The sequence below is a fragment of the Polyodon spathula genome, chromosome 16, assembly GCF_017654505.1.
Source record: "Polyodon spathula isolate WHYD16114869_AA chromosome 16, ASM1765450v1, whole genome shotgun sequence".
In the NCBI taxonomy this organism is placed as follows: domain Eukaryota; kingdom Metazoa; phylum Chordata; class Actinopteri; order Acipenseriformes; family Polyodontidae; genus Polyodon; species Polyodon spathula.
The window spans coordinates 5,725,509-5,797,597 of NC_054549.1; the positions used below are offsets into that span (position 1 = coordinate 5,725,509).

General features: G+C 39.6%; 1 protein-coding gene and 1 long non-coding RNA gene across 3 annotated transcripts in view; one reads left to right on the forward strand and one right to left on the reverse strand.

The window, feature by feature from the left end:
* Positions 1 to 32,228: 32,228 nt before the first annotated feature.
* On the reverse strand, positions 32,229 to 35,582 carry LOC121328536. Of its 2 annotated transcripts, none has more exons than XR_005951696.1 (3): positions 35,472 to 35,582; positions 33,448 to 33,611; positions 32,229 to 32,498 (listed from the first exon to the last, which is right to left on the reverse strand). It is a non-coding gene; the product is annotated as an uncharacterized LOC121328536 (long non-coding RNA). The 2 variants fall into 2 exon arrangements; XR_005951697.1 differs by lacking the exon at positions 35,472 to 35,582 and adding an exon at positions 33,722 to 33,801.
* Positions 35,583 to 70,810: 35,228 nt separating this feature from the next.
* Positions 70,811 to 72,089, forward strand: part of LOC121328283 — a 7,642-nt gene continuing 6,363 nt past the window's right edge. The window contains exons 1-2 of the mRNA XM_041272878.1: positions 70,811 to 70,893; positions 71,745 to 72,089. The exon at positions 71,745 to 72,089 is cut by the window's right edge and continues 3,677 nt beyond it. Of these exons, the coding sequence (XP_041128812.1) occupies positions 71,776 to 72,089 (314 nt within the window). The 5' untranslated portion in view covers positions 70,811 to 70,893; positions 71,745 to 71,775. The remainder of the gene's footprint in view (positions 70,894 to 71,744) is intronic.

Sequence of the window (72,089 nt, forward strand, 5' to 3'; positions counted from 1 at the left end):
TCTGTCATTTTTTGCACTGCAGATCCACAGCGAGGCCACCAGACCTATAGTGCCGGAGGACAACACAGATCTGGTGGCTCCACTGCAGAACCACAGGCGCCCTATCGGCCACAGGGGTCGCTACTGCTTGATGAGCAGTGGATTCCCCTGCCGACCTAAGCTCTCCCTACCCTTGCAGCGCTCGGCCAATTGTGCGCCACCCCCTGGGAACTCCCGGTCACGGTCGGCTGTGACATAGCCTGGACTCGAACCTGTGATCTCCAGGCTATGGGGCACTATCCTGCACTCCATGTGGAGCGTCTTTACTGGATGCACCACTCGGGAGCCCTTTTTTTTTTTTTTTTTGCACCCAGTGGTGCTATTTAATGATTATTTGGTTCGAAAGAGACATGCATGCTAGACTAAACAAAAAACACCCAAGGCATATGTGCTGTTCATGTTCAAAAGGGAAGCATTGTTTTGAATAGCTCTTCCATTTTTTTTGATGTGGTTGCTTATATAAGGCCCTGACTCCCGGGCAAGTTACAAGCCCAGATAGCAGGAACACCGCCTAGGAAATGAGACATTAGTGTGGTAACAGCGTGTCCTGTGAAAGCATTCTGCAAACTGTGTAGTACATGTGCACCAGAAATCATTTTCAACATACATTTACATTGAAAAGACTGCTGTAAAACTGATATAACAAAAATCTAATTAGTTTTTTAATTTCTAATCGTCCATGTTTTATTTATGTGGCTTGTTTATATGGTCTGTGAGTCCCTTCTGTTGGCGAAATATAAATAAACTGGACAGTAAACAAGATGTGCACATAAACTGTAAAACTAAATAGTGGGAACTGCAGTTTTAAGTGTGAAACCCAGTTACCCTGCCTTCAGCAGCTGTATGTAATCTAACTTGACATACTTAAAGTATTACTCTGATTTTAGTTTTATTTTTTGTTTTTGTTTTTGTTTTTTCAGTTTTTTACTGAAGATCAATAAAAATTAAAAATAAATCCCTCTTGTTGCCAGTTTTGTTTTGGGTCGTGTTTTGTGAGACCTGTCTAAAACAAAATTAAAAAGCAGTGAACAAAACACTGTCAAGGCACTAGACAAATGATGTTCCAAAAGACACATTTGTGGTGGACACAGTATCCCTTCAGCAGGAGACTGGCTCATTATCTACAAGGGCACTGGAGCACAAAGCCTGCGAATAGCCTGTGATTGGCATGTAATCCCACTCTGCTGTGTATGTGGTCAGTCATGTATTTCGAATGGGCACCTGGACGGGGAATGCAGTCATCTTAACACCGCTCCAGTGAATGGCGAGGTCTGGGCCTGTCCCCTGGCACAGAAAGAGAATAATTCCTCGTGCACAGGGGCTTTCACGGATCTCAATGGAATCAGCCATGCAGTGTATGGCTGGGAATCAGCTAGAATGGCGACCCTGGCCTGCTATTGATTTCTTGACGGCATCGTCCCTCTCTGGGAGGAACACTAGAGAAATCAAGGATCCTTTCCTGGAGGATTCTCCCCACGATGCAATCTCGAAATGCAAAAACAAAACAAAGCACACCTGAGAGGGGCCAGGAACAAACAATGAGGTACCTTTGCATTGCGTAAACCTCTTTGTCTCCCAATCGTCTTGGCAAGTAAGAGCAGGAGGAGGCACTTCCATTTCAACACAGCTTTCAAGCATCCCGCTTACTAGCAATTCAATTGAAATTCAAAGGTCGTTACCGGCTAGGGTATTGAGAGTTTTTTTGGCCAAGGGAATATAATGTAATTCTCATAAAAGTCAAGGATTTAATTTCTAATATATATATATATTAGTCCTTAGCCAGCGCTCCTCCTAAGACCTCCTGCTTGGAGCTGTCACCATTCCCAGTGCTGAACCCTATATGCAGCTCAGTCTGGTTGATGCTCAGTATAGAGGGTTTAGTAGTCAGCTCCTCGGGTCCACAGGTGCTTCCCAATGAATATCCCCTTTGTTGCAGTACCTACAGATTCTCCAGCAGGTCTTAGGTGCTTTAGATCTAGTGATAATGCAGCGTGGCTGCCCCCTCCAATTTGTCATCTATAGATAAGCTGGCTGTCTAATTGTCAATTGAGGGTGCAATTTATTTCAGTTGCACATAGAGGTATAGTAGCAGTTTGCAGGCAAACAAACTGCCCTTTTGCTTAATTTTATGGGGTTTTTTTGTTTTTTTTTTGTTTTTTTCTCAGATTTTCCAACAGCTATTTTCCACATATTGACGACTTCTTATTTGGACTTCTCTATCGGCAGTTTTTTTTTTTTTTTTTTTTTTTTTTTTCTGTTTCCAAAAACCACAACACCTCAAGTGTGAAATAAATGACAAAGAAAGTCCTGTGTGCGTTACCCCGCAGTGAAAAACAACCTCCCCCTTTTTAACAAACTCACACACCGGTGTGAATGAACAAAGAACAGGTAACTGCGCGCTTGATAAACGCGTGTTGTTTACTTCAACCATCGCCGAACGTAAAAATAAATACATAAATAAATGAAAAAACAAATAGAAAAATAACGATTTTATTTTATACCTTCCTTTAACTAGAATTGAACTCGAATTTCCTGTTTCCTTTTAGCAGTTTGTTTGAATTATTTATAAAGTGTTTTCACGTCACAATGAAACACGTGGAAGGTTATACTGTACTGTTTATTTGTAGAAGCAGTAAAATGTAATAGGTTACATAGGTTAGAGAGGGTGATGACGTCACTGATCGCTGTCTGTCCTGTTTGCACAAGCTGTCATCACAGTCGTCTCTCCATATCCAACGAAACAGTATAGTTAGAGCAGTAGAGTAAAATACCATGCATTATCTACCCAGTCAGGACCACAGCAGCACAATTAAAAAGGAGAAAAAATAGCATGTTTTTGTCGACTAAATTGTGAGGTTCCATAGAACTATTCCTGTTAAAATATATGATTTTATATTCTCTTTAGCTGCCCTTCCGCTGTGTGTCTGTGCTTTACTTTCCAAAGAGGCTCCTGTACACTCAACTTAATTCAGGTCCATTATTTGTCAAAAAAATAATGTACTAATGTTCGAAGAGATCATCCTGACAAGATACTACAGGTCTTAGTATTTGGTATTAGTCTATACGTTCGTTATTATTAGATTGGTGTATGTGAAAAAATATCGAATATTGTTGTATTTGATTTCAGATATAGATTTTCATAGCATCATTGCCATAAGTTGCCAGTGCATTTATTTCTGGAGTGTGTATTTTCCTTGACGCCAATGATTATTACGAGAATTATGATTATTATTATTCACTCTAAATTGTCAGGCTCCAGAACGCTTGACATCTCCATGGACTAACCCCTGTTTGACTGTCTGATGAATCGTGCCGAGTGAAGGACATGTGCATGGCTGGGTTTTTTGAATAACTCCTCCAGCAATGTGTCTCAACCATCATTGGAGTGCAATTAAACACCATGCGCCTTTCGTTCACTCAATGCATTTACTGAGCAAAGTCTGCAAGGAAACACCAATTTAGGAAAGTTTCATGAACTGGGCTTCGCCACATGATCAACCCTTGTTCACCTACCTGCGACCTTGGTAGTGTTCGCTCTTTGCTAAAAGATCAGTCTGTGAGTGTGTGTGGTCTTCTCTCTGAAAATATAGAACTCCTAGGGATTCTTTAATTCCATCTACACTGCATACATTCTATCACATGTTGTCAATCAACAGCCCTTCACCAAGCGAAACAGCAAGCTGGCAAGGTGTCTTGTTTGGCTGCCTGTTCTGGGTTATATACTGTTGTGTGCTTGGCTTGGTATTGGCCATGCTCACTAACTATTCCTGCAAGTACTGCTCCTGAAGAAACCGCTCAAGGCTGAATGCAGGGAAGTGAAGGTGGGGAAGCATGTCATTGTTGACCAGGTTTCCACGGTCAATATTTCATCTACAGCTGCGGCCAGTAGTGTTGCATCAATTAACTCATTTTGCTTCATAAAGTTGAATGAAACCTACTGAATAATTTTGTTCTTTGGCTTGTGTTGGTGAAAACGATGGGAAAGAAAACCTGTTTCTGTATAAAAAGGGTGATGTTTAAAATGAGCAATTCGTAAAAGAAAAAAAAAAACAAGGTAGCATCCTTCAGAAAGAAAAGAATAATCTGTAACATTTATTGGGGAAACACTACTCCTTAAGAGCATACCAGCACAGGCTACCTTTACTGCATCTATATAATTTTTTTTTATTCACAGATATTTTATTTGACAAAATCTGTAAAACCTTTTATACCGGCAAGACTGCATGAAATCTCTCCCAAGAAACATCATACCACACGGTGTTAGATTAAAAAACAGCTTAACACCATAGAGACTTTCTTTCTGTGTTTAAACACATGATAAAACGTTTTATTAGTATGACTTCTGATCCCTTTTTTGTAGCACATATAAAGTTAATGTATCTTGGTAACCAGCTGTTTAAGATTCACCCCTCAGCAAAATGAATTGTTGTTAAACAAAGCACTTGCTTTGACTGACAGCAGTCATTTCCCCTTTATACTATTTTATTGTGCCAATTATTTGAGCTCTCTTTGCATGGGGCCACTTCATGCTAATCAGATTAAATGCAAGTGCAGCTTGCAATAGTCCACCATCTATATGGCAGGGCTGAATTATCTGTTCACAGGCCTAGTTATCCTGCTTTCTGGGCCATGAATTCCTGCATTGTGGAGGGGGCTGAATGGGATGAATAGAGTGAGTGTGCCCACAGTGTAAAGAAAGTAATAAAGCCATGAGAATTACATCACTCCAGAGCACTTCACCCAACGAAACTGCAAGACAGCATGCAAGATGTCTTCTTTAGTTACTAATATTGCAATTCATACTAAAAAAAAACAGGAATTAGCTACCGGTATATAGGTATTTAACCACATAGCACATGACCGTGATATTTACAAAATAAGTTTTTTTGTTTGTTGTTTTTCCACTGCATTGCTTTAAGCATGGGTAGAAATGCAATAATATCACACAGGGTGATCATTTGTCTTTTTTTTTTCATTTTTGCTTAATTACATACTGGTACAGTTTATTATAGTGTGCAGGTGTCAACAGAAATGAGAACTTATTTTAGCAACACGTTTAATTAAATGTCAACTCATGTATAACTTGAAATGAGATATCACAGAAATGATACCAACAAAGTCCCACATGGAATTTTTGGTTATACTATTAACTTAATGGCCAACAAATCATAATGAATGCTCATAGTGGGTTATGATAGGAATAACAGCTATTGCAAGGAATTCTCACTCTTAATTGTATATGTGCAGTAGACTGTGATTAATGGCTGTGATTGAGTATAGCTCAGGAATCATAAGTCCACCCTGGCTCCGATGAAGATTTTAGTACATTTTTTTGATGCTCAAGGATGGGGCGACTGAGACACTATCTGAGCTCTCTCTTCCATGCACACTCAAATTCATGGGAAGTATTTTTTTTTTTTGTCAGCTGTTTTTCCATACTTCTCTGCGTGGCATTCTTTGTAAGTGTGAAACGCGTAAATTGTAGGAATTGAAATTATTTTTTGCAGCTGCTAATAAAAATACTCAACATGTGACAGCTTTTTCAGTACGACTGTAGCAGGCATTTTTTGTGTGCAATAGAAAATGTCTGTTTTACAAAAAGAATTTGCTACATATTTTTGAATTCTAAACATAATTAAAACTAACACAGTAAAATTGTATGCAATAAGCATATGCCGCGTGCCTCAAATGTTAACTATGCATTCAAACTTTTTTTGAGTTGCTTTAAAATGTGGTTCAGAGTTTATTGTTATAGCAACACACACTGGTTGAGAATGTTTACAAACACTTTAGAGAAAGGGGGAGGGTTGAAACTTGGTGAATTTAGCCAGTTGTATTTTTTTTTATTCATTCATTTTTTTTTAAAACAACGCTCTCGTTCGTTACAAAGACTGTAAATAACCACAATGGGTTTTTTGGGGGTTTTTTTGTGTTGTGTTTTTTAAGTAACTCCTTCACAATGTGTGGGTAGATGTTATAGCAGGTGGAAAGGCTCTTTGTTAATCTGTTCATAAAGAATCCTTCAAGTGTGCCGTTTCACTTTTTGTGCATCTGTGGTTAAAACTTGATAAAAAGTTTATTTTACCATGAAATGAGTAGGCAGGGATAAATAGGCAACTTTAGATTTTCATAAAAGCAAATTAACAGGCTATAGGAGATCTGGCATCTAGGTCAGGATGAGACCATATGTCATCATTCCAAACCATAGTGTGGCTGGGTATCTATGGTGACCACATCAGTTGTGACCATTGTCTGCTAGGCCTCAATACCCCATATATTCATAGCTTGACAACACTAGGCCCTGAAACAGAAACAAATTGATACATACAAGCTCTAACCCCATTGTTCTCACATGACACCTTTCAAGCAAATAAAAAAAAAAAACATTTCAGCCTGTTGAAAATCTTGCGAAAGGATTGGTATCCACGGAAATCAGATGGTAGGCTTGATGCGGCCCATTAAACTCCAATCAGATGTAAATCCCCCCCCCCCCTCCCCCGGCCCAATTCTTTTCACAGGCCCAGATTTCTTCAGACTGCCTTCACACAATAACCAGTTTGTCTGCCAATTCAGATGTCATTATAATAGCTTTTTATTCATTTCCCCCTTTGTTTAAATTAACAGAATTACAAACCGTCATTGATTTAGAATTCAGAGCACTCCAACAGTTTGTTTTTTAAATTACAACTTTATTTGTACTGAAGAGAAAGACAAAAACTACGAATCTAATAGGCATATCCTATTGGTTTGGCGAATCCTGTTACAGTTTTTTACATTTTAAATGGACTCTTTTGAGACAAAAGATCCATTGCATAGCTCTCCTTAGGAAAGGGTATCATTTATTTATTAATTCATTTGTTTTAATTCTATTATTAATTACTTTTGCATAGTAAAGTAACACAAATACACTGTAAATTATCTTATTAAAATAGATTGCTGTTTGTTATCGTAAAAACAATTATTTCACCAAGAGAAACCTATGAGACAGAGGACCTGTAAACTTTAAGACACAGTTCTATAAACGTTTTTTTTTTTTTTTAATAAAATATTACATTCTTTGGACCAACACAAGTTATTTGTCTAAAATATTTGTGTAATGGTGGTTGTTTTGTTTTATTGAATTAACATAAGAAATTCCAACTTATACTCTATACATGGACTACTACTTGAAGTTGTTTTTTGTTTATAATGTGTTTACGGTGAATCTAACTGTGGTGGTATATTGTTTTAATGGAATTTACTATGCACATTAATTGAATATTGAGTTTTTCATACCAGTATGACTTAATACTGTACAGGTCTGCATTGAACATTTCTGTTTCTTTATATATATATATAGCATTTAGCACCGGACATATCTTCAACCTGCAGAATGCAACAGAGATCTCTTAATACTTCTTCTATAGTAGATAGTATATTCCCAACACTTTTTACTGAGTGCTAACTAAAATGACATTTACTTGGCAGCTATCCAGTCAGCATCCTTGATGGGATCCATAGTTTGTGGATTGGCGTCCCCTCAATCATGCTGTATAAGCAAGTTCTGTCTGTTAGACCTTGTGAATAACAAACGTCAGAGATCATCATGAATAACCAGTTCTTTGAAAGCAATAGGTTCAATAACCCACCAACTACAACAGACAACTTAATACAGAACAGTATGCACTTGTAATATAGAAGCCTATTAGGATTAAACATTTTTAATAATCATGTATGGAGATGGGGGCAGTAGCCTTGTATGACTCATAATATATAACGGTCCCAGGCTAAGCCTAGCTATATCTAATAAATCCTTTTATATTTCCACAAACTGCATAAACTGATGGCTTTCATTTGCTGATAAGCACCCGAGCACGTGCAGAAACCAACTACTGGAAACATGGTGCCGCCACTTTCCTGACATTGTTTTCATTAGAAGCTGATCATTTCCAGTTTGTGGCGAGCCATCAGGCTTGGCTGAACTGGTGCATTTTGACAACCTGTATTTTGTTTTATTACTGATAGAATTATTGCTCTCCAGGAGGCCTAGCTAAGGTTGTTTCCAAAACTGTAATTCCGTTGAACGATACCATCAGCAAAAAAAATATTTGATGGCCTAACAGCAGCTGCAATTTATTAATCTGACCCAAAAATATTTCACATCAGTTGGAGATTTCCTCATAAACTGTGCCATGTGTAAATTCCTCTTGGACGTGTGGTAAAAATGCATTTCTTCTCACTAGCTAGCTTGCTTTTTTATTCTGTCTTACTTTAAAAGTAATCATTTTGCAAAATAAAGAAGCAACTCAGTGGTCCCAGATCAATCAATCAATCAATCTTTATTTTATATAGCGCCTTTCACAGTGGACCACCATCACAAATCACTTTACAAGATTCAGTAACAACAAGAAAATCCATAATACTTTAAATACAGAGAAATGCATAATACATGATATACAGTAAAAAGCGCAATGCATAATACATTAAATAGTGCAAAATGCATAATACATGATATAGCAGCAACAACGGAGCAGCTAATGTGTCAGAGCAGCTATTGGTGATCAATCTGTTGTTATCTTTGTATTTTTTGTATGGAAACTGTCCATAGTGGGGCTTGCTTTATCCAGACCAGGGCAGGCTCCATTCAGAGCTGAACTGCATAATAAGCTGACAGTTGAATGACTGATAACAGGGAAAGCACCCCCTGTGAAGGCTTGTTTCAGATTGCATTGTTGTGCCTATTACACAGTCATCAAAAGGAAATTACAAACGCTATTAGTAAATCGTCTCGCTTGTAAAGTGTAAGACGTGTAAGGTGCTGCATTATGACAGTTCCTATACAGCCCTGCGCGATGAAAAAGCCTTTTCATATTTATTCAGGGTCATACTCATTGTTTGCATATTGCATGCATAGTGTTTGAACTTTATGACACACACACACACACACACACACACACATGCATTCATGCAGACCTTGCATTGGCTCTCTTTAACTGTAGATTTACTGTGGTCATGGATACACCAATTCCATGAAGGTTAGGATCAATTTAATGTTTCTGCACTAAACGTTTTCTCCAAACCCAACTTTTAAGCTGATAAAAAGTAGTTCAAATCCTATGCAGATGAGGACTCAGGTCTGCACAATGCTGGTTTATCTGCCCTCACTCTCTACAGCTATGGCCAAAAGTTTTGCATCATCTAGAATTTTAGGATTGAGAAACAATAATTAAAAAAAAACCTATATGAACGTAATTTAAATCTTTTATCATGTAATCAAAGAAACTACAAAATGATATCGCAATAGTCTACCGGAGGCCACAATAGTACAGTATTTCTTGTCAGATTCCAATTTTTGTCAGTCGTTCGTTACATATGGAAAACTACAAAGCCGTATGCAATTCAATATGCTAATGTGTTAATTGTGATGAGTCAAAGGGGTTTCGGTCTGTGATTCAGCCTCCCGACAGTAGGTGGCATCAAACCAACTCGGGACTTCCCTTACCAAGATCTCGTGACCATGGCAAAAGTCATCTTTTTGAGGGGCGGCACCTTGGTGAGGGGCGGAAGTACGAGTATGTAACTTCCAGCCACTGGAGTCAAGTGAAGGATAAGGACACGTGTCAGTTGGGGATTGGTGTTCCACTGACTACAGAGGCGGGACATTACATACTAAAGGGAACGTACTACTGTGTTCGGGGTTGGTCCGAAAGAAAAAGTAGGAGGAGTCACGGGTGAAGGGAGATACTGGTTTTGTGCAGCGGGTTTTTTTTGAAATACTAACATTTCTTTTGTCTTTTTTTTGTTTATGTATGGTCACCACGAAGACAAATTAAAGACGAGTCATCAGTTTGTTTTGGATTTCACCCCTGCACTCCTTCCCTCACACCATTTTGTTTTTCGTTTGTTATTTAATCCTTTTTGTTGTGTATAGAAAATAAAAATAAATTATTTTATTTCTGTACACATAAATTACTGTCTGGACATTCCATTTAATACACTCTCGCCTCACACGTGGTGTCAGAAGTGAAAATGGATCCAGCTACAGTTTTGACAATGTTTAGGGAGCAGGAGGAGAAGCGAGAGGAGAGAGAGACACGGCACCTGGAACAGCTCGCCCAGTTCTTTGGACAGCTGGTGGAAAAACTATCAATATCAACATCAGAGAGAGCGGTTGCCCGGATGTTTGCAGCTCAGCCTAATCTTCAGAAGATGACCTCGGAAGATGATCCCGAGGCTTTCTTGATTACTTTTGAGAGAGTGGCAGAGGCTGCAGAGTGGCCTAGGGAACACTGGGCCATGAAATTGGCACCCTGCCTGACAGGGGAAGCTCAGGCAGCGTATCGAGCCCTGACGGCCACGAATGCAGGGGACTATGTTAAAGTTAAAGAAGCCATTCTCTCACGCCTCGGGATCACGGAGGAAACATACCGGCGCCGTTTTCGGGAATACCAGCTGTCCAAGGGGATGCGGCCCCGGGTTGCGGGACAATATCTTTTAGATCAGTGCACCCGGTGGCTGCGGCCAGAAGAACATACACCCCAAGAACTGGTGCAGAAAATAGTTATAGAACAGTTTGCGTCTATACTACCGCCAGGGAATCGAGAGTGGATTAAGAGGAATAGACCTACCACTCTCGAGGATGCCCTCCTCCTGGCGGAGGCCTACGAAGACGCAAACGAAGGTGCCGGGTCAGACCCCACTCCTGCCCCTAAACTAACTCGGACCAACCAACCAATGAAGCCCAGAGGGGGTAACCGGACCTTCAGACCATGGAGGTCAAGGTTAGCCCCATCCTGGGCGAGAGAGAATCCCCCTAACCTGCCGGTCGCGGACTCGCAGGACAGATTAACTCCGTTGATGCCTCCTAACCAAGTGTGCTACCAATGTAATGAGCCTGGACACATTGCCAGGAATTGTCCAGTAATAAAGGTGGACCTGGCGACAAGATCCTGGTCAGCAGTAACAGGTAGGAACACTGGGGAATGTCGGGAGGGCCCTTATCAGTTAAGAGTACAGGTCGGGGGAAAGAGTACTTACGCATTTGCGGACTCTGGGTGTGCACAAACATTGATTCGGCAAGCTCTCTTGGATGGGGTAGCCTGGGAGCCACAGGGTAAAGTGGCTATCTCCTGTATTCATGGAGAAACTCGGGTTTATCCCACCACTAAAGTTAGACTTATTGTAGGTGATTATTCAGCTTGCGTTAAAGTGGCTGTAGCGCAATGTTTACCATACCCTGTTCTCCTGGGAAGAGACTGGCCGTTTTTTGATCGTATTTTAGGTCGGGAAATGGTCTTAGTTTCTACCAGGGGACAATTAAAGCAACAGGAGAAAACAATTGGCGAGATTTTTCCGTTGCAATCCGACCTGTTTAACCCTAAAATCCGCCCAAGAAAAACAAAAAGAGAGCGTCGGGTGGAAAAATATGAGGGAACTCTGAGACGACAAGGGGAGGGGTCTGACACAAAAGTAAACCAATCGTTGAAACGGCAAGGAAAGGGAGTAGGTATTCAGTGTAACCGGGGCTGCGAGGTTACTGAGGTGGAAGGTCATGTAATAAAAGACACTCCTCTCTGTGTACCTAGCCATTGGGACCGAGATATTGACTTGGGATATGAACAACAAAATGATCCCACGTTACAGTATGCTTGGAAACGGGTTAGATATATCGAGGGGAAGGATATGCAGGAAGGACAACCGGTGGTATTTCCGCATTTTTCTGTATCTGGGCACTTATTATATAGAATAACCCGGGCTCCCGGGACGGGACAGCTCGTAAAACAGTTATTGGTTCCTAGGCCTTTTCAGTCAGAAATCATGAGATTGGCGCATGACATTCCATTTTCAGGTCATTTGGGAACTGAAAAGACTCAGGAACGAATTCTGGCCCGGTTTTTTTGGCCTGGGGTTTATGGTCTTGTGCGGAAGTATGTATCGGAGTGTCCTGAATGTCAATTAGCTGCCCCTAAGTCAGTTCGCCCCGCACCTCTGGTTCCACTTCCAATTATTGGGGTTCCGTTTGAAAGGATTGGTGTAGATTTAGTAGGCCCTCTGGAGGGAACAGAGTCAGGATATCGGTATATTTTAGTAGTAGTGGACTACGCAACGAGATATCCAGAAGCTGTTCCCTTACGCTCTATGAATGCAATAGCTGTAGCGAATGAATTGGTAAAAATATTCTCTAGGGTGGGAATCCCGAAAGAAATTCTCACTGATCAGGGCACTAATTTTATGTCAGACTGTATTCAGCAACTATATAAATTATTGAAAATTCGTTCAATTAGAACCTCAGTTTTTCATCCACAAACGGATGGGCTTGTTGAACGATTTAATCAGACTTTGAAAAATATGTTGCGCCGCTTTGTAGATCAAGAAAAACGCAATTGGGCTAAACTGCTTCCCTACTTGCTCTTTGCAGTTCGCGAGGTACCACAATCCTCAACGGGGTTTTCCCCGTTTGAGCTCTTGTACGGTCGGCAGCCGCGGGGTATCTTGGATCTCATAAGAGAAGGCTGGGAAGAACAGTCAAAGGAGTCTAAAAATGTAGTAAAATACGTGTTGCAGTTACGCGATCGCTTAGAATTAGTCGGTCGATTGGCACATGACAATCTCAAAGCGGCACAGCAGAAGCAGCAACAAAGCTACAATAAAAATGCAAGAATTCGGAACTTTCGACCTGGAGATAAAGTGTTGTTATTGTTGCCCTCATCGGAATCTAAGTTGTTTGCTAAATGGCAGGGTCCCTTTCAGGTTATTCGAGCAATTGGTAAAGTCAATTATGAGATCCGACAGCCTGGGCGTCGGAAAGAAAGTCAAATTTATCATGTTAATCTCCTGAAACCGTGGAAAGAACGGGAAGTCCATTTTATATCTCCTGTACAGGAGGGAGAGGATTTTGGACCCTCAATTGAGTCAGAGTCAGCAATTGAGGTCCCGATGGGGGAACAATTAACTCCTGATCAGCGTGAAGAGGTAAGCAATCTAATTAAAATGTTCAGTGATGTGTTTTCTAACGTGCCTGGAAGAACGCATTTGATCGAACATGCTATTATCACTCCGCCAGGTCTAAGAGTTAGACAGAGACCGTATCGCATTCCAGAGAGTCGGAGAGATTCTGTTCGAAGGGAGGTGGAGTGTATGTTGAAACTTGGGGTAATTGAACCTTCCCGAAGTGAGTGGTGTAGCCCAATAGTACCAATAGACAAGCCAGATGGGTCACTACGATTATGTATCGATTTTAGGAGGGTGAATGCTATCTCCAAGTTTGATGCATATCCCATGCCTCGAGTAGATGAACTCTTAGACAAACTGGGGCAAGCTCGGTTTATTTCAACTCTGGATCTGACGAAAGGATATTGGCAAATTCCATTAACGAAAGCCTCTCGTGAGAAAACGGCATTTTCAACCCCAGAGGGTCTTTTTCAATTTTGTACTATGCCGTTCGGACTTCATGGAGCGCCTGCTACTTTTCAGAGACTAATGGACAGGGTTTTACAACCTCATCGAGAGTATGCAGCTGCGTATATCGATGATGTAGTCATTTATAGTTCTTCCTGGAGAGAACATTTGACTAGATTAGAAGCCGTCTTACAGTCTCTGAGGAGGGCGGGGCTCACAGCGAACATGGCAAAGTGCGCTATTGGAAAAGAAGAAACTAAATATTTAGGTTTCATAATGGGTAAGGGTAGAGTGAAACCGTTGGTTTCAAAAGTCCAGGCTTTGTTGGATTCACCGGTACCTACCACGAAAACCCAGGTGAGATCACTGTTAGGGTTGGCTGGTTATTACCGCCGCTTTATTCCACACTTTTCCACTATAGCCGCCCCTCTCACTGATCTCACTAAAAAGAACGCTCCAAATAAAGTTAAGTGGAGTGCAGAGTGTCAGACAGCCTTGGAATCTATTAAAACTAATTTGAGTCAGGCCCCAGCATTAATAAGCCCGGATTTCAGCCGAGAGTTCGTCCTGCAGACAGATGCATCGCAGACTGGTCTGGGGGCGGTTCTGTCCCAGGAGAGAGATGGTATAGAACACCCGATACTATACATCAGTCGGAAGTTACTGCCCAGAGAACAGAGGTATTCGGTAGTGGAGAAAGAATGCCTGGCAGTGAAATGGGCAGTGGAATCTTTAAAATACTATCTTCTGGGACGACCCTTTGTACTCATCACAGATCACGCTTCTTTAAAGTGGTTAGACACGATGAAGGATTCAAACGCTAGGATTACGCGGTGGTACCTGGCGCTCCAACCCTTCGCCTTTCAAATAAGGTATCGTGCGGGTAAGTTACATCAAAATGCTGATTTTTTTTCCCGGGAGGGAGGTAAAAGGGAAGGGTTAGAGGTTTCCGAGTGTTCCTTCGGCTCCACTCTGAGGGGTGGGATATGTGATGAGTCAAAGGGGTTTCGGTCTGTGATTCAGCCTCCCGACAGTAGATGGCATCAAACCAACTCGGGACTTCCCTTACCAAGATCTCGTGACCATGGCAAAAGTCATCTTTTTGAGGGGCGGCACCTTGGTGAGGGGCGGAAGTACGAGTATGTAAATTCCAGCCACTGGAGTCAAGTGAAGGATAAGGACACGTGTCGGTTGGGGATTGGTGTTCCACTGACTACAGAGGCGGGACATTACATACTAAAGGGAACGTACTACTGTGTTCGGGGTTGGTCCGAAAGTAAAAGTAGGAGGAGTCACGGGTGAAGGGAGATACTGGTTTTGTGCAGCGGGTTTTTTTTGAAATACTAACATTTCTTTTGTCTTTTTTTTGTTTATGGTCACCACGAAGACAAATTAAAGACGAGTCATCAGTTTGTTTTGGATTTCACCCCTGCACTCCTTCCCTCACACCATTTTGTTTTTTTCGTTTGTTATTTAATCCTTTTTGTTGTGTATAGAAAATAAAAATAAATTATTTTATTTCTGTACACATAAATTACTGTCTGGACATTCCATTTAATACACTCTCGCCTCACAGGTAACATTATTCAACAGGTGGAAAGTGATGCAGCGGTAATACAAAATGGGCTAAGCCTTTATGAAGCAAAAATAGTTCATTCTATAGGGTAATGCAAAGGCCATAGCTGTATTTATGGACCGATTTGCTCCACGTTACATAAGGTATAGAAATGCAAACCAAAACCTTAAATGAAAAAAAGATGACCCAAAATGTTAGTAAAACCATCAAGAAACAATGTAGAGCTTCAATGCAGTGGCCCCACCTAACTCTACAGTACATTTTGTATTTCTAATCTAACATTTTCACTGGTTTTCTCCCTGCATAGGAGAAAAAGGAGAAGAACAAATACTGGACTCAGTAAGGACCTGATCATGAGTAGTTCTTCCCATACTCTGGTTTCTGTGAGTATAGAATGTATAAGTATAGACTGTAGAAGAATAATGAACTGATGTGTGATCTCATGTAGTCAATAATACAGGATCAACAGTATATCATGCTAGTTCTAAGGACTTGATTTACTGGCTCTGTTATAAAGTGTTACCCTTTAATGTTGTGTATTCATGTGTAATTGCTGGATAAAAAAGCATTCTGTAGCAGCATGGTGTTTGGTGGTCTTTAAATACAGTCGGCCCCCTTGTAAGAGATGGCTGTCTGATGACTCATTAAGAACGAATTGACCTAAACTCCTTCAAACTGTGATTGACAGCTTATTGTACCGCGGTGTCAGCTCTTTCAGTCCATCCAAGTTATCCCATCAAATTAAGCAGAAATAAAAATGTCCATCTGGTCTCTGAATGAAAGCAAGACTTAGAAGGCACGACCTAAAAGAAGCAAGAAGGGTAGTTAATTGCGTTTTTATTTTAGAGAGCGCAGAAGAAGAAGAAGAAGAAGAAGAAGAAGAAGAAGAAGAAGAAGAAGAAGAAGAAGAAGAATCTCATAGTCCCACAGGTCCCAATTATTCAGAGATTATCTTTTCAGATCCCAGGATCTCTAAATGAATAAACTTGGGGCCGCATTACTGACGGCCTTGTGCATCTCTAAAGCTGGGGGGGCAGGATCAGGCCGGTGGGTTAAGGTGTCAATCCGGGGGTGACCTCTCGGGTTAGCGAGGTGGCATTATATAGTGACAGCAGAGAAACAACCCCCTTAGCCCAGGAAAGCTAAAACATAACCCAGGGCGCCTGGGCTCTATCCGAGCCTGAAACTTCAAAGAGGGAGAGGTAAATAATCGTAGGAGCAGGGAAGCCAGAAGTCACCCAAGCTGCTTTTATTGGTGTAAGCATTAAATAGTCCATTCATAAAAAAAAGGTGCTTCCCTAAATGTTGGATAAGTGTCTTATTAACCTCATAGCATAACCAGGAATGGATCAAACCGCTATGCAATGAGAGTCTTATTGCCATACCTGCTTTTTGTTTTTGCATTTAAATAACCATTATTTAATCTAACATATTATATGTGTAGATATGATATGCTATATATATATATATATATATGTGTGTGTGTGTGTGTGTGTGTGTGTGTGTTGTGTGTGTGTGTGTGTGTGTTATGGTCGCTAGTTCTGCTATGAGTTTAATAAGAGGCTAAAGCTTTGTGCTTTTACTTTGCTTTGTTATAGATCATTATAACAGGCCATTTTATTTTCTTAATGAAAATGTATATCAGGACAGTAGATATTGAGAAATAGTACCTTCTATAACATAATGTAACTTTTCTTTAGTGTAAAATGTCATTGTAATTGCAAACGGCATTATTTGGCTTCCTAGTATCGAAGAACAATCTGCAATCATTTTCAGAGTTGTCAGATAAATTGCAAACATGCTGTCAGCGATGCACAGATTTTGTTTATCGATGAGCTGTGTTGTGTGTTGAGTTGCAGATTACTAGCTTGGGAGTGCTGTACCCTTCTAAAACTTTACTACAGTGTTTTTGTGGTTTTACAGTGCTTTTCCTCTGGTCTTCCTGTGTTCCCATAGTTTACCCTGGTTTGCCATGTTTATTAATATGCTTTTATAAGCATACCTCACTTGGGATTGGCTTGTGGATCACAGGTTGGAAACCATACGGAAGATATGAACAACTATAAAAAGGGTACAAACTGTCAGCGAAAGTGACAGCAAGAAATGGGAATTGAATTGCGGGACCCAACCCGGTAAAAAAATTTAAACGGATACGCGGGAGTTTTACGAGTAAGGTGCAAAGTATTACACACGTATTAGGTAAACAACTTGACAACACCATGTAAGTCATAAAAACCGAAGTAAGTGAGTTCACCTTGAGTGTCCAAACGTAGTACACTAGTGTGCAGTTGGGATTAGTGTTGCTTCGTGTCTAAGAAAAAATAAAGTTGGTACGGTTGTAGTAAGACTTAGTTGTAATACGAACTTCATAAACAGTCGGTCACGTGTTGTAAAACATGGGACGGTTAAAAGTCAAAGTAGTGATGTTCTAGACTCCGAAGTAAGTTGCTTAAAGAGAAGTTTTAGTTGGTAAAGTCACGTGTGTACGATAGCGTTTAAGGTTGCTCATTTAGCAAGACCAACAATACATTCTGAATCATTTGCTTGAATAGTGGGTTGCACTGCAAATAACAACTGATGAGCTAAAATAACTTGTTCTATCCCAGGTTTTATCATTAAAAGAGGTTTCAGGTTCTCATGGTGCACACAATGCTGGAACAAGCGAGTATGTCTAATTTAATTAAGTACATGAATCTGTGCCAAGCACTCGAGACACTGTGACAGCGGTAACGAGGAGCTCTTTAACCACAAGGGATCTCAGGGCTGCCTTCTTGACGATCCTACACACTGAACGAGAAAAGGCCTTGGTGCTATCGGAACACACTCCCTAACTTTTATTTTCTCAATTTAAAGGGTATTTTTAACATTCAAATACAAATGCATTTCTAGTTAAACATGCCTCAAGCTTTGTAGGTATCCAGGTCTTTATCTTTGAATTTGTTTTTGAGTCTCTTTTAAATAAAAGTGGCACACGGGTATTGCAGGCATCGTTACAATCCTTTGTCTTAACAAAAATTATTTTAACAAAAGTTATTGTGCTATTCACTCTACTGTAGCTTTTTGTGGGGTTTGAAGTACAGTACAGGGCACCTGCTGAAATGTAACAGATGTCAACTGTATTGAAAGCCCTGTACTGTAATATATATCAAATACTGGTACCCATGTTCACAATATTGTGGGTTATCAAGTTATTCCCAGCTGGACGCCCCTCATTTGTAGTTATACCTATCGCTGACAAAGCAGACATTGTCATTTAAAAGGACATTTGCAAGAATTAGCCTTCTTAGCACATTTCTATTATAAACTTATATTTAATAAATTGTTTTTTACACCCTGATTCAGTTAGCTTGGTTTAATGAGCTGGAACCACTTTGGAAAGGAGTTTCCCTGAAACACTTCTAAATGGGCTCACTCTTTGAAGATAGTTTCAGAAAAAAAAAACATTTAAAAAAAAAAGACTCCCACGGAACAGATAAAATGCAGCTTCCCAGCTTTCCAGAAAAGGGAGCCATTTGACTTTCTCACTAAAACAGATTGTTAAATGGCATTATTGTAAAGGACTCCTGCTAGGGTTCAAATGTGTGTATACCACCTTTGCACAAAGTTGTGTCAATACCATTTACATGAGAATGCCCCCCAAAAAGTTTTCTTGAATAAAATCTGAAACTATAGAATTCTTTGTTTTCTCCCCCCCACAAAAAAAAAAAGATGAAATCAAAGACGTCTGATGGTCATTTTTTGTTTCTATCAGAAAAGTGATGTTGAATGAATATCTTATTTACATCCCAATGGGGTTGTGATGCAGTGTTTAAAGGATGGAAAAAACAGCCCTTTTATTGTTATCTGTGCTGGTAGCAGGAGCTGTTTCAGTCTATGGAAGCCACCCCACTAAGGGATCGTTAACAAGGCTGTGACTAAATTAGAGAATAGCAATTAGTTTTTAATTGGTGACACATTATATTTATCAAACTGACAGCAGAGTCGTGCACAAGAGCCTTTCTTGTTTTGTGTTTTCCGTACATTACTTCCTTTGAGCCCCATTCACGATACCCCCTATCAACTGGGGGCCATCACGTGTGAAAAGAATAAAAACATAATAATCAAACTGAATGATAACACTGAATTATTCATTAGGGTCCTTAAAGAGGTGGATAAATCAAGGCCTTCACAAAGAGCCCTCTTTGTGCCGGGCCCTATCACTGCAAGACAGTTTAAACCTGGGAATAAAAGAGAATCCTTTTCAAAATCGTTTGCCCATGCTAAAAGAACTGAGTTCCATGGTATGGGAGAGTTATTAACAAGTCTTTAATATTTGTAACTTGGTCCTATTGGTGGCGTCCGACCAGAATGCTATTGAGCTTGTTTTTTTTTGTTTTTTTTTTACCATAGCGAAATAGTTCAGCTGTAGTTCTTCAGGTCACTCAGATCTAGAATTGTATTGCACCTGTATGCAGATCTTTTATTTATGTTTTTGGCTTATTAGACTATTAGCCCTATTGTCTCGTTTGCATGTACAAGCCTTGAAAATGGAAATGAAAAAAATGTAATCAATAATTTATGGGTTATGTATAAATAATCAGAAAAAAAATGACCCTGGTTAATGAATAAAGTTTGCTTATATAAACTTTATATACGTTGTGAAAAGATCAGTAATTGATAAGTCCAGTGCTTAAAAATATTCTGAAAAACATGTTATTTTTCCATCATTTAACAGATTTGTTTTTTAACATATAGATTTATTATGATGGTTAAAAGCCAGGTCGAATCTACATACGTCATTGCATTAAGAGCGTTTAAAAGAAACATTGGCAGTATTTGTGGCCCAACACAAGCACACGGAAACTCAAACACATTTCCAGAAATCCTTTGTTGATGCAAAGGCTTAAAGCAAGGGGCGAATGTCTACTTTTATTACAATAGGAGGAAAAAGAAAGAAGAGTACTAATGAAATATTTAGGATTTGGGGAAAGTCTTGGAAGTGATGACAAAAGGTTTGTTCAGCCTTTCTTTTGTCTGCTGGGATGATGGGAGTTGAGAGGAGCAGCAGGTTGCTGAAGAGCCAGGGTCAGTCCATATTGAGAGGAGCTGTGTTGGCATTGGTCACAGCTGTGCAGCTTTGACTCCCAGCTGGGACACCAGCCCCCAGCTTTTGTCCCACATTGTAAGCAGGACAGAGCGCCAATTTTACACAAAGTTGATTGCACGGCGACCGCTTTGTTTCTCTCTGATAAAAAAGGGTGACAACGTGATGAATTTCTCCACCGCTGGGCTGCATAATAAACCCAAACACTGGAGCTGCTGCTTCAAAACTTTTACCCTACTGTTTCTCCTTGGAACCTGATTTTTTCCCACTAACTGCTTGTTGATTTATGGACCACTCTTGTATAGAGCATATGTGACTTCAGCCATTTAGCACGGTTATGCATTCATTAACTTTTTTGCTTAAACAATTGAGAAAAAGGGTAAGATCTTTTTGAACAGAAAACAACAAAAATGAGCTGTTGAATAACCGACTTTGTAAACTTAAAAATAAATGACCCACCGCCCCTTCCAGCAAGTCCCTATTATGAGATAGCTTGTTAGGATACCTGATTAGAGATTACAATTCCAGGAAGATATAGGTATATAGGATAGGATATAGATATATTGAAATAGGAATTAAGTTGTTCATACAAGTAAAACTTTTGCACTTTCTCAAGACTTTTTGGTCGTTTTGTAATCAGTTCTGTGTGAGTTAAATACAGGATATATTGTTTAATTTAGTTAAATCCATGAACTGTACACATCTGAATGTCTGTGTTTTCAAGTAAAATACTAGTGTGATTTTTCATGTTCAAGTTCATAAATCTTTCCTTAGCTTGAACGGTTCTTTAAAAAAAATTAATAAACTAATAAACTCTCTTAAAACAGTTCAAAAGGGGTTAATAATCTGCAAACTTGAATTAGTTCATTCAAATGGGATTTAAACAACAGTCCTTACATTTTTGTGAATATGTATTGTATGAGCCCTAGTCACACAACTTTAAGGACACTTTCAAGACCATTTTGATTATTTAAATCAATAAACCTTTTTTCAAGAGAAGGTTTAAAGTTTATAAACTCTCTCTGAAAATCAGACCTTAAAAAATAGCCCTTAAAATTTTGAGAACAAATCCTAGAGAGGTACAGACTGTTTCGAGCCCTGTAAATACTGCATGCATGTGAATTGCCAAATGCAAACTGATTTAGCTCAGAAAGCCTTTCTGCAGGATGGGATAGTGCCATGCTTGAAGGAGGAGCAGAATCCCAGTATTACTTTCTGTGTTGCAATGTCTTAAAAATTTTGAGGGGAGGGGGCTGGGAAGTGCCACGTGCGAAGATTAGCATTGGTCCACTAATGACTTTAATGAGCAGACTAACAAAAATTAAATCCTTGCAGCATTTTGACAGCTCCAGGCAGCTAAAACCAAAGCTCATGATCTATTATTAGTCATTTGTAGACTTGATGAGGGTAAAGCTGCAGTTTAAAAAAATTCAAATTGGATGTGTTTGTTTGGGGTTTTTTTTTTTTTTTTTTAAAGAAAACTGCTCTGTCTTTCTTGATACACAGATGTGTCATTCGTACCATAGGCGTTTGGAGTCATTAACTAGGAAACCACACTTTAAATCTGTATTAATCCTGAAGCTAGGAGTCCTCCGGCAATAATAATTAGAGCTGCTGTTGTTTAGAAATCAATGACAATCTCATATGCTTATGCTTGAAAAACCCTTACTATCCATTCTGCTATTAGAAGGAAAGGATTTAGGACCCATATTCATTAAGTATTAGGAAGCTGATTAATGCATAAGGCTGGTATGCACTCGATGCTCTAATTCTTTATGAATACAGACCTTGGTTCCTTTTAGTTTAAACCTCATCAGATTCTACGGCCAACCCCCTCAAAGCCCTTCGGATCCACAAAATGAGAGAAACGGGAGTCAATTCGTCCCTTTATAAGATCCAAACTACCTCTAAAGCTCCTTAGTTCAATCCTCCTGAGCCTTGATGGGCACACAAGAGCCTCAGGCTTTCAGGCAGGCAAGGTAGCCATGGAAGGGTTTAGAAGGGATTCCAGCCCATTCTTCATGCTAGTGCAGGAGCTAATCTGAACCTCTTGGTTTCTAGCAGGGAGTCTGTCATTGTGTAGGAGAGCAAGACTTTGAAAACCCTCTGAGCTCAGGTGTCATGATGGTGGCACAGGGAGTAGAATGCAACTTGTCATTCATAGGCCTGTCCTTTAGTGTGACCTAACAATGAGTTGGATGGTTTTGTGAGGGAATGAAGTTGGTCATTTACTTTGATGATATTACAGAATTAGAAATGTAATATTTCACTGCAGATTTAGGAAAAAGGCATCACACAATCGCTCAGCATCAGTCCAGGTTCTATTAAACATGTTTTAATAGGGCAGGTCTATTTTTTGTCTACTGTGGTCAGTTAACTACCCTATTAATACTGTGGATTGCAGTAAGCTGTAGGTGAAATCACAATGGCAATGAATTTTGATGCAGTATTTCACCATGAAACCCACAAGCAGCAGCACTGGTATGGCAATGACTAGGATGCAAACTGACCACTGCAATCACCAAAAACACAGTATCTCTTTTGCAATATACCAAACAATAATATACTTTATTATACATTATACAATAATAATAATAATAATAATAATAATAATAATAATAATAATAATAATAATAATGTAGGGAACCATAACCTAATGGGTAACAGAGGAGAAAGCACAACCATTTTAATTTTGCAATGTGCTACAAAGAGCAACGGGCGGTGCGATACTTTCCTGGCATACGTCGGCCTCATCTAGCTGACACACTCAACTGCACAGCGTGGAGAACATTATGCATTATGATGGCAGCAATGGCATTCATCTACTTGAGCTCATTGTATATTAACTGCTGTATAATGTGCATTTGAATAGTAATTCAGAACCCAAGTTGAAAAAGGAGCAGAGAACTGAATACATTACAACAAATACCAGTCGCATAGTAGGTTGGCAAACAATGTTAAAAACGTTCCTTATTTACTCTGAACAAAGTTTCTGCTCTGAAGTTGTTTTTATGCACACCACAACAAAGGGCTGTCACGTTTAGCGGCCTGTTTGCCAAGAGGGCCGTACCCTGGCAGAATAAAGCAGGGAAGAAAGGGCTCATAAAAATTAATGCAGCTTAATATTCTTTCAAGGGACAATTAACAAAGTGTTCCCATGGCTTTGCGTGCTCCCCTCCAGCAGCCAGCAGACTGTGCAATTTCTTTAGCGTTTGATGAAGTCTGAATGCAGCTTATTGAAGGGTCAGAGATTAGTAGCAATTTTGCACAAAGTGAAAGGCCAACACAAGGCCTGTGAGTGGCCTACAGCCCCAAATTCACCAGGGATTTTTCAAAGAGTTTGCAGATTTTCTCCACTTGTCTGCTTCTAAATGCTTCCAAAGGCTCTTCTATTGAGGGTTCTGAGACTTGCGATACACGTGGTTGTTTATTAAAGGAGGCCCAGATAGCTCCATGTTTGGGAAGGTCAGTTCTACACCAATTAACTGCCCCTCTTACTGTCACTTTGCAATTCAGTTCTTGACCCCAGTTGATGCAATTATCTTCTGCAGCGTTCTTGGACCCTCGTATATGGATTACAGATGTAACTTTCGCTCTGTCTTTGCAAAAATGAGCATCTTTAGTTTGATAGCTGTCTGGCAATGATTTAAATTTCAGTTTCACTCTGAGCTGCTGTCCTTACAATATAGTTATTTAATGCTTTGACAAGAATGCATTTATTTTTCTTCATTTAGAGCTATGGACAAAAGTTTTGCATCATATTATAGAAATAACTAATTTTGCTTCATAAAGTCAAGTGAAACCTGTTGAATAATGTTACATTAACATATTGAATTACACACCACTTTGTAGTTTTCCCATAGACTTAACGAAAAACCGACAACAATTGAAAAACGTGACATTTCAAAATCTAACATGAAATACTGTATCACGACTATGGCTTCCGGTAGCTTTTTGCGATATCATTTTGTTGTTTCTTTGATTACATGATGTTAAATAAAAGATCTATATTATGTTCATAAAGGTTTTTTTTGTCGCAATCCTACAATTCTAGGCAATGTAAAACTTTTGGCCACAGCTGTATGTCAAACTTTTCACTCTACAGAATGTAAAATATTGGGGAAACAAATTCATAATGTACATTTCAAAACATATTACTGCATATAGAAACCTTATAAAACAGTAACCCTTTAAAAGTTAACCCTTTAGAACTGTTATATAACAAAACTGCACATAGAAAAGCATAGTAAAGCATGGTAGACATTTGCTGGCATATAAAAACACTAACTATAGTAATTGCAACAGTGACTATAGAGTAGTATTGTACTGGGACTTAGTACACAGGCTATACTATATTGAAGGGTAGGGTATATTTTTTTTATTGGGGATTCAAAAGTAACAGTGTATTGTCTGCAAATTATCTGTATACAAATATACAAATATATATATATATATATATATATATATATATATATATATATATATATATATATATATATATACTATATATATATCGTTATAGTTTTTTTGCTAAAAGCTTCTCTTCATGCAGTCCCTGGAATATCTCACACTGACATGCGATCTGCGTCTACAAATGTTCAACCAGCTGTAACATTTTGTTTGTCAGTTGTATGTATCTGTCACATACCCTGAGCATGTGTTCTATCAACACTAGTGAGGCAGATGCAGAAGCCCAGTTGTGTGAGGAGGACAGTTACGGGAGCCATGTGCTGCAGATATGAGAAGCACACATTCCGCTCGGGACAGAAGCAGTGGCGTGCAGGCTATTAAATCATTTTGTTTGACCTCTGTCTTAAATAGGGAGAAATACCCTGTGACAAAGTACATTAGATTCCAGGGAATCCACAGAAGTAAAATCTAACCACGTGGTCATTAATAATTTAACCCTTTAAAGGCACAAGGGACAAATGTGTCCCACAAATAAAATGATTTTCTTATTTTTGCAATAAGGTTGTATGAAACCACTTTTAAAATTTACTGATGGATCTGGTCATCCAAATTGTCAGTTTGCTCGTGATACTTGATATGCATTTTAAGAAGAAACCGTTTGAACAAGGGCTTAATTTCTTGTGTACCTTTAGGTGGTTAAATTCGTCACCATCTTTTACAAATGAGAAGCTGCTCTTAATTTATGAGCTGAGATCGAACTCATTTAACTTAGGAAAGCTTAAGACCTCATTCTACTGTGAAGCACCTTTGAGATTCTTTTTTTTTTTAATTTCAAATTTCATATGTGCAGCCAGGTACACTGTCCACCAAAGCGGTGATGATTACTGGCTGATACATTAGCTCTGATGGGCATCTCTTTGGCATTTCCACTTGAGAGATTTACATCACATAACCACTGCCGTGGATAATCTCTCTAATTGGTGCCTGTGCAGGCACTCTCACCTCAGAAGGAGCGAGAGGTAATGAGAGGGGAGACTGTCAGGGGGAAAGTGCAGCTGATGTATCACAAGTAATTGGGTTTAGGTTAGGGGAGAGCGTTGTGACTGCGTGATCATGCCGAAACTGCCCTTGAAGGCACTGCCCAAGAACCTTAATGTTTTCTCTAGTTTTTCTACTCTTTGTTAGCTTCCCTGTCATTGTCACTGCCCCCCTTATCATTGTGTAGTTGAACTTTTTTTTTCCTGAAACATTTAATGTGGGAAGCTAACATAATCCTTTTCCTTGCCGGTCCGTGCTTATTGTCAGATCCCCTCGACGTTAGAAGAATGAAAGAGACCTTCGCTAGAGAGAGTGAGTTTGTAAAGTGCCATTCCTTCAAAGTTGTTTCAAAGTTTCAAAGAATATAAAGTTGGAGTAAATAAGGGTGAGGGCCAGTAAAAATGAAACTTATAGCCAATGAATTTTAAATTACTACAACTTTAAACGACTTGAAAATATAAAGAAATACAATACCAATAGACAGAACCCTGGATGAAAAAAAAACAAGTGAACCATTTTGGGGATTTTAAAGAAGCCATCCTTTCATTTAAAAAAAAAAAAAACATGGGATGACTTTGAATCGAGAACAGTACACAATAATAATAATAATTCATATAAAAAATATATTAGTGAAAAGGAAAGAAACACATTCCTCTCATCCCACCTGTAAAAGCAATGAAATTATACAAACAGAACTGCACAGTCCTAGCCTCCTCCCAGATCCTACCACTGAGGTTTCTCAAAAGCACATCTTAAACTGTGGTTTGTCAGAAGCAGGGATGCCCAGCGCAACACGAGAAAACATTTCCGCACCCAGAGTTGTTGCTCACCAAGTTACTTTATTTATTAGTTCATTGTCCGTTTTAAAAGAGATGTAACGTGTACCTTCATCAGGACTCCCAACAGAGGAAAACACCATTATTACATAGTCTGTGTCCTCTCACATGTGCCATGAATGATCCTATAATTAAAACAGTTATAATTAGGCATTTATCAAAATATATGTAGTAATACAAAAGTCCTCCCAAGAGCCCTTGAAGAGCAGTGTAAGTATGCAGCTGCTGCATCACAGCCAGCAGTAAGGATTTCTGGGAACATTGGTAATAAGTTGCAAGTGGCTGTGGCTGCTAGTGATTTGATTATTAGTGTTACTTGGGATCCTTGGTTTCATTCCAAGGAGACATTCCTTCTTTAATAAGCAGCAGCTGGAGTTGGGTTTCCGGCCTGGCAGCTGAGACCAGACAGGCTGCCAGGAAGAAGGGTGGACTGACTGCCTTTCACAGATTCTCATTTGGGGAAAATGAAAGACCTGCTGCCTTAGGAAGAGAGGTAGAGAAGAGGTGGAGGAGAATCTCTCATCCAAACTGAAAGTTAAGGGAAGCGCACACACACACAGGCACTCAATCACAGGCACACAATGATGTGCACACACACACACACACACACACACACACAGGCACTCAATCACACAGGCACACAATGATGTGCACACACATACACACACACACACACACACACACTCAATCACACAGGCACACACATACACACACACACACACACAGGCACTCAATCACACAGGCACACAATGATGTGCACACACATACACACACACACACACACACACACACACACACACACACACACACACACACACAGAGGCACACATTTACACACACACACACACACACACACGTATTCACAGCCACACACACTCAGCGGGCTTATGTATTATTCTTCAGGTTAGGGAATAAAGAGGCAATTCTTTCTTATCTGCTGTGGGCGATGACAGAGAGTCTTAAGTCCAAGGAAATACGCTAATAAGGGACAAATGGTAAAGGGTCATGTTAGCAGAGTGTTTTTCTAGCATGAAAGGTGTGTGGGAGAAAGCAGAGGCAAAAAAAAAAAAAGATATAAAAAGGCTTTTTTCTCCTTCTGTCAACCTGAGTGTAGTAACCTAAGGCATGAAAGATGACCTTGACAAGGCACTTCGGCTGACTTCCACTGGCCAGGAAGTAAAAAAGCACAGTCTTTCAGTGTGGACACAAGGACCGGGGGCTGACACACCGACCTCAGCCTTGGCTGACGACCAGCGGCGAGACAGCTTTGGCAGCAGGACCGTGAGAAACAAGGGGGCGACACCCAAATGGCATCACAGCTGCAAAACTGCTGAGCAGAAAGGCCTAATTACAGAAATATGTACCCCAAGGCCTTTCCACAATGAAAACAGAGCAGCATTTACTAGCTGATGCCAAACCTGCAGTGTAAGTTGTTCTGCGTTATGTTGTGTGGGATTTACTATGAGACAGGAACGCTGAATTCCTCAGCTGTCTAAAAACATCTCCACACAAGAGTATGTCTAATAGATGGCACAAAACACAATGCACCCGTCTATCCAGAAACCTAATTTGATGCACAAGATCCCAACGCTGGGGAGAACAATCCATTATTGAAAGAGCCATGCTCAGTGCTACTCCTCAGACATTACTAACCAAAATAACAAAAGAAAAGGTACGAAAGAGAATAAATAGCTCTCTATCAATAGAGCAATCCAAATGAACGCCTTTCATTATTGTTTCTAAAGAAATTGCATTGGTTGCAATATAAAATAAGAGTAATGTAAAATGCTGGTAACATATGGCAGCAAACTAACCACAAGCGAGAAACATAATGATGTAATATTTATACAATTACTAACCGGGAAACAGCTCCATTGTTATTGGTTTGCATAAGACATGCGTTTATATGAAGGGCTTATAAAGGAATGTCTTTTAGAATGTTTGCAATTGCCCTAAGTGGTTCATTGTTGCAATGCTAAGTTTTATGTTCCCAACAACTGTCTACCTTGCTTTCACTGAGTAGCTAAATTCACCGCTGCTGTGTACAAATGCAACTATGTTAACTGTAGCTTTATGTTCAGGATACAGCCTCACACAAGATAATTTCACTGTTATCGGGGAAAAAATGTGTGAAACTCAATGCTGGAGCAACAAAATTCAGAATCACTTAGAAATAATTGCAAGCATCAGAAAAGGGGAAACATTTAAGACACTTAAATTGGAATTCGAAGCTCTTTAACGTTTTGGTTTTAAAGCTTGAACCGAGTCTATTGATTGTAAGCAATCTGTGTGAGTTTATCATCAGATTAAACTAAAGACTCTGGGTTTGTATAAAAACAATATACAGCTGGGTGTCTCCTCAATTTAACAAACCAATCAGACAACAGCCTGGGATCCTCACTTTGGACTTGTTGCTGTAACCTTCCCTTCTTTAATCTGCTCCACCACACTACCAGATCATTTTGCATTTTTTTTGACACTTTTATTTAACTGGAAGAGTGGATGGATTTCGCAGAAGAGCGAGGCTATCCGGAGATTTAAAACTGGCCACAAAATGACCACTTTCAATGAGTGCTGTCTAGCCCTAGCCTGGGAAAATGCAACAAGGCACAACTTGTACCGCCACCCACGCATTCCACAGTCCTGGGCTGCTGCCGATTCAAGTGTCAATGGAGCACACATGTCAACCTTCCTGACCCCACCCAGCATCACCGCCCTTCTTAACCGCTGCCAGACACACAGACCCGCATGACTTGTTTGTCTCCCAGAACTTGTTTTCTGCAAAGCCAGTCCTGCACATTCTGTCTGTTTTGTCAAGCAGTCTTGTCTGCATAGATCCAGGGCTCAGTTAACTAGGCAGATATTTTTTGTTTCAGTACATTTTTTTTTTTTTTTTTTTTTACGACATTAAATCATCGCTCAGTGCTGCTGTACTTTGCAGTTAAATCAAGCCCCTGCAAAAGCATTGATTATGGCTAATTGTTTTCACATCAGGTGAGATTATTAGTTATCCAGGTATGCTATTCTCCTCTGTCATGCTTTATCAATAAAGTTAGCAACCAGTAAACCACTAAACCAGTCAACAAAGCAATCTGCAACGACTCATCTGAGGACAGACACAAAACAAGCCGGTTGCTGTATTATTATAAAGGGAGAAATGGTTAAACAGCAGCTTTAGAGGAAAGAAAGACATTTTCTAACTGCTTCTCTCCAAAAACAAGTCCAGTACAACACATGAGTCTCACCATGCTTTAGTACCGTATGTTTTATCCCCCGTGCTTTACTATACTTGTGCTATATTCAATGCTCACTATTCAATGTTAACGTGGAATATCTCAGGGTGGTCATTTAAAAGTTCATGCACGCATTTTGATTTACTCCTAAAAAGTAAAATGCTGGGGTGAGAATATAAACAAACTGGACCGTCAACTAGTTCACATAGATGAAAGGAGTCAGGACCCCAGTGTGTCACATGTCCATGAAACAAGTAACCTTTCTTAAAAAATTACCACCATTTCACTGGTTTCATTGTTTCAAGTGGGAACTGTACTGAACCCCATCCAAAAAGGTCCAAATGTCTTGTTCGTCAGCCTCTCCACACGCAGACACTAGGCGCGCACACCCCCCCCCCCCCCCCCCCCCCCCCCCCCCCCCCCCTCTCTCTCTCTCTCTCTCTCTCTCTCTCTCTCTCTCTCTCTCTCTCTCTCTCTCTCTCTCTCTCTCTCTCTCTCTCTCTCTGTCTCTCCTGGTGAAGCGCAACAAAAGCGGCACGCGCTTGGGCACGAGTTGTCAGATTTGTCCGGGACTCTCTTTGTCGCGCGCGGTCAAACTGTCGCGTGTCACTCTGCTGTCACCTCTCTGCGCGTGCTGTTTGCGGCTACTGCTGAGTTTCGGTGTTGTTGCAACGTCTAGTTTGCGACTCAAACAGGGGTTAACGAAAATTGCCACAGTCAATTGCAATTTCATCATACTGATGTAGTCCATCCAGTGGTACATTTGCAGTAGGATATATTAAAGTCCTCACGTTCAGAGAAAGGGAAAGGAAACGTGCAGGGTAGAAAGTTGTATTTTACTAGCAAAACACTCACAGCAGTATCTGATACCAGCCTGACCCCAACAGCAGCACAGCGCCATTGCATTTAATAACAGAAGCTTTAGTTCGTAAGGTTTCGCTTAACAGCAGCTGCACGCCAGACCAAAACTATTGAAAAACAAGTCATTAATCTAAGAAAAACAAAGAAAATAAACGTGTGTGTGTGTGTGTTGCATAAACACGCGGATAGAGTCTCCACTGTGTTTCGTCGTACCTTTTTTGAGGTGGTGAGGTCATAGTATCCTCGGGGGGGGAAATTGAAAAACTGTCGGATCAAACTTTGTTGCTCATATTTATTTATGTATTTATTTGCTTTGCGGGAGAACAGTTACAGACTGAAACTAATGCCAGTGATCCGTGACCGTCTGTTGCTAGTATGCGTCCACTCACCACAGTAACTTCAGATCAAATTTCTGTACAGTTCATCTGCAAGAGAACGCTGAAATATCTACAGTGTTGAGAATGAATATTGATTTCAACAGGGTGCACCTAGAACAGAAAAAAATTTACAATTCAGTGTTTTAGTTACACAGGGAGGGGTAGTTGTTGATTTTAAAAAGTATTGTTTTATTTCCCAAGGCATTCCAAACATTTACAATCCACAGGATTATTTATAAAAGCTATGAAGCAGGAATATGTGCCTCATGTACTGTACATGATAGCATGGAATGAACATTGTTTTCTTATTATACTTTGCAGATGCTATCCTGCGTCCACATAGCTGTTAAAGGGTAGTTTTGCGCATGAATATAATGCGGTGGTGGGTAGGAGGAGAAGGAGGGGGGGTTGAAAAGAGTTCTTGTCCCTTTAAAGGTGTGCTATTTGTTCAAGGCTGTCCAAACATTTACAGAGTGCAGGCAGCCGAGGAATGCGCTGGGAGAGCCGAGGCAGTGTGTCCTAGGCGTGGGAAAGCACTGCTCTCTTCAACCTTTGCAGGCTTGTTCCCCCTCAGGCGGAGAGTCAATAAAACCAGTGCCAGAGATCTGTGGAGCTGATAATGACAGCTTCAGTCAGCACGCAGACAGCATCGGCGCTGGGAGGGGCTGCCGGAAAAAAGATAGGCCTTGATTCCATCTGGGCACCCTGCTCACAGCCGTGTCGATATCTCTGTCCCCTGTGAGACAGAGAGCACTGAACACGGGCTGAATCTCACACTCTATATATACTGGGTTTAAAACAGATTATCCTACTAGTCTACGTTGGCAGTTGCGTTTTTCCCTATTGTTACAGTGATTCAGTGTAGCTCAGCTGTCTTGTGTGAATGCACTGGAAGAGGAGGGCATCACTCTGCAGCTATGATGGTTCAGGTCTAAAAGTGAAATAACATCCCCTTGTATTAGATTTGAAGTATTGCACTTCTATAATTGTCGCTCCTGCAATTGCCAAAGAAATCAGTCATCTTTAATCACTAAATACGTAAAGCATTGCTGTGATTAACATGTATTGCTTGGGTAGTTTCCTAAGGTGTTGCTGACGGTGACCAGAAAAGGGAATTGATCAGGTTCAATTTTTTTTTAAACAGGTTTGCAGACCTTTATTTTCTCGTAATCCTCTCTTACAGGTTTGTGGGATCTGTATGAAAAATCTGTCTGTCTTTTCAAGACCGCAACGTACTGTGATATTTGCAAACTAAATAAGATAATATCACCTTTTATTCATTAGTGAGCAGTGCAAAGGGATAGGTGTGTTGGTTTAAAACGATTTGATACATTGTCAACCTCATTTCAATATAAAAGAAAGGAAAACAATAATTTAAAAATGCTTCTAGATGAAAGATAAAGTTTTATTTGGCAACGACCTTGCCGGAGAGCGAGGCTCAAAAGACCTGGTTTAAGAACTGTGTCTTGAACGGGCTGAATACTGTCTTTACAGAAATGGTTAATACAAACAGCAGGACAAAGGGTTGAATTGTGATGCTGGGAAAGCATACATGATCTTAATTGTTCAGCGCACCTGCGTGCTTATCCTTAGGGTTTCAGGCACCTGCCCTGCAGTTCACTGGAATTCCATGTCATCATTGTAATCGTGTCTCTGGCCAATCCTCACCTGTGAGAAAGCAAGCAGACATTGTGGGAAATCTCCTCCCCCTCACTCACTGCCAGACATTATCTCTAACCTGGGGCCCGGCCCAGTCACCAGAGTTAATGAATACAAAACAATACAAAAAAAAAAACACAGGCAGGTTCCTGGAGTCAAGTAGGCAAGGTTTTTTTTTTTTTTTTTTTATGCATGTATGGCATGCCTCTATTATCAGCACATCTGATTTGTTTGTGCGAAACCCTTTGCCAGACTGTGGGAACATTTTTTTTTCAACTTACCTGCTTAACCTGACTAAGCTTTTTAAGTTTCGGTGTATTTAACCCTTTGATTGACGACGGTGTGTGCATACAAACATTAAAGCCTACAGCTTTTCATTGTGTACATATGTGTAGCTATCAATCTAGCGATCTGTCTATAGATTGATAAACGCATGGTGTTATATCATTACATAGTTTTAGTTAAATGTAAGCCTTTTTAAAACAACACATTGTAGGTAATGGTTTATTCTAAAAAAAATGTTCACTTAAATATCTATTTTATAATATAAAAAATGTAAGGGAGTGATATTCTCAAATGACAAGTGTAAATGAGCATGTATTAAATCTGGACCAACACCATTTAATTTACTCTTTCGCTATTATCTTTGACAGGTGTTAATTCAATGTTTCTGACAAATAGTGTGTTAGCACAATAACACCACCTTTGTATGTCTTTTAGCAAAGAGAAACAGCAGCTGAATAAATACTGTTACATCTAATGAAAGCCAAAGGAAACAGTGTTATAACGGCTATTTATTTGGAGGAGATGTTCAGTTGATGACTTAAAAACAGTGTGCATGCAAAGGAATAACAATAGAGAGAAAGACGACTGTGTAGCTGCTGAAAAATGTAATGAGCTTTGTTATAAGAAACAAAAAAGTCTTGTTATTAAATATGCCATTTTGCAAAAAGGTTACCTTTCATTACATTGTGAAGATGCACTGGCTCTGATGGATATTACTGGAGATTATTGAGATAGATCAGCAGAAACTGTCTGTGCCCACGCCCGGAGTATGTCAGACTGTCAAGGCACGCTTTCTTTTTGTTGCTGCTGGGCCACGTGTCAATTTCTGTCGCCCACCTGTGATTTGAATACAGAAATAATAAACTCTAAATCACTTTACTGTGTTTGTCACCCTGACCTCCCATTAATTGGCCTGCCATTTCCTCTTTGTTTTGACATAGCATTACCTTCTAACCACTGGCAAAATTGAAATCCATGGCTGACTGATAGGAACCTGACCCAAACATTGCGTACTTCATGTCCTGCTCTAAAACAGAAAACACAAACGCAGATGAAAAACGCACAGATCAAATAAGTGAAGTGTAATATTTTGGAATATTGGAATGGGGATAAACTGTCTGTTGTTTTGTACAAAACCAGTTTTAAGTCTTTGTTGGCCCATTAATTTTCCTGTAAATTATGCTATGCAAAAAAAAGAAAAATCATGCACACCTTTTTTTTGCACAAAATAATTGAACCGAATTGTTAATATAATACCTAGGCAACTTTTTCATTCTCAGCCTAAAAGTGCCCTTACCGAGACAAAAAAATCTAAACAGACAGAGTTAACATATCATTTGGCAATATGTATGTGTCTGCTGTCAAGTTCATATGATCTTTTTCTTGGATTCCAAACAGCTCGCCCCCTGTTTTTCTGTAAAAACGGTCCAAAAAACCAGATGTATAACTGACAACTTCTAAACAGGTTAGCTGTAGGGGAGACGCTGCGGCACTTTATTGTAACACTGCGTGTTTTATTGTAAAATAAAAGGTTTAAACAGAAAACAAAAACACTTTGACAAAACAAAACGGTGCGTTGGCCAAACAAACAAACAGGCGATAAACAATAACCAGTATGGTGCTGGTTTATAAGCCAGCACGTTTTAGCAATTGTTATTTTAGTTTTTAATCCTTTTTACCTCCTCTCTACACTCTTCTCCACTCACCGAACACACAACCCTGAGTGAGTGAAACACTGCATCCTTTATGCAGCTGTACCGAGACTCGATTGCTAATCAATCATTCAATTTAGAATCTTGGTACATCTTCACGTGAACTAATTTGTGCTTCCATACAAATTAACCTGCACGTGAAGTGCCATCCTCATGTCTAAACACAATTTTACATTTTACATCACCTGTGCTACAAAACGCACACTCCATGAACCAATATTACACACAATATTACACACAATTACATAAACACCGTACATACAACAGAGAACACAAAAATACGCACAGGGGGCGGAGCACTTTGCCACACAACCCCAGAGGAATTGTTAATCTGCCAATAGGAGAGCTTTGTAGAAAAGCTAGCTCACGTAAGGCCGTAACTTGTTTACTGTGCGACTAGAAACCGATACATTAGGAGATTTGACCAGTCATTTTGAAAAGCAGACTCTCAGATAGTTATATAAAGCCCCACCGCATGTTTTTTAGTTTGCCTTATTAAAGTGCTGTGTGTTGGCAGTGAATGGTGGACTCGGGGTGGTCTGACTCTTTAGAGTCGTAATTTGAAACAGTCGCTTGGCATGAAAATGACAGTGAGCTGTATTGCACACAGTCACAGAAACACAGACAAAAGGATTGCCCTTTTAGGTCACTGCCGGCATTAGTCAATGTTATATTACAAAAGAAGGCAGCACCAAGGAAAGATCATCCTCTCCAAACTTGTACTTCAAACATCAGTGTCAAAGCAAGTTCAGCAACTACAGTATAGGGAATTTCTGTGCCCTGGTATTTTAAATTCAAAGCTTTCTGACTGTATGAACTCAAAGCCACTAACCGCACACAACGTTCCATTTAGAAATCAGAGCGTTGGGATGTTTTGTTCTTGCTTGTATTGGTAGCGTAGGAGGTTATTCTCCACCTAGTAACATACCTTTACTGCAGTAAACATAGACAAGCAAACCCATTCCTGCAAACTGGAGGTACTTACAGTGTTGCCCTTTGAGATCCCAGAATCTTTATTTTAAAGTAAATGTTTAAATAAGACAGCAATAATGTAGTATAATACAGATATACAAAATAAAAAAGATGGAGAGATAGTAACAGCCCGATAGCCCTTAAATCTATGAAGGCTGCTGAGATAAGTCAAACAAATAATGAGAATTTAAAGAATTTGATTGGCTGTGTTTTTGTGCCATATTGGCTCATTTTGAACTTGATCTGTGTACATAATACTGAAGGAGAGTGATTTCAAAGACTACGTACAATGGGACTATGTGGGAACAATCATGTGGATTTAGCTTTATTAATATTGGCATTACCCGCACAATCTGTGTATGCATGGTGTAAATAAAGCTATGGCTGAGGTCTTATTCTGAGCACATGAAAAGTGGACATGTGCATGACTTCTTTAGTAAGGAAGTGAAAACCTCTTAGAAATTCACAGCTAACCCTTCTCTTGTGCAGTAATGCCAGTTTAGAAAATGCCACATGCCTATTTGCAAGAGTATACAGCTCTGGTAGACTTTCTGCACTCTGCAAAGGGGTGTAGCCTGGGGCAGTGCATGCTGCTCACTGAGAGGGTGTGCTGCTGCAGCTGACATGGGAGACTGGCTGTGTAGAAACCCTATTCACTCTCCATCAGCTCCTGCACATCCTTATACACATCATGACTGGGGAATATGGCTGGTTTGAAACAGTTTCAGGCACAGCCTGTATAATAAGCGCTTTGAGATGGCTTGCCATGAAATGTCCCAGTTTTATGAGTGTAACATTAATAATTACTTTCCTATTATTTTGAAGCATGTGCGGAAATAAAATACTAGAATCATTCTGAAGGTGTGAAACTCGCAGGAAACAATAAATGAACTGTTCCATCTTGTAAGTAGTCTCTTACAGGTTTTATGCCATTACAATTGTTGCAAAATGTACATCCCCATTTGGATGGTTTATCTAAATGTCTTCGAATCCCAATCAAACATTGGATAACCTGCCAAGATCAACTCCAAAGTACAATGTAGGCAAAAGCCTTCCCTCTTTCCAAATGCTTTTTGTATCTTGGCTCTGTGTATCGTAATCTTAGCCTTGATTACCTGGATAAAGTAGCTGGCCATGTACATATTTATTTAGCTTTAGATGCTAGTGCAGAAGACTGTAGTTTCCAGTTTTAGGTTATTTTAAATTCTGCATTGGTGATACACTTGCCTTTGGAAGTTGCATATATCCCTACAGAGTTTGGTGTTTATTATACACATGTTTATAAGATCTTTCATCTACCAAGGTAACATGGGCACCTAAAAAAATATCAAAATACCACCAAAACAAACACAAGTTTTCACAGAGGGTTGCTGTTTGCTCAGGAGAGAACAGCTAAGGGTTTACCAAGGCTCTCCACCTCTTTTGTAAAGCTAAGCACTGATCCAATTCAGTGGACAAGTTCAATCAAACCGTATTTTCTGCTTTTTGTAAGTCTGCGCAAATCCATCCAGAGACAAGAGTGGTTTTTACAAACATGTTACAGGAATACATTAAATAAAGCAGCTAAATCAACAAATGTTGACGTTGCGATGCAAATGCTGTCATGAAAAGAACGCTGATAGAATGATCGATGGGTTCTGATGACAGTATGCAAGAACAGTTCTGACAGGGATGCAAATGCAGTAAAGCTGACAGTTAAACTCCATTAAGATTAAGGCTTTTAAAAGTTTTTATATACATCCAAGTAAAAAAGTAGATTCACATAATGCTTTGACAAACAACAGTCAGTACATTGTTTGTCAAAGCATTTAAATAGTTCATCCATGACGTGAACTTAAATCATATTATGTTTTAGAAATACTATATAAGTTAAGATTTTGACAAAATGTCTTTGTTTAATAATAAGGCTTTGTTGTAATGTTTGTCACAGGGATTGGCAAGCTTCCCACCTTTCTCTTCTGTATTGATTTACACCTGGTTCTGGACCATGAACCCCACAAGTGTTAATATCAGCAATACCCAATCTAAACTTGTCTTGAAGTAAAGCATTGTCCTAAAAGGGGATAAGAGCCATCATAATGGAACAAAAAAAATGTTAACGCACATAAAAACAGTCATACGCTTCACTTTTCCCCTTGTTTTGTGCTAAATGCAATGCGGATCTAACAGTGGTCCTTGAATACACCGTTCCTGCACCATTACCTCCAAAAGGACCCTATTAACAGCGTGGAGCATGGCTGAGCATTGCTTTGTAATGTCAACATTGCAAGTCAGTGCCAAACCAATTAACCGTTTACTGCCCTAAATGGAGCCTGTTCCCTGAGAGTCAGAGAGGCCGTACATCCACCATTATGTGTGTGCTCGGCAAACACTGCACTGTTGACTCAAATGCTTAAAAGAAGTGGATGATTATAAAGGTTTTGTTGTGTAAGCACAATGGCATTGTAGGTTTTATCCGTGGGCTGTCATTTCTCATGTGGCGCTGTTAGTTCTATGTATATATGAAAAAAAAGGATTCTAGATTCGCCCCATACTTAAAAAATAAAGCGTGTATATGCTACACCCATGATTCTACAGGTCATTTTTTACAGCAAAGGCTACTTCAGCCATCCAGAATGTTGCTGTCCTTTTCACTTTAGCAGTTAGGTCTACATTGTTGAGGAAACACAGCAAAACAATTGTGTATATTTTTATAAATTACAGGCCGATTTTCAAGCTGGGTAAAGTCTCCTCTCGATTTAATAATTCGATAAAATGATGATGCACTTGCACAGTGTATTTTAAGTGCAAAAGGTAACTCGACTCAATTTCGTAATGCATAATCTCCAGCTACAGTAAAAGTCCGGCTCTTTATTGATTATCTATCAGTGGATTGCTGTGGGTCACAGCTGATGTTCTGTGGCATTGTTCGCTCCTTCGGAAGTGCTCAGAGCTTTGAGCTTTTGTGCATTTGAACAGCGCCGTGGCAAGGAGGTGCCAGAGGTGAAAAGGAACAATTGCTTCCAGAAGTTTCTCGATCCCTCCCTGCGAGAGTGTCCCCTGCGGAAAGGAAATTAGGCTAATTGCTGGGCTTGTAAGAGGTTCTAATCACGCATAATACTGACCTTCACCTCCAGGTAAGGTACAGAGGACAGGAAATGAGGTCGACAAAAAGAAAGGGGGCCGGACCCTGATGGATCCACTCAACATGACACCCAAGGGCGAAAGCATTTTTACACCCTTTCATGGCAACCATCGTTCTGCTCTCAAGCTCCTTGTAACAATATCAGAAGCAAGGTCACAGGCTGGCATTGCACTCAGCTTGCAGGTGTCTGGGGTGCTTCTCTGCCCTGCTTAAACTGGTGCTTGTGTCTCTGTTAATGCAAGCCTTCAAGAAAACAGCACAGGTTCAGTGATATCAAAGGGGGGGAATATTCCTTGGTATCCTTTTAAACATCTAGGTTCAGCACTTATAAATCACAGCAGAGTTCATCATATTTACTGACTTAGCAATGAAGATGAAAGGGATAGGGTTTGCTTGAGACAAACTGAAACATGAATTCACAATGAGATGATGGAAGCCCAGTTCTGTCATTAGAGGCTACAATGATCTGCCTAAATTGCTCATTAGCGAGTAATTGCTAACAACGAGTCTACCATTGAGGAGCTACATATTAATAGCATTCTTATCGCCACATTTATTTTGAATGCAACATTAAATTATAACATATTCAGAGGTTTGTTGTTTGTGTTGTTCAATTTGTTTATTTTTCTGGCCCACAAAATCATTTTTGTTTGTTTACTGTAAACTCAAACAGATGCAAGAACGTCTCAAATAACAGCTAAAAGTTTTTACTTTGGTTTATTTTTTGGGGTGTGCATTATGTAAAGCAGCTGGCCTGTCACACCACTTCAAATATGACGCAGAAATGATTCCCAGCCTCCTACAGTTCTGCTTTAGAAATATACCTTTGTAAAGGGACCGTGGGAATGATAAGTTGACAATAGGTCAAAAGAAAAGTGAGTAATTTGGTTTAGTATTTACTGTTTAAGGGGTATATTATGTTACTTACATTTGACAATAATGTGTAAGTAAGGCTACAAGTGAAAGGAATAGAAATCGCAGCTCACACAGATACCTGTTAATGCCGTGACCTTCCATTAAGACAGAGTTAACCTCCAGTTGCACTCTGGGGATAATGCTGGGCTGTAACAAAAATAAATAAATATCCGGAGCTTTTCTGAGAATTTAATTTTTTCACACACATTTTTAATATGTAGGATAACAGATGGTGTGAGGAACTCTGTCTGTTAGCTGACTGAATTGAGTAATACTGTACGAAAGAGACCTCTGTCCACGGCACCAGATCTATTCCAGCAGCAGCTAGCTGGCCTCTGAACCTGGTAAATGGGGTGTAGTTCTTTATGTTAATCATTATTTATCAGTGGCCAATATAAACTACATATCGTTGAGGAGGAAATGGAAATTGTGAAACAGGTGCGATTAAGCAGTTTGATTATTGCACCCTTTTTTGACCTTACTGACCTTACCGTATCATTACAGCACAGTCACTGTGCCTACATTGTGTTAATGATCATTTCTTTTGTTCTAAATTATAACATTTTAAACATGACAGAATCCTGTAATCAGGATTCATACCCTGTTCAAACCTGTTTTTCAAAATACCAGTTGACAAACGTTTAAAAACACTTTCAAATACAAGACGGAAACTTAAGCAAAGTTTTGTTAGTGGTCCTTATGTGTTACTAAATATTTATAATATATTACTGAGTTACAACACAAACAAAACCAGCTGAGCGGAGTATTCAATTAACATCTAAACTATGATCCTACTATTTGAAACAAAGTGTCATAATTTCTGCAATAATATGGTGCATGTAAGCAGATTCTGAAATTGCAGTACAGATGGCGCAGGGCTGTTTTTTCTCCACTTTATGGAAGCACCACATACTGTATGCATTCCACAGATTAGCAGTGGTTAGTAAAACATCTGCATTACACTGACCGCGAACGCTTCCCACTGCTTCAAAACAGCAGCTCTTGTTTTAAACTTTCTGCCCAGCACAACACACCTGCAGTTTTCGGTGTTTGTGAAAATGCAGTGCTGGTGCAAAAAAATCAGTTCATCTAAACCAAATCCGTCTTGGTTTGGCTGGTGTCTGATCTCACCCGTGAAGTTATTTAATTAAGCAAAAAAACTCAATTTCTGCAGAGCATCCTTCACAAGTGATTGATTCCCGTGACAATGTAGTTGAGTTTGATTTAGCCAATTCAATACGGTCAGGCTTCAGCACATATATTGCACAAACAACGTTTCACCAGCTGTAGAGATGCCACACCCGGTTTTATTGAATGCAACATATCCATATGGAGTACATTTTTACAGCTTCATTAAGGACTAAACATAACTAAAAAGAACCAGCAGTAGCACAAACAATAAAATACCCAGGCTTGTTCTTGGTGACATGTTCAGTTATTTTTATGAACAGTGCCTTTGTGTTCCATTTTAAACACTCAGAAGATATCTTCTGCTTTCATTACAGTTTGTTCAGCATTGTTGCAGCACACACTTTTGACATGGAAGGAATAACTTGTAATATTACCATCTGTATGCTCCTTAGATACCATGTACAATTCTAAAAATAATAGGAAATCACTTTAAACTATTTACAAGCCTCTAAATTAAAAATGTTTCATTCTGTTTTTATGTGAGGACTTGCTATAGACTTAAAGGTTTTACTCCATAAAATTTACTTTAATCAGCTTTTGAGGACATGTGACAGACACATGCTGTTAAAAATGCAAATACCACCTTGATAATCAAGCATTTAAAGCTGGACTGAATCAGCCATTAATAAATCCTTGATAAGGGTTTGGAAGTTGTACACACCTTGTAAAAGTATTAGTCCTACAAGCCATCCTTATCTTTAATACAGTATTTGACACAGAAATCATGTAAACATGGCATAAAAAAACTACTTTTGATGATAAGAGAACCTTGTCCAGCATTACAAAAGATGTGTATTTATTACAGAACTACCTTTTATGATGCAGTATAATCACTTCAGATTTGAATGGGAAGATTAATTATGGAACAACTTTTATGCAAATATATAACTCAAGCTGAACACAAGAAAAGGCACTTTCTTCACTCGGATTCTCAAATTGTGGGTCGGTAGAATATTACTGCACTTTGAAGCAAGTGCAAAGACAGCTTTTCAGAGAAGAATGAAATGTAATCATAAAAGGAATGGAAGAAAACACTCCAGACAAAAAATTACATGTCCCTTCAAATGTTTGTATAAAAAAATGGGTTCATAGCGATTTCCTATAAAATAGCATAGAAATTAAATGTGAGCATTTTATGAACATGAATTTGGAAAATTGAAGGATTGTAAAAAACACATTGGCTCTCAGTGGGTAAACAGTGATTTCAGTGTGGTACCTTTCATGAACACCTGTTTAAAAAAAAAAAAAAAAAAAGTGTGTTGTTGGTGTTCAAGCAGAGGAATTCCAGTGAATACTGGTTTCAAAGCAATCATTTGAATTTGTTTTTCATTTTCATGAACCCGCTGAACCAGCTGAAAACCTGCACAACCAGCCCAGACCATCTTAAAACCAGGGCTGGCAACTGAAGGAATTTCTCACAGGTCTTATGTGTCTGAGTCTCAATAGGGATTCAGTGACTAACCAGCTGCCACTAAACCCTTCAGGGATAATAACCCCAACCCAACGAAGGAAGACAGCCAGAGGGTGTGAGCACGACGGAGTGCTGTGTGAATGCCTTCACCTGAATTACATTTAGAACCTTACCTGTTTAGGTAGTGGAAAAGGAAAACTAAATTATTCAGAATGTAGCCCTATGATACGAAACTAAAACAGCAACAATTAACAAACTTAGCTCCTGCCATGACTAAATAATAGAGTATCTTTTTCATACATCCCAGTGGAGTAGCCAGTATTCCGGACAAAAACATGAATCATTAATAATAAGATGAACTACACATTGTTATGAAGAGCAAACTTCTAACGCTAAACACATTATGCAATGCTCAATATACTGTGTAACACCCTGCTGCACGTTTCACCTGGAATATTACACCTCTGCAGCTACATTCCAGGATTCACCTCCAGTGACAGCAACAGGAAGCATTATTTTAAACTGTCACATCGCCGCTTGTTTATTTACTTGGAGAGGATTTGCTTTAGGCTCTTAAGATTAGCTAAACAGCTCAGAAGCAAAACTAGACATGCAAATATGGTAGAGCAACATATGTGTGTCAAGGCACCATGTTTTTCTCAATTATCAGGGAGAATGTATACAGTGATAAAATAAAAAGGTTGTTTGAGGAACACGCACAGGCAAAGCTGTAAGACAACACAGCCGACACGATAATCGGATTAGTTTGCATTTTCAATTTGAATCCGATGACACACACAGCGAAATGACAGTGCCAGCAATAATCTGCAAACCTGTTTGAAATCACTGAACCCCTTTAAGCATTACTGGTTATTCCGTTAACATGCAGTGTTGAAGATAATGTTTAGATAAACTTTTCAGAATATGATATCAAACTATTTATGATGTAATCTTCCGGTCACCCAATCAAAACTTAGATAGCTTCATTCATAGAATTCATAGAATGAATGTATCAGGTATGGTAGAGTAAACCAGAGGGAACAAATAAATAAAATCACTTAAAATGCATTAACATGTTTCTTTAACCCCAAAATGTTTGTCTGATGTAATATCTGTATAGCTGGTCAGATTTTATAATGCATGCTTTGCAAAGTCTTAATCGGGATCACAAGCCACCCCTCCCATAAGAACAGACTGACGATTGGGGCGAGGAATGCCTAATCCACACTTCCTCCTGCCTGAACAGAAAGCAAGGAGTCCTATTGAACAGCAGTGAAAGGGCATTGATTGAGGTAACCCTATATAGTAGATTAACATCACTAAGCAGTGGTGCCATCAAACCGAGGCTCTCAGGAGACAGCTTTATTCATACTGACAGGTGCATGTTGGGACAATACGTAGGTGAACACCCTGAAGTGATGTGGTATCCTTCAATTTGAAAACCTGTGCTGTGTTGTAAATTACCAACAAAGTCAGTTGCATCACATGGAGTTGGGCAGGGGTTAAGCGCGTTTTCTGAAATGTTCATATAGAAGTGTTATTGGGAGCTGATCCCAGGTGTTATAAACAAGGTACCCATTCACACCAAAGCTGGGAGAGCCTAATCTCTCACTTGCCGCTGTGTGGGATTAGTTTAGTGTAGTGGTACAGAATGCTGAGCAAGTACCCAAAAGTGTGCAGAAGTCATTCTGTCTGTTTTAGGTGTGAGCAGTTTAACTGATGATAAGCATTGTCAGTTATCACTTGGTGATTTGGTGCACAGCCTTAAAGCGACATGATTGCATTTCTCAGCTTTTCTATCAAGCGTCTTTTATAAAGCGAGTACTGTATGCGGACTGAAGCCTGACATTGGCTGCCAGCCCCTCCTGTGGCTAAAGCTAATCTTGCATATACAGCTGTTAGGTCTGAAGGAACCCAGCTGATTTCCATTGTGTTCAATAAAGTCACAGGTGGAGGTCCAAAAACCTACATGTTGAAACAAGGAACAATGGTGAACATGTGCCCCCTGATGCAGCAAGAGAACTCCATCCTGTGCTGTCAGTTGTGCTTTGCTTTATATTAAGAGAAAGGAACTGAGAATGTGACTAGAGCTGGGATTGCATTTTAATAATAGCACAGCTATCCTTAACGCGGCTTTAAAGAGGTATCAGATCACAAAAAAAAAAAACTAACTGTGATAAAGATAAGTGATGCTGTTGGTGTTTTTTGTTTTGTTTTGTTTTGGGTTTTTTTTTGCAGTTTTAGGATAACATGTATTTGCAATTATCTTTATCACAGTTTATGTATTTTAGCAACGCTATGGTAGCATCAATTTAATCCCAGCCTTGTTTTTTTTTTTTTTTTTTTTTTTTTGTTGTAAAACATAAATTTGATTTACGAATGCATTAGAACTCATTGGATGTACTTTTTTTGTAATGTTACACAGAGGTGGTGAAAAGCTGTTCCAAGCGCTTAGTTAACCAGGTCCATTGCTTGGCTCCATACGGTTTTCAATAAACAAGCTTTTTGTTTTCCACCTGTATTGCTTCTGTTAGTTAAATAGTCCCTACCATTACACTTATTTCTAATCTTTTCAGTGCTCCAGAGGCTAACAATTAAATCCATTACAAAAGAAATGTTCCCCCCTCAACACACACTCAGAGTGCAGAGTAATCAAGATGCATGGAATCCCTCCACTCCATCCTCTGACTGTAGACCACCACTAGAGAAGGGCAATCCAGGCTTCGTTATCATATGATTCAGTTCTCTATTATGCTGACCTCAAGAAAAGTATGCAAACTTGCAACTATCACATCTATTTTGCTATGCATTGGTTTTGAATCATCATGCATATCACTGCCTAACAACGTAGATGTTTTATTCGGTCTTTGGACTGTGTTTTTACCATGATACACGCCAGCAAACAAATTTGATAAATTCTGTTTTTAGTAAAAGTGTGTTAAACTGCACTCTGTCCTACTGGTAAAAGTGTAAACGCTTTAGTACTTCTCAACACCTGTCATCTGGGAAACATGAAATGGGCTGTGAATATGCACTTAAACTATTAAGCGTTTAATTGAAAATTGTTGTGGATGGTTATGTAATTTACACTGCCAGGTGAGAGACAGCCAGATTCTACAGTAGAGCATCTCTGGTAAAGCGTAACCGAAAAACAGCTTGATTTTATTTTAAATACAGTAGTGCATATTTAGTGATGAAAGATCATCTCTAACATATATTGTGTCTCTGAAGTCAGGCAGCACGCCGTCTATCAAAAATCCCTCAGAACCTACAGTACTACTGAAACAGTTTCTGCCCCTGCATGTGGTCTGATAACCTAAAGATCGCGTAACATTTATGCACGTGGTTGAAATAATAGATTCATTTTTCATTGCTGTTAAACATTCCAGCAGTACATTAATAGTGTAAAAAAAATAAGAATTGCAAGACCTCTTACAAACCTGGCTCTTGTGAATCTGAAGTCCCTTTCTCTTATAACGAATGGCACAGCGGACTACTGTAAAGACTAGATTAAAAACTTAAATTAATGAGAAAAAAAAAACACAATGAAAATTTAACCAAACCACTTAAGCAGAGTCATATGGAACGGGATAGGCTGACGTTTCTTTTGTTCAAGTGAAAACAGAAAATAACTGCTAATGTTACTAATCAATTGCCCAGCCAACATACTCCTTGTGTGTTTCTTTTTCTTTTAGAGAACTGAAACAAAAATGCAGCATGGCCCATGTGTCTAATAAAGGCAGGCTGTCAGAAGTGTATATTTTTCTCATATTTGCTGTAATGACTTGAACAATAACAAGGGAGACCTATAAGGGAATACTGTAAACCACCTTTTATTAACATCCATTTCAGCTGAGATATGTCCATTTGCTCTCTCCCTTTGAATGGCTTCTTATTACGCAGTGTAGGATACTGTATAATACACAATGCAAGAGTCATTGTCCGTCCTTTATATGTAGACTTTCAGCTGTAGATATGAAGCGGTTTACAGTATATAGCTGACATTTGGTGGGCAGACTAAACGTGCATTTAAACATGCTTCCAGGCTTTTGTGTTTAGAAAGAATGGCATTGAAAATACAGCACCAGTAACACTGCAAGCTAATAAATCAACGATTGAGGACTACATGAAGGAGGCTGTTTCCTTCCCACTTAAACATACAGCATTGCATAGGTACTGAATGTGCTACTATATTTAAGGTTTGGAGGTATTTCCCCTGTACACCTATTTTTGACCCTGTTATATGTACACTCCAAGAATAAATGATTGGACTGCCTCTTAACAAAAAAAAAACTAAACAAAGAACTATAATTTGCCTCCTCGTTCACTTTCAGTCATAATTTAGCCCATAATTAGCTGTCTCTGGGACTTTATAGGGTGTCAGTAAGCTCAGAATCCAGGCTGCATGAAATAAAGCAAGCACTTCATTTCCTCTGTTATTGCAAACTCATTTATCATGAATCACCAGCAACCTGTACTCTGTACCCAAGGCTTCCAACTGCAGAGTTAGAATCGGCCAAGGGAAGTTGGAAAACGCACCATTAAAGCATAATGGCATTTCTGTATTATTCAGGAGTCAATTATAGAGTTAAAATAAAACTGTAAAACAGATGTGTAATCAAAAGTTCTTCTTGTGCAGTTTGGAATACAGACCTGTTTTACCTGTGGGGATACATATATGTGATTATTTTAGCGCTACCACTCAAGTGAATATGATTGTTTTGTATGTTATCATGATATCCAAAATCCTTTTTCACCTATTAACTTAATAACCTTTTTAATGGCCAGTTGCCGTTAAGACTGAGTGCATGAGCGTCGCCACACTTCTATGGTTCCAAGTAATGGAAAAGAAATGATAGCATGTTTCCCAATACCTTTCAGTAGCACACATTTAGCGATTACAGCTAAATACATCAAAGTAGCAGCAGTCCACAGGTTAAATACAATAGTCATTTCACATTAAACGAGAGCGGTGGTAATGTATCACGCAAGAATGTGAGGTTTCAGTAGTGTCATCTATTAAGAAAGAACTGAGGAGAGCATTAAGTAATGATCAGGGTAAAGCATTAGGCCTGGTCATTTAACCCCAAACCATTCATTTTATTGGATTGAAACCCCAGGCTTGACATTTAACACCTATAGTGGTATCGGGAATTGCAAAACCTGCCGTCTCAGATTGAGCTGCCAGTAAAAACACAAAGGGGTTTTCTTGGATTGGTCTAATGTATGGTATTGTTAAGGAAAATAACAGAAAATAAGTACAGTACACAGAAAAAAACATCAATGCCAAACGTTGAAACCCACAGATCTTTTGGTGTAAGACTACCTTCTGGAAAGCATAGGCTAAAATAAATAAATTCACCTCCACCATACACGTACTACTATTCAAACACAAAGACTTGCATGTTTTTGACAACGGTTAAGCGTTTCGGCAAAATTCGAAATGCTTAACACTCTGCTGACATTTAACTGTGTGGCTAACGTTTAAACTTTCCAGTATGACTTTTCTCTGTTTGAAGAGCCAAGTAGAGGGCACCACTGAGTAAAGAAAGGCATGGACTGGCCTCTGCCACGGCTTTCTCTGTGTTTTCCTCCCTTTCCCTCTCTCTCTCTGTGGGGGATGCAGTCCAGCGCCCCCAAAACAAAAGCTACCTGAACTATAAAATGAAACTCAGAGAGATGAAAGGGAAAAGGAGAGAAAGCAGAGTGAATTGAAAGGGAGATAAAGTCACTAAAACCAAACCGTTTTAGTGCTTCATGCTAATAATCGGCATACAAAAAAAGGAGTAAAACTGAGGCCTAAAGGGGCTGAAAGAAAAAGCCTTAGGTGACAATTATGCTGTTATAAAAATGGATTCTTTTAAACACTACACTATCTACACTGCCCATTATTCACCGCTAATACCCATAGCTATCTAGTGTTAAACTGAAATTGCATTTCAATTGTATTCACACTTCTGAGAAGGCTATAACAGTTGTAGAGCATCTGCTAGATTTTAACATGAAACGAGGTCATTCTGAAACCGTGGGCAGCTGCTTATGGATTACTGCAGCCGAACTTTAGTTTTGTTTTCAAATTTAAAAAAAAGAAAGGTTTAGCAAAGTATTCATGCACATCGGGGGTGTCTTAATGTAGAAAATGTACACCTTTTATGAAAAAAATGATGAAATAATGTGGCCAGTGTTTAATGGCTCTAAGCAACTGTGTTGTTTTTGAGTTTTAATGGAGCGCTATAATAATTCTACTCGCAAATCCTACAGTGTAATTCTTAATTATTAAATACTATAGAAACATGCCAGTAGTATTTATTCGCACAAAACAGGGTCAAAGTAAAAATGCATCTGCTGTAATGAGAACCCTTAAAAGAGTAGCCATTGTTTTAAAATGTTTATATATCAATTTTTCCTTTAGCAGATTTACAAGCAGGTATTTGATGCAATACTTTTGTATGTAGTGCCAGAAAACACAAATAAGACACAATGTGGTTAGACTAAGAGCTATCAAAATAAATACAGTTTTTTGTCTTTTTATACTTGTATGTCTATGATGACTATAGTTATCCAATACTCTTATAGTTTTTTCCAATACTTTTGTTTCATTTTAAAGGTTTTCTGAATTCTGCAATTTATTCATTTTTAGCCCAGACTTTAATCTCTTTGACAGTGTTTTGTTCCCTTACCTCCTGCTAGAGCCTTAGCTATAAGACAAAGCTGTTTACACTAATAGTCTACTAGGCCATTCAATCCTGAAACAAACAGCACAGTGGAAAGTGAATAGAATTTAACATTTCATCATTTTTCCATCTGTTCTCAAAAACAATATTGACCCAAGACCCCTGCGTGGTTGCTTTAGTAAGAGTACAGACAGGACCACAGGAGATGAGTCAAGGGCAGAGGGGAACAATGGCAAGCCCAGAATGGAGCTCTCCTACCGGGCCAGTGGAGTGACCAAAGTCCCTTGGCTCAAGCTGTAGGAAGGCAGGGTTTCTGAAAAGCCTGACACCATCCAGCCTGTTTAAATGGGTCTGCCTGAGCAGACCCATTGCGATGCTCTTCTGGAACCGACTGCTTCACAGCGGAGAGGATACTAATAAACGGCACAGAAAGTCAGAAATGCCAGCGCTCCATGCTGAGTAGCGTTTTTGAAAAGCCAGATTACATTCGATTAGCTCCTAAGGGATGTATTTGGATTTGTAACCCGAGGAATGTGTTTGGGAAAATCTTGGTGGCACAGTTGGGGATGCAGTCAATGACTCTTAAATAACTTTTAGAATTAAAAACAATATATATATATAGTGTATATTCAAGGAATACCTCTTGCTTAGATGTGTCAGCCTTGCCACAAAGGGCTGCTTATCTGTGACTATCATTAAAAGAAATGCAAATACATTTTCTAGATTTTTGCTAAGTGGACTCTATCTGTGACAGTTTAAAATACAGTTTGTGTGTAGGAGCGCAAGTAAAAGGATCCAATTCATGCACAGTGTTTTCCTACACAGATTACAAGGGCACAGAAAACCATCAAATGTCCAATAAAAGAGGTTTTGTTCTGTTATGGTTGTATTTATATTATCCCTGTTGCACGGTAGTTATTAAAATGTTTTTAAAGCATTGAAATAAATAACAGGACTGGACTCACAAGATCGGTTTATATAGGTTGAAAACAAGCATGAATACACCCAATTATCTTGAATTATTTCAAGATCAAAGCTGGCTTTAATCCATGGCCACACCTTTAAAACACACCATTCTTTTAAACAATTCATATTCAGTGAAACATTTATCATAGATGCTTCTCACATCCTGGCTATTGATCAGCCAGTGTTGAAATCTACCTGTTATTACAGCTCTGCCTTATTACAGTAGATATAATATATATATATATATATATATATATATATATATATATATATATATATATATATATATATTTGCTAGTTTACATATATTTAGTTTGAATTTTTGTTGAGTACTAATACACGTTCAAGTTAATAAAATCACTTCATAAAAGTCCTGTTACTAGCAGGGATGATGTCACAGACTATTGTAGGGTCCTAAAATGTCAAGTAATATTACAAGAGGACAGGCTGAACCCATAGTCATGCAGACACCTTCTATGCCAAAGTTATACTGTAGTTCTCCTGGTAAAATCTGTGTTTGTCAAACACTACCTACTAAAAACAATGTGTATTCTGCAAAGCATCACCACAAATCAAAACCACTGAAACCATTTCCAGTTTCATTCTAAAGTACCCTTCAATTATTTTGATTGGTCTGATTTATTTTTTGTCATTAGAAGAAGGAGCTGTAAGTCACAGGCTCATGCAGAGAATGGCTTTGAGGTGTGAAACTTTGTATATATTATATATATATCTTATATATATATATATATATATATTAATATATATATATATATATATATATATATACAAAAAGTAAATTAACATCCCCAGTGGCAAACATACCTTACCCTCCACTGGAAGGATCTTTAAATCTGATATTTTTTTTCAGCTGGGAATCACCTCAGGCTGTCAACCACAGTTGTATTAAATAGGACCAAGGCTTCCTGTCCTACTGGAACCTCCCCAACTCCAAAAAAAGGGGGGGGGGGGAGAAGTGCTGAGCTAACACTCCTGAGAGCTGCATTGTGGGTAATGGTCTTCCAGCATGCTGTGTGTCCAATGAGAGCTGAGTAAGAAGACACATTACTTAAGCCAGCTGCATGAAAGGGCCCCCACTGGCTCGCTTAATCTGTAGAACCTGGATAGCAGAATGTTGAATGAGCTCCCATTGTTAAACCCGCATCATTAATCCAGCACCTGAGTTTTCAGATGGGTCAGGTTCTTTGTGATGGCTAAAAAGGAAAAGCATCCCTCTTCCTGTGGTTTAAATCTGCTCCTTGATGGAAAAGTTTCAATTTGGTTTTGCCACCGGCTATGTTAGTGATTGAGGCTTTCAAAGGGTCTCACTAAATCAAAAAGCATTACATTTTACAGGTTTCATTGTGGTCTGAAATTGATTCATCCAGTCTTCTGGAAAAACTGAAACGGTGGGCCGAGCCATTCATTTCATTCGTTTTCCTGAAGTGTTTTTATTTTGTCTTCTTTTTGTGTCCGGAGATTCCTCTTGCTCTCTCTTTTTGGCAGGAAACTCCCAATCAATTGAACCAGGAAGCATCAGGAAATGTAAGCACATGATAATGCGAAACCCAGAATCAAAACAAAGAGATCAGTTATGAAGCTTCCCTGCCCTGCCCTAACCACCAGGGGCTGCCCTTCTGGTCCAAGTAAGGGTTAAAAAGGACAGACTAGCATGTCTCAACGTCTCCGACCTCAAGGAACAATATTGCTAAATAAAGTTACCAAACCAGAAATAAACAACATTTTATTTAAGGGCTTGTTAGCAATCTTACAGTGTTATTCGTTTTAGGATTACATGAGGTGGCAACTGGGGAGTAAAGAGCTTTGAGAATCTAGCCCTACATCTTTAAATTTGTTGTGATTAGAATTTTTTCAACATCAAACAAGAGTTATCAGATGCTGAATTTGAAGCATTTTAAAGATTATTTGTTTTCTGCAGCTCAGATGATCCTTTGGAAGGTCTTTATTGTACCCTGCACTGCCACTAAGAGACTCACATTACCTGCTCTTGCAGTGCTGCTGTGTAAACAGGCATGGAAGCTCAGGATTAGGTTGTATAGTCACACTTGGATACCTGAAACTTTTTCCCATGACCCAGCGCACTAAAAGCTGAAATCTTAGACACTTTAAAAAAGTTTAAAAAAACACACAAATCACACGCCTCAGTGTGCGTGCGGCATGTTTTCTTTAGATTTCAAAGAGCTCTCTACTCAGAAGCTCCTTTGAAAGGAGAACTGCATCAAACCAGGAATCAAAAAAAAAAATAATTAAAAAAGCACAGTAATATTGTGCCTGCTGTCTTAAAACAGCCTGAGAGGGGCGCTGTAATATTTTTAAATATGAATAATGGTTTAGTGTCACAAAATACAAATGGAAGTGCACTGTAGCATTTATCAGTTTACAGCCTAAAGCTGCATTGTATTGGAACTTGGAAAGAAGGATGATAAAGTGAACATTTACAGGCAAGCATCCTCAAGGGCATTCACTCTACACTTTCCACTGTTACAGTTTTAGCAATATGAAACACAAATAAACCAACTGTGACAGAATGATTATTGGTGGTAAATCTCCCTCCCGACCTGTGAGGGCGCTGTGTAAAAGGAACAGAGTGTCCCGGACTTGGTGGCCTGACAATTCATTCCCAGGGTTAGATGGAAGTCGGCCATCTAGAAAGGGGGTGGAGCTACTGTACACTAAATCATCGACCGGGAAGGGAAACAATGTGACAGCCGTTGATTGCAATCGTTAACCAAGGGGTCATGATTAACGGTATACAGTATAAGGGGATGTAACAAGATGATCTGTCCTTTGTTATGGTTAACACTAAACTGGAGACCCATATTGTAATCGTGAGTGTTATGTGTGGGTGTTTAAATATCAGGACTATTATTTCAGGGCCAACCCATGGATTAAACAGAGCAATACACAATCCATTGTGTATTGTCTGTTATAATCATTGTTTACTGTTTTTTCCCCCAGAGTATCTTGGATTAAGGAGTTGCACTGTACCAGTATGTACTGTATATCAGGTGGCTGATATACATGTCTTTGTATTGGTGGTCACTGCTGGGATTCAAACATAAATCCATTTACAACACTGATCTGATCCGTTGAGCTCTGCTGCAGTCTAGCGGGTGACTAAATCTTAGGGGGTAGAATCCATGAGTTAGATCCTACCGAAGCTACTACAGTAACTCTGTTGTTTCGCCCGATAGATGGATCCGTGATAGGATATCCTAATTTAAACCCTGCTCTCAAATGTTTAAATTAGAGTATATGAGCACAGCGCCTGTCATGACATATCTCCTGCCCCCTGGTGGACTCAGAGGGCCCATTAACCTTTCTTTCAAACTTCTTTTTGGCTGCAAAAGTGGTTCGTTTTGTACTGTGCCTTTGGAAGAACTCCATAGATCTCTGAAAACATCAGATATTTTTGGGTGTGTTTGCGTTCCAGTTCATAAAACTGCTAATTATATCCTAAACTTTGAACTGTGTGTAGCAGAAGAATACAAACAACAATCTTAAACAGATATCTTATGTGAAAGTGATGTCTGTGAAAACACTCCCAAAAGTTTCTTAAGACACGGGAGAGAGATATTTAGCCCTCACTGCCCCTCGATATACATCAAGTAGTGGGAAGCATGGTTTTCAGCAGTCTTAAGAATTTCAGAAACAGCTGTTATGCCTATTGGATTACAATGTGCATCAGGGCATCACTTATTGCACTTGTGCTGGAGGGGAAGGTGAGCTAGTAAAGTGGCAGCGCACATTTAATAAACTGGAACCAACAGGGTCCCAACAGATTACTGTCTCCCTTTTTTGAGAGTACGCTGTGGTCAGTCAATGGGTTTTCATAACCTGTTCTCATCATAACATGCAGCTACTGCCCCCATCCTGGCTTCACTCCTTCTATATTGTGCTCAGTGGGATTTCAATAAAAAAAAAATCATTGTTATTTAGAGGTTCTCATCATTCAAGCCTGCTGGAATTTCTCCCAAGCTGTAGTGGGGGTGCATATACTCCCAGCATGCATCGTCTCTCTGTAGTGTAGTATGATAAAAAACATTTACTGCTGTGATGCTCTCCTGATTGGGTCACAGTATCCACCAATAACAGCTCATTCATACGCAGGTCAAAGAGCAGCCAGCGAGACTCTAGAACAGCTGATATTAGCAGGGGGGAACACTGAAAGACATTTAGTTTAACGCCAACTGAGAAAAGCCCATACTTCTTCCAGTGTTTTTCAGAAGGGCATTTAGCCTTTTAATTAAAAATGGGTGTTAAACTGGTTGAGCTAGAGGGCTCACTTCTCCTTTACTGACTCAGCGTCTGATTTGATTTACAGTGCAGTGTCTGTGTCTTTTACGTCAATGGTGGTTCCGCGTCAATCGTATATATCGTTTCAAAACTTTTGATGTGTTTTGCCACTTAAAATGTTTAGAATTGAACTGAAACTGTATCAAGCAATTAAGAAGAGTTGGTTTGAGCTGTGGGTTTCTTGACTGGTACTTATTTTACTAACTGCTCGCGCCCCTAATCTTTTCCAGTTCTCTCCTTATGGAAACTTGTCTGTGCCCCTTGACATCTGCCATTGTATTCTCTTCACAGACCCCTGATTGGAACATTATGCTGAAGACCAACAGCAGCAGAACCTTTGATTGGTTACTGCTGGTTGCCAGCTGGACAGAGGAATCCTACTTGTGATCGAGATCATAGCAAACTTTTAATTCTTTCAGTCCCACCAGACAAGTATAAGAACTGACGGATTAAATTAATCCACAGGTAACAAACAAGGCAATGGGAACACTGTATCAGCTGAGCTGTGTTCAGACAATTCATAAGGTGTTGAGTATCGTAATACTCCTGTGTCTTTCACCAGCCAAGATTTTCAGGATAAAGCGAGCACTGCACATTGTACTGTATTCGGCATGTAAGGTCCTATTTACAGTACTTTAAGGACTGTTTTTAAAGTGTTTTTAAACATTCTCTCGGGTTAAACGACCGTGTTTGAAAAAAACTGAGAATAAACATATAATCCATTTCGAAAAAAGGGTTTCAATTGGTCAGTATTTTAAAACAGTCTTTAACAAAAACATTAATTAAAGCATTCCTTAGAACAGTTGGATACAGTTAATTTACTGAATGCTTATGGAAGTTAGGCACCATAGCAACGTACTGCTGCATCATTGCCCAGCTCAGGTTTTCATCTGGCCAGGGCTGGTTGTGCAGGTTTTTATCTGGCCATGCTTGTAAATCAAGAGAGTCCTGTAATGTCGATACCAAAGCAGGTTACACTGGCTGCTTCACATGAAACCAGTACATTTTAAACTGGGATTGTCTTGATTGAAGTGCTTATTCCCTTAAATCCCAGACAGACACATACTACACACTGCATGTTGCTGTAAATACAAGACAAATTCTATAGAATTACAGTATTCTTTTTTTTTTATTATAAGCAAATTATCTTACAAGCTGGCATGTTTTGCTTGATTGTTGTGGAGACACATTTATTACGATTTCGTGTTCTGCAAAGAAATTCAGATTGTATTGTATCTTAATGAGCAGCAGATTGCTATTCTAGAGCATCACAACTGAAGATTTTTAAAAAGTGCATTATTTATGCAAAGAATTCTATAACATGAAAACACATACCCTGCTTAGCAAAAGTTTTTAATTTAATGTCAAAAGTGTAGCAAACAACATACAAACTTAAAAAGCTTCAACGCACTTAAATTCAATTGATCCTTCAGGGTCCTACAAAATGCTAAATATTGCAGAAGTAATGGAGTCACAGGCATTCCCCATACTGAACACTTTCTCACCTGCTTTTACTATGTGCTGCGCTTTTATAAAGCAGCTGTGGAACCAGCAAGCGAAACAGCGGCTGTTGTCCAAATCTCCAGCAGGGGCAGCACACCCAGCGAAACGGCACTGTCCTTGCTGTGTATGTAAAACAGCGGAGAACAGAGAGAGATCCCGGGGGGGGATCCCAGCATCAGTAACAGCAATCAGCTCAGTGGCAAACAAGCGGCTCATATTCCTTCATACACCACTGCCAGACATGGTCCTGACAGCAGGTGCTCCTGGTTTGACTCTAGCGTGGCCGGCAGTGGAATTCTGCTGGGAAGGTGGATGGGGTTCGTCCATCCTGAGCGCAGGCAGGCAGTGAAATATGTAGCAAACAGCAGATGTAAGGAAGCAGAGTTTCCACAGATACTGGGCGGGTTTCGTTGGTTAAGTTGATGGATGCTGCGTTGGGGCAAAGAGACAGTGATTTATTGCCTTCCCTGACTATTGTGCAATGATTACCTAATCGTTTTAATGTGTGACCCCAAAGTAGAACTGCACATGGGCTATTTCCCCCCCCACTGTAATCAGCAAGCAATTGCAATACTTCCTCTAAACGTTAAAAAAAAACACACAAGCAGACATAAAAGAGTCTTTGATTGCTCTGGTATCCTGGCAGTTAGGTTATCGTATTTGCAGTTTCTTGTCTGGATATGAATCCAACATCTGTTATCTACATCTCAGCATTTAGACGTATGCTGGAAATGTGGACATTTCATTGTGATCATTGCAGTGCAAAACATTTGCAAATCGCTACGCCTTAACTGTTATAGCAAACATTTTTATTGTGACGATTGTGAGCCAAATAAGTTAAAATGACATTCAGTCTCCCAGCTCACAAGTGGTTAGGTAATGCTCAGTAGGGATAATCCCGACCTGGCAGCGCTGTCCTGAGATTTTCCACGCTCTGCACTTTGTCTGTATTGGATTTCTTTCTGTTAAGAGGAGGGTTTGGAATACGACTGATCACTGTGGCTTTCAATGGAGAGGTGCCCTGTTGGTGTGCCGCACAGCTTGTTTTCAATTCATCGTATTGAAAAGACTGTGAAACCTAACGGAGGTGTCATCATGCCTTTGCAGGGAGATGTGGGGGCTTTTTCTTTATTATGTTAAGCACAAAGTGTGGCAGGAGTGATTTCCAGCAGCCAAGGTATTGATGGTTTATTTGCTGTACTGATGCCCTGCCCGTCATTTAAAGGATCCCATCTTGCGCATACATGCTGTTCAAAAGCAACAAATGAGCAGAGGGGTGTGTGTGTGGAGTGTGAGTGAGGGGTATGAGTGAGGAGTGAGTGAGGGGTGTGTGTGAGGGGTGAGTGAAGTGTGTGAGTGAGGGGTGAGAGGGGTGAGTGAGTGCTGTGTGAGGGGTGTGAGTGAGGGGTGTTTTTTTTTGGTCCTGTTTTTCACAGAGTTGTGTTTTGTATCCCGAACAGTAACATCGAGCCAGTGCAGGCAAGTCTTTTTTTCACATCACCAGTAGTAACATTCAGTTCACACAGATCTAATCAGACATTCATCGAAAGGGGCAGAGTTAATCACCTCAAGAGGTGTGTGATGTTTCATATACAGAGCAGAAACACCTGACTGCTTTAATGCCTGGGTGGATATGTCAATACAGAGCTTGGAAATGAATCGGAGCACAGTTCAAAGGCCTTGAGTTTCAGCTTCCCTCCTTCACTGCAGAGACCATAAGTTTGGAGTTGAAAGTCAATATAACGAATCATTTTTAGGGATTTGTGGTGTCCGTTCCTGCTAGAGGTCATACAGCTCTGGCCAAAGGTTTTGCATCAACCTGCAGAATGAACTCATTTTGCTTCATAAAGTCGAATGAAACCTGTGAATAATGTTACATTAACATATTGAATTACATCCCGCTTTGTAGTTTTTCAGATACTTAACGAAAAACAGACAAAAATTTTAAAAATGAGACATTTTGAAATCTACCATGAAATACTGTACTACTATTATGGTTTCTACTAGATTTTTGCAATATAATTTTGTAGTTTCTTTGATTACAGGACGTTAAATAAAAGATTTAAATTATGCTCGTATATATTTTTTTATTTTTTAAATTATGTCTCAGTCCTATAATTCTAGGTGATGCAAAACCTTTGGCTATAGCTGTACATTGCAGATATGAGAATGCCATTGCTTGACTGCACACCTCAATTTGATGTTTACCATTGTTGTATTTTACAGATAACCCTGGCGACCTGAGGAAATTAAGGAAGGTCATTACTCCACACGAGGTAAACTCCTGCTTCTGCTGTTGTTACAGAATCATTAATTAACCACCATTTCCACCATCAGAAAACAATGTGAGAATAACTCACTGCATGTTTAACCTAAAACAAACAACCTAAAATCCTTTAAAACCTTGGAGACCCCAGGCAGGGTCTAGTCGGGAATACAAGGATGCTGTAGGGGCCCAGGGGACCTTGGTTCTTAATTAATAATTCCTGAAGCTTCTCAGGCTCCTTGCAAATGTTCATTCTGAGAAGAGCAGAAATGTTTCTGGGTGTACGCTTTTAGAAAGATCGTAATGCTAGAACAACCGGAAAAAAAAGAAATCTTCAGCACTTCATACAGCCAGCTAGATCCAAGAATTGTTCTCCAAACCACTGTATTTAATTGTTGTTTTAGCAAATGCTTGATGGAAATATCAGACTGACGAGGGTAGAGGGAGTTTGAAGCAGTGTTTGATGCACAGGAATACATCAGGTATTTTCAAGCACGTCTACAGATGGTCTGTATTAAAAAAACTACTAGCGCCAGTAAATCAGAATAAGTCTGCAGTGCACATTAGTGGCATATTAGTGTTTTTTTCTCCCAGTACTGTTTCATTTGCTCAGTGTAGTCTGGTAATGTTTGCACGTTCTGTGTCAGCGTCTGTGCATGTCGGACGCTGTCAGTCTTGCGTGAAACGCAGGTAAGTTTTTCAGTAATGAGCTGGGGCCTCTGCTGGTCTTTGACTGCCTGATGCACAGCTCGGTGTTGATAATGAGCGGATGGCAGCGGCAGGCATTGGTCACAGCAAGGCTCTGGCTACTCCTGCCATGTGTCATCAGAAGCGAGCGCCACCGCTGTCAATAGCGGTTACTCTTTAATAGAACTGAAGTGGTCTGGGGCCAAGAAAAACAAGAGTGCGATTCACATCTGCTGGTTCTTGAGAAACCATGTGCTGCTTTCACAGGGTGTTGAATCATGAAGGTCTGCAGCTCAGTTTCCCTGGTGATTGGCGTATAAATCACTATGGCAAAAAGCAAAGACCCCTTTGATGGAGACGTGGGAAACTTGGGAGGAAAAACAAGAAACTAGTGCTTTAAACTGTAATTGAATAGATCAGCATTTTCAAGTTGCAGGTACAGAAAGGCTTTTCAAGTATCTCTCACCCTCGGAGCCAGAGTGCCACATTTTACAACATGGATTTGTATCATTGTTTTGTAAAGGGATAACACCATTGTCTTAGCGTTTAAAATCTGTAAAAATCTGAAAAAAAAAAAAAAAAAAAAAACTTTTAAAATCTGAACTTTGATCCTTTCGGGGGGCATGAGGGTCAGATCCGGGTGAATTTTTAACTTGATGTTTCTGCTGCTAGGACAATTTCCTTTGCTTTGCTTCTTGTCGATGAAAACAAATGTAGGTGATAATGCTGTTACACTGTGGTTGTGATAATCAAACACCGAGCAAGCTGGAAATGCTGTCTGAACTGCTATCACTCCGGTGTGATAAATCAGGATCCGGACATCAATCTGCAGGCTTTCTCTTCCTCACTAAACTGTTGTTGCCTCTGGGACATCGTGCAAATGTGAGAGCACTGTCTTAGACCATAAGTTCTAAAAGTGCTCCTGTGCTACACGTTTAAGAATTGCCTCCACTGTGCATCAAACCCAGTGTACATGCAGCTTTCGAAGCATGTGTTACTACCTCTGCGACAGCATTGATTGCAGACCCTAGGAGCAGATTTCTAGAGAGCGATCCTTAACTTGTCAGTCGGGCCATGATGAGCTGTGGGCATAAACACATGGGACGAGTTTGTCTTCAGTTACTTTTCTCAAGGGTCAGAGAGGTTAGGTTGGTGGCTCCAGATAATAAGCAGGGCTCTCTGAGAGCAATCTGCAGTGTCAGGTCAGATGTCAGGAAGGTCTGGTAAGGGGCTTATTGCTTTATTGTGTTCTGGCACCAAATTCTTGTACTGTCCCAAGCTGCGCCATACTGGGATGTCTGCTGAGTCCCACAAGGCAGTAGCTGGGAAAACACACCCCAGAGATGGCTCAACTGCTCTCAGCGCGCCTTCTCTGGAGCTGAGGGTACACAAGGCTTTATTTATTCTGTAAGGCGTAAGAGCGCTGCATTCTCCATTACTTTATCCAATTGCGGTAAGAAGGGGGTGGGAGTAACTTGCGCAAATGGCATTGTACAGTATGCATTGTGCTGTGAGGTGTTGAGATGCCAGGTACTTGCATGCATTTTATTCATTTTAATTATAAGGTGGTTTTGTTATTCCAGCACTGTTCCACAACAAAGTGGAATAAGACACCCAGAACTCATTGAGCATATAGTGCATGAGTAGAAGTCATGAAGTGAGCTGAAATTAAAACAGCGATCGTCATGCCAAAAATGCACCGAGCCACCCAGCTCTTAGAACATAGCGTAAGAGCCTTCTGAAATATAGTTTATTTAGTGTAGCAGATCTTGGTATCTGTTGTGCTTGCAACCTGATTCTGCAGATAGCTGGTTAACTGAGAACAGTTTTGGGAGCACTCCTGCCTGGTGTAAAAATAACACACTCCCTTGCTATGTGATAAACCAGAGGTCTAAGTGTAACCGCCCCCGGGTGGAATTGACATTAATACCACAGTGACTGGATGCCTGGACAATTAGTCAGAGCTCACCGCAGACTCTCTGCTACCACTGAGTGGTACCAAGGGATCAGGGGGAGGGAAGTGAAACATTTACAAATGAACAGGAAGAAGAACTGTGTGTTGTGGAGAACGGAAAGCAGGAGTGATGGGCACTGTTGCTTTATTTGCAATGGTGACTGGTACTGTGAAGAATAGGTTTGGGGTTGTTATATTTTTGTTAGTTTCCAAGGGGGGGGGGGCAGGAGTCTCTACTGGGCTTTTCATCTATAACTACAATGCTAGTGTATACGGTTATACTAGGAGAAACTGCTAAAATTCCTTGACATACATTGACAAACATTAACAAATGTTTTAACAAATTATTTGTCAAAAAAGTTTCTTGTGGTATTATTATATGTGTTGTGCAAGATTATCACGGTCACATACTTCAGATCATCAACAGTTATCACACGTTAAAACTGCATATACTGTGCCATTGCACAGCCATTGTGTAAAATGACTTTATTTGACCCATGGAATTGCTCTTCAGGTTTGCTATTTGTGCTTCAAGGTCATTCACTCTGCAGCCCTGGTATCTTGTTGAGGGTCCTGTTTGTTTTTCTTTGTAATGGCGTAATGGCTTCTAAGAGTCACAGAAACAATGCTCTCGGATAAGAATTCACTGCAGCGGGATCAGTCTAATCACATCCGTCATTTCTCACCACAAAAAGAAATACAAAAAATCACTGTGCTATCTAATCTAGATATTAATGTTACTTTCTGAGAAGGGTGGTCCAAGAATGTAGTTAATCTTATCATCGAGGGGGGGGGGGGGGGGGGGGGGGGGGGGGGCTGGGGGAATCTGATATCAAGCCAATGAAAACCTGAGATTGATTGAACACAACAACAGTGGAGGTAGAGCTTTGTGTTAAACGTTGTTATAAGGTTCATCCCAAGGCATTTTTTTATTTTTATTTTTATTTTTTTATTAACTATTCCCTCACTCAGCCCTAACCTAAAGCTAATCGAAATGACCATTTATTGCTGGATGGATCAAGAGTTGCAATAAACTTCTGAATTGTATGCTTTCCTCTGAAACTAAATATTTGAGCAGGAGCAACAGGAGCCTTCTGGGAACTGGATTGCTATAATCTTGGAATCGGCTGCAGTGCAAATGTTATGGTCTTGTGCGCCATCTTGTGGAAACAATTAAAACAAAACCCTAATTTAGCAGTATTGGTAAATCACGCAGATGCCGGTTTGCAGTGGCAGGAATTGGGAGGCGAAATCAACAACGAACCTTTTGTTAACGACTCTAGATGATCAAATCATTGTCTGTATTTTTTTGATATTACTTCATCTTATATGTGAAATCTTTATCCTCATCGATTAAAGAGTTATCGATATGTTTGTGCACTGTGATCTGTACAAGATGTTTCTTTTTTTATTCTCTGTTTTTGTGTGTTGTCCTTTGTACATATTATCTTGGAGAAAAACGAAATATAATAGATAGTAAACAGGTATTTATAGGCAGATGTAGTCCTTTATACTGGACACGTGATACTTATAACAAACTACCAGTAATACTGTTTCTGCTCAAAGCAACTAACTTGCATTTTAAAAAGTGTTTCATTTCCTTGAGTTAAAAATGATTCCAGATCATTCAATTACAAGATAAGCCAGTCATGAAAAGGTGTAACAAATGCAAACTTGTTTCAATGTATTTTGTAGGTTATGGCTTCATACCGAGTTAGGTGGGTCTAGTGTGGCTGACTATACAACCCCAAACAGGTTTTCTCTGCTAATAACTGTCTGTACCTACAGTCAAGGTAACTCATCAGCAGGTGAACAGTAGCACACAAGCTTAACCCTTTATTGCCTCAGGCGTGTTCTCTGCTTGCTAACTCCATTATATTTGGGGTGCTTTTGTCTAACGTGTGTTTGTCACATTTTATTTTGGAGATCTAAATACATTTTTACCTTCTTACAAAGGACAAGCTAAAGATTGTCTAATCTGAAATTGGCAAGCATTTCATGTAGTGCCTTTATCATTGTTACCTGATGTGTACACAGTACACTAAGAAAAGCCAACAGCCCAACTGTTTGTCTGCTTTGTCTACTTATAAGTTCAACCGTGTATTTTGATTGAGCACTTTGAAGTTATGGATTTGAATTAAACAAAGCAATACAAATAGGTCTGTTTATGTATTTATTGCCCTGTCGTGTGCAAGTCGCTTCTCAAAAAACCCAGACACAAAATGACCTCATCATGAAGCTTGCCTGTAAACATATTTGATTGTTTGAGAGAAGAAGGCGTCATTCTTGACAGGATTTCTTTTATTCAGTTTCTTCCTCTCACACCAAACTTGAATCCTATTTATCCCAGTCCTAGTCCTCGAGGGGAGGCTGCAAAATAATGTACAGTAATCTGTTCTTTAAAGAAATAACGGATAACTTGAGCCTCGAGGAGAGCAGCACAGTGATTTATTATCGAATTCCCCCTCCAGGCAGACATGAGCTAAGAGGACTGCATAGTGTTTCATTATGTCTTGACAATGCATAGTTTCAGTCATGTGACTTGCTTGCATTGTAAACCCAACCTTCTAGTTTCACTCACATGCCTTGGCTAAAACTTTGCTATTAGCATGCAAGCAACTTAATTCAAAGCTTCTTCAAATGTTCTGTTTAGAATCAACTGAACAACACCACATCTATCACTTAATCCAGGTTGCATTTAATCATTTCAAAGGAGCACACTTTATTGAACTCTAATCACGCTTTACCACTCAAACTAACTGTAATTAATTAAGTTTCATGCTTTAATGCAATTTACTGTCCCCTGCTTTTACCATTGTATAGAGAGTTTTGTGCCATATGTAGCTTAAAAAATAACTTTCATTTTACAGGTGCCAACAGGCTAGTCAGTTGCAGTTTTCATGCTGTGTATATTATTAAATTGTTCACTTTTAAAGCATATGTAATTTCAGGACGAGTGTGGTACAGAATAGAGACCTCAGCTTTAGCCCTGGATGTGCAGTTCACCTGGTCAAGCTTCATGTCTCAAGGTGTATTCCCCAGTCACTGAAACACCACTGCAATTAAGGAAAGCCTCAGATTCTGTGTCTTTTGTCCAATTTGCTCATTCCTGCTGTTAAATGGCTGGCTTAAGTGTCAGGAGCTACCTGAGAAGATCCTGATGTGCTGTTCTTCTAATGGGGTCAGATCTAAAGCAGATGAAGCTCTAATGACAGGCAAGACACTCCTCCCTGGCTGCCCTTGATTAGCACTTGATCTTCTGCAAATCCCTGACAGATGGAGAGAAGTTTTCATTCTTTAGCGAGACAGCCTTAACTTCACTTAAGAGCTTATAGCAGCAAATCTTCTTTGTGCGCACAACTGCGTTACCCTAGACAGTATAGTGCATTGAAGAAGAAAAAAAGAAAAAGTACTTACTAATGTATTTTATTTAGAGCCAGTACTGCTTCAACTGAACTCTGCAAAGTGTATTTTTTCAATTCTGTATTATACAAGATTATTTGTTTAGAAGGGTTTTAAATGTGTTCATGCACACAATGTCAACACTAATAATAATAATAATAATAATAAAATCCACTGTATACCCATAAGCACACAAGTATGTATTTGTCATGATTGCCATCAGTTCTCAAGATAATCACAATTGCATCTGGTCAGTAATGAGCTTAATTAGATCACTCTTGAGCTTATGGGACCTCTGGTTTGCTTGTGTTGGCTAAGGTGTGATTAATAAGGCTTGCTGTAACTTTGAATGGAGCAGACTGCTTTGAAATAAGAGTCTTTGATATCGACCAGCTCTTCATCTACACTGTTGCTATACAAACTCACATGTTGAATGTGCTGTGCATTGTTTGTTTCTATACTCTTTACTTGTCCGACACTAGTAAGCTATACAGAAAGACTCCCATTGCATAGCACTTTGATCCATTCCTAGCTTTACTATGAGTTTTTAATAAGACACAACTACGCTTGTTACCTATACACTGTGGCTAGTAGTAAAACCTGGAATGGGCGAAACTGCTATGCAATAGGAGTCTTATTTCCATCCCCGGACTGATAATGTTGGTTGTGTACTGCAATAACCAAATGTTTTGCATCACCCTATAGAATGAACTCATTTTTCATCATAAAGTCGGATTAAACCTGCTGAAGAATGTTACGTTAACATATTGAATTACATCCCGCTTTGTAGTTTTCCATATACTTTCCATATATGTGACATTTATAAATGAAATGCTGTATTACTATTATGGCTTCCAGCAGACTTGGAATATAATTTAGTAGTTACAGTTAATTTACATGATGTTAAATGAAAGATCAAAACGTTTATTTTTATTTTTTTATTATGTCTCAATCCTACAATTCTAGGTGAAGCAAAGCTTTTGACCATAACTGTATAGCGGAGTTACCTTTCCTAGAGTGCAATATCAGTCCCTTGTTGCTACTGGACCTATATTTTCTAGAGCTCTATATCATTCTGAAGGGCTGAGTGATGCAGGTAATATATATGTAAGTAAAAGGAAGTCAGCTGTAAATCTTCTGAAATATCTTTTTGTTATGGAGCCAAAGTGGTAACCAACACTGCAATGTTATACAAGTCCCACCACATAAGCTGAGGGTGAGAGGAATCCTCCAGCATACCTTTCTCTGTTATCTCTGTGCACGTGCAGGCATGAACACTGGCAAAGCTTGTCAGGGAGAGGCATCACCATAAATCTGAACTGATCAGCTTTGCTTCTTTGCATGCCTAGACTTGCCTGTGCTTGAGGTGGATTTGCTTGATAAAAACACATGTTTCCTCTTCCGATGTGCTGATTCCCAGGCTCCTGGAACAACTGGTGACAAGTAGAGAATTAATAAGCTGCACTCCACCCTTCTTTAAAAAGTGATTCAAGCAAAGTCTTTGGCTTGTCCAAACGAGATACAGTTTATTTTATCCAGTTAATAAAAACTAGTAACAATTGGAAAAACAATATTGTATAAGATCATGCAAAAATAGTGTGCAGCACTATCTACATCCATCTATCACAAATTTCTTAGAACACCCCATTGCTTCTGCTGTTTTGGTTGGTTGTGCATATGAAATCAAACCACTGGAATTGAAAACAAATGGTGACATGCATGAGACCTGTTAGAAGTTGTTTAAGATGCCTAATTAAAGCACAAAGTGATCTAACATTTTCACACATGAAATTGTTTCTATATCACTGATTACTGGCAGAAAATTGAAATTATCACACCCTGAAGTTTTCACAGAGGTAGGTATACACAGCATCGAAAAGGCAAACCTTGAGGTGTTCTAATACATGTGCACACTACTGCATAATGATGTCATGCGCGGTCTTCAAAACAAAATAAAAAAACATGTTGTCAGAATGCTGTCAATGTTTGCATTTCATTTTCAGCTGGCTAATAGGCCTGAAAAGGCTGCACTGTTTCCGTGCTTTCATTAGCAAAGCAGCGTGATAGCTTTTAAATACCCAGATAGATTCAGGGGTTTGGCAGCAGTTCATCTATCACTGTGTGAAATGGCTGAGGCTCCAGTGGGATTGCTAATCCCTCCCTCCCTGTTGTCCTCCTGCGCGTGCGTAGCACAATGAAGACATTGTGGGTCTCACCACCTGTTTTCTGCGAAACGACCAGCGCTGTGACTGTGCCAGGAGGTGCCAAAAATATGCAAATCTCTCTGTGAAATAAGATGTCTATCCACCCCCTTCTAATTGCCATTATTTGCAAGGATTTGTTTAATCAAAACCGACAAAGCAAAACAATTAGGAAATTGCTGTTGAATTAGTTTCTGTTAAATGCCGTTACATTCTGATCTTAATCCTTAAAATCAACCCAGCGGGATTACAGCCCATTGGTGTAAACCGTGTGTCTTTAAGGGGGAGGTGTACAGCTTCATACTGCAGCTCCCAGGTGCACAGACTGGTTAATCCTGATGCTTTTAGTGGTGTTAAGAGAAGCTGTTTTAACAAGGACGAAGCAAATGGTTTTTGCACACATTTAGTCACACTATTGACTCAGGATTTGATCTGAAACTCTGCATTAGCACCTCAGAACAGAATTCCTGTAAATCTTTTCCTGAATATCTATGGATGAAATTAGTATCATAGAATGCTGTTGTAATACCTAGCCATGTCTTCTGGACAACTACAAACAGAATGGTTATACATCTCTCTCCTTTCAAAACGGCTTATATTTAAGTAAATATCTTTTTATTTCTGTTTAAATTCCTAATACAGCATTTCCAACCATGACAAACATGTGCACTTTTCTAAATCTTATTTTGCACAGTTCACAAGCCTGGAGAAAAGCTGCAAAACAAACGTTATTCACAGCATTGAAATGACATGCAGTAAGACCAGTGAAAAAGAAGGGGTACTTTATTTGCGCTTAAAACTCTTTAGAAACTCTTTAAAACGAAAGCTATGAATGCAGGTCAACCTTAAATCATGTCCCAAAACCTTATTATCATTATTTAACAACAATTCCAGATAGCATAGCTTTAACTCTTAACCTATAACTTATAACCACGGACTGGGCAAGAGGCGTCTGTGAGTTTGTATTTTGGTATCCAGGCTGCCGTAGTTTTGTGGTGGGGAAAAAAGGTTGGGTTCAACATTCAAAAATGATATCTAGTCTTCTGAAGCCTCTAAAGCAGGGGTGCCGAATTCTAGTCCTGGAGGGCCAGTGTCCCTCTTGGTTTTTGTTCCAACTATACTCTAAATTGCTTAATTGGGCCAATTAAGCTTCTAATAAGTGCTTGATTGGTCCAATTAAGTGATTTAGGGGACAGTTGGAACAAAAGCCAGGAGGACATGGCCCTCCAGGACCAGGATTGGGCACCCCTGCTCTAAAGCACCTGGATTCATGTTGTGCAATGGGATGCGTCCAGGACCTCATGTTGTGCAATGGGATGCGTTCAGCACCTCACGTTGTGCAATGGGATGCGTTCAGCACCTCACGTTGTGCAATGGGATGCGTTCAGCACCTCACGTTGTGCAATGGGATGCGTTCAGCACCTCACGTTGTGCAATGGGATGCGTCCAGGACCTCACGTTGTGCAATGGGATGCGTCCAGGACCTCACGTTGTGCAATGGGATGCGTTCAGGACCTCATGTTGAGCAATGGGATGCTTTTCCCATTTGGAGGTATGATTTATACTGCGGTGTGCATTTTCATCTGCATTTAACCCAAGCTGATTCCTGTGTCTGCTGCTAGTCCTGTGATCCGCAATCCTTTAAAGTGCTTTGCAACTCTTTACAAAAACATCCAGGTAAGGTTAGCTTTCACATCTAACTCAGATTGGAACTGATAAAGATTATAAAATAGCAATCCCACATAGTATTATTTTATCCTCTTAATGTGTTGCTTTGCAAGGTTTGTGGAGTGTCACCATTCAACTATGCCAGTAATGAAATAAATCTGGATAGTAATTTAAACTATTGCATAGCAGAGGGTAGAAGTGAGCCAGAAATAGTTGATTTAAGTTCTGTTCTAACCATTCTATATATATATAGTATATATATATATATATATATATATATATATATATATATATATATATATATATATATATATATATATATATTGTTGTTGGTAAATAATCTTATTATTTCTATAAGGAGAAAATAGAGGGAAAAAACACCTTTTAAATCAATTTTCTGTAATGACTGGCACACATACATTGTATTAAGCTGATCTTTTTTATATATCCTAAAAGACATGTATGTGTCTTACTTTTGAAAAGTAATGACGGTGACTGTAGGAAACAGCATGGCCTCTCTGTGAACCACTGGTTTTGAAACCCTTTTAAGAAGCAGCCGCTGCTGTTTGCGTGATTGCTTTCACATTTTCAAGCTCTACCAAATCATTTCTTTTTTACAGGAGGCCCTGGGTCTGTACATGTTAGTGCTGATTAGCAGTGAATCACACCATTTTCCTTTCCAAAGGGCAACGGCAGCTCACTTCATCGCAAACAATTGTTTCCCCTCCAGTCCCTAATCATGAGCAAGTGGTGTTGCAAGTGTAGCTCCCAGCCAGAGCGCTGGGGCTGTCAGGACGTGACGCAGGGAACGCGGAGGGGTCAGCTGAGCCTGGTGTCAGTGACCTCAAGGTTCTGCATTGAGGTCAAAGTGAAAAACTCTTAAAATAGTCAGGTGGACAAGCCTATGTATTTCCAGCAATGTAGATATACACAAAAAACATGACAAGCAATCATAGTGGAGGGGTTTGTCATCAAATCAATCTTAAATACTGTGTATAGCAGCCCTCAATATGAATTTTAAATCCATGGTACAGTGCTTGAAAAAAAACAAGCATTGTGCCGATTGCTGTACGGATTAATTGAATCGAGGGCTGTTAAACCATGCATTTCAGTATTTTATTCAAGTAAGGAGTATTTCTAAGAGGGCTGGTGCATTTGAGTACTGTACCACACCCCTATTAACCCTTTCATGCATGGCGACCTCATATGGGGGTTGATAAAAACTGTTCTAGGCTTGCATGGGGACATATGGAAGACGCAAATGCATGGTAGCCTCAGGTGAGGCCAGGAGACAGTGTCTTACTTTTGTTGCATAATGACCTCATAGGAGAATGCAATCTTTCACTTGGGGGGTAATTTGTGCTTGAAAGCTTTAAAAACAAGGATTTTAAAGTTGCCTAATTGACTTTTGCTGAGGATAATATGTGTAATATGCAATCCTTTCAGTTTGAGTTTGCTAACGGCTTTAAGTCTGGCCACCACACCTGCACCTTAAATGAACATTTTTGTACTTTTGTGACATACATACCTAAACCGCAATAGGGGTATTTTCCAGATTGCAAAACTGTGAGACGTTTCAAAACCTTTTCAGAAAAATATACAGAAAATGCCGTGACATGTTTCGGCATCTCTGTTTTACCTCCCTGCTTTCATGAGTTTTGGCCATTTGCAATTCACACTCCTCTGATTGGATTCATTAGAACCTGCAGCAGCACATTCCGAGAACAAACACAAGAGGTACAGTATTCCTAAACCAGGACCACTCAGCTCTTAAAAACACGGCAGATGATCTATAAACAAATCTACACAGGGATGGAAATAAGACTCCCATTGCATGCGCTTTGATCCATTCCTGGTTTTACTGTGAGCTGAAAAAGACACACACAAGCTTGTTACTGTGGCTAACCAAGCTCCTATTAAAACCTGGAATGGGTGAATCTGCTATGCAATAGGAGTCTTCCTATAGTACCATCTCTGGTACACATGTACCGTATCAAGGAATAGGGAAAACGATGAGAAGCAATGTATTTAAAGTGATCAACTTTAAGATTTGTTCATTGCTACACCAGCTGCAGAACCTCTTAAATTCTCTGCAAGCCTAGACACATGAGCACTGCCAGTAATCCACGTTCACACGCTGTCAGTGCAATCCTCCGCACGCCTTGCATAATAACTGTCAGGTACGGAATTAATCACAATCAGTGCTTCGCAGAGTCAGGAAAACCTGTTTGACAGTTTTGTGTAACACGACCAATGCTTTGGTCTTGAGGAAGAGCATGTTTCACCTGAGTACCCAGTTGGGGAGTGCAATTTCGTGTCCTTTTTAGGCACCTGTGTTTCCTCAATCACTTCCCAGCCTGTAGACGACAAACAGAATCCGATATTTGATGTAAAAGGTATTTTTTCAAAGGAAAATTATACTCACTGTAACTAATTTCCTGTCATAAGCTATTGACCTGCATGATCTGCATGAATTTTAAAGACCCTTCCACCATCATACCGTTCATGTTATTAACACTATAAATTTGAGACTCTTGTTTTTTTTTTTTTTTTTTAATGATATAAACTATGGCGACTCAGAATACTGCCACCATTAAACTCTTTATTCTTCTGTGACAGAGCATAGTGAGTAGTGAGTGTGTGTGTGTGGGGGTGAAGGTTTGATAGCTGGCGGACATCTTAGTGAAGGGACAGTCTGCAACCAAGATGGCTGCCAGCCACCAAACGTTCACCCACACGCACACGTGCACCCATGTACACAACCTATGCTCTGTCACATCTTCCCATTGGCACCTTCCCTCAGGGGTGATGAGTTGACCTTCTCGTTACCATCACTAATAAAAGAGTGCCTTTATTAAGTCTAGAGTGGTGGTATTTAGACCCTTCTCTGTTTAGATCATTATAATAGACCTCTCTCTGTATGATCCCAGTGTTATACTCTATTTAAGGCACTGAAATGGTATATCTCCATTGGCACAGTATTAGCCTGAGTGGTCACTCCATGTGACTTGAGTTTTGGTCTATTTATAACAAGTCAGTGGGACTGGGTAGCCATCACAGTAAAGGGCAAACTGTTTGGAGGGCACATCATGCATTGCTGTGACGTTGCTGTAGCACACTGCATGGATTTCTGTACACTCTGGGTGCATGAAACAGGTAGGTAAGAGACACTAAAAGCTGTTTTCAAATATATACCAGTTTTAAGCAAATGCACAAGAGAATGAAATATTGCCTTTTATACTTTTTTTTTTCACCTAAAATCCTACAGGCTTTCACAGCTTACATTTTTCATCAGTACTTTCTATTTGACTGTCATGTTCTTTATCACAACGTTGTGATAAAAGCAAGCCTACTGTCCAGAGTAATTTCACTGATCCTTATTTACAGCATTGCTATGTATTTAGTGTTTCAGATTGTGTGTTCACTGTGTGCATTTCTGGAAGTTATTGTGTTCTGATTTCAATCAGGGCATGCCTGGTGATGTTAGGTCTTTAAATGCACCCTTATAGAGTTGATGGCAGTGTACCATATCGTAACATATGCAAACTGTAGTGAAGCATAACTAAGCTATATTTAGGAACATTGTGGTACATCAGAAATATGGTACTGTATGCATAATAATAATAATAATAATAATAATAATAATAATAATAATAATAAATACAAAAAATACAAAATGACGATTTCACTCCCATTATTTTTTTTTAATAGGAAAACACAAGAAATAATTACAAATTACAATGTGTCCCTAAGTGTTCTATTGTAAAAACAGTGCAGAGTAACTGGAATTACACAAAGGAGTTTCAGACTGAAAGATGGAACACAGGTTCAACTTCACATGTTTTTATCAAAATGACAGCAATAACAACATGATTTTGTAGAGAAGTCGGTTTTGCAGACAAGAACCTCTTATACAAATTATTTTTTGTTGGTACAGTGACAAGTGGACTAAAAGGTATTTTACACAGGTGCGCGCATTAGATATGATATTTTATTGAATTTTGTAGGTGCGGAACTGGCTAACTGCTTTCCCACAGAATGGATGACTTTGACTACAGCGTTCACATATCTGACAAAGACTGGGACGCCTTTCTAACAGAATCCGAGGAATGCAGTTTATCACAGCCTTCCCTGGCCGGGTTAGAAGAGTCGTGTTTGAGTGATGCTGATGATTCTGAGCTGGCCACGCCCCTCAGCAGAACAAGGCCAGTCAGGCTTCACACCTGCTCAGTGGAAACCACACTGCCTGACTTCTCCATAATCGACCCTCCAGACTTCTCAGGCTCTCCCAGTGAGCACGACCAGCCCTTCTACACCTCCCAATATGGAAGCTATGCAGGGGAAGATGTCCT